The following is a 68003-nucleotide window of genomic DNA, read 5'->3' on the forward strand; positions in this document are numbered from 1 at the left end:
GCCATACCTGTGCCCTCACCTCTTCTGCCACGGCCATTGTGTCTGTCACATGCCCTCCCTGGGGTCTGGCTCCCTTAGCCTCAGGGCCTTGGCATGTGCCATCCCAACTGCTCACCTGGCTGACCCTGGCTGCCCTCTGTCTCACCCCTGCAACTGGTCACGCTACAGGATTCAACCACGTTCTGTCTGCCCTTGGCCAGGAGCCCCTGGGGGTGGACAGAAACTGTCTGCCTTGTTCACAGTTTGGCTGACAGGGACAGAGGTGCCCAGGGTCTCCATGCATAGTGGGGCAGTGGGCATGAGCAGGGGGGACAGGCAGGGATGGATCCCGGGACCCCTGGAACTGGGGGGCTCCTCTTTCCTCTGGGCTTGGAGTGCCTGGGTACTCGCTCCAGGTCAGAGAAGAGTAGGACCTCCACAGTGAGTGCCCAGCCCTGCAGGAAGAAAGGGGTGCTCTGAACACAGCTCGCAGCTCCTCACTGGGTGGGATCTCTGTGTGGAGGTGCCTGGCTGTGTCCTGCCCCCGACCCCCCCCCCCCCCCGCAGTCTACGGAAGTAGGGATGAGCACTTGGAATGAGGCCGGTCTCTCCAGGGGCCCCCAGCTGCTCCTGAGGCCTCGATCCCAGAGAGGGCTGCTCACGGAGGGTGGGGCAGTGGAACTGGGGCTGGTGGCACTTATTCCCAGGGCCTTGGGACCTTGGGGGTGCTCCTCAAGAACATCCTTGTGACAGAGAACAGTGCCTGAGTTCTTTCTTCCCATCCCCTGGGCCCCGGACCAGTCTCCTTCAAAGCTCTCTTCCTCCAGGAAGTCTTCCATGCCCCTTTTTGTGGCAGTGACTAGCTCCAGGCAGTGGCCTGCATTCCCAGCACCCAGCCCAGGACCGCAGGGCAAATTTGCTGGAGGATCCAGGGGAGAGAACACGGTCCAGTCACTGTGGTGGTGGGGCCAGAAGACCCCTGCAGAACATATCGTGATCACTAACAGCCAAGGGAATCCCAGCCCTGGAAGGGACCCCGTTTGGCAGAGGGTGGGTGATGTCTGGGGACAAGGAACTCTTAGCACTGACTCCGTGGATGTGGAGCAACAAGGTGGGCCGAGGGGGCTGGCGAGCAGGACAGCGAGAGGAGCCTCTTCGGGTGGCTTTCGCCTTATCCTTTCGGACGTGCAGTGCTGTCCTTTAGGGCCCCGCCCAAGCCCGAAGCGCGGCCTGGGCGCCCTCCAGAATGTTCGGGCGACCCCCGCGCCAGCGCCCAGCGGGACACAACCTGCGCCCGGGAGCATTTGTTGCCTGGCTGCCGGGTCCACGAGCCGGGCGGCGGGGCGGCCGCGGGCGTCGACGGGGAGCAGCGCCCCCTGCGGCTGGCGTGCAGGCGGTGGGAGCGGCGCGGAGGGGCACTCTCCCCTGGGAAGGGGGGCGCGCAGTAGGTTGGGCTCGGCTTCGGTCCCAGGCCGCGCCCGCCCCGCGAGGGGGCTGAGTCTTGATTTGTGCTGGAGGCGGCATCTCTCCTCGGGGACTTCGAGGAGCGCAGCAGCGGCGCACTGATGGGAGGGGACCACGGCGGTGACCTTAGGGGGCGCCCCACCCCCTGGCTCCTGACACCCGGCGGCCGTGCTCGGGCGAGCAGAGGCCGCTTTGCGGCACTGGTCTCTCCGCGCCGGGCCCAGCAGAAGCGTCACCGGAGCCCCCGCGGCCCCGGCGCCCCGAGAAGCTCGCGCAGGGCCGGACGCTAGCGGGAGGGGCCCTCGGCTGCCTTTAAAGCCCCGGCGCCCCCAGCCCCACCCCACGGCTTTGCCCCGCCCCCTCATGCATATGCAGGTACGCGGGTGACGAATGGGCGAGCGAGCTGTCAGTCTCGTCCCGAACTTGTTGGCTGCGAGCGCCGGGAGCGCGGGCGCTCAGAGCAGAGGCCCGGACCCGCCGCCGCTCGCCGCCGCCGCCGCTGACGCCGGGAGGGAGCCGAGCCGGGTCGGAGCGCAGCCGCCTGCGAGCCCGAGCCCGCCGCTCCTGCGCGCTCGCCGCCGCCCAGACCCGCGCGGCGCCGCCTCGACCCCGCCCGCCGCCGCCGCCGCCGCCACCGCCACTGCCGCTGCCGGCGCTCGGAGGGCGCGCGGGCGCTGGGAGGCCGGGCCGGGCCGGACGCGCAGAGACGGCGGCGGCGGCGGCGGCGGCGGCGGCGGCGAGCGGGGTCGAGGCGGAGATGCGGGAGCGGGGCCGCGGGCGCCTGCCCCGGCGGCTGCTGCTGTTGCTGGCGCTCTGCGTGCAGGTGAGCGAGGAGGCGCGGACGGGGCGCACCGAGCCGTCCCTCGGGGCCGGGCGGCACCGCCTGGGAGCGCCGCGTTCGGAAACCCTCGGGGCCGCGCAGCGCGGCCGGGGCTCGGCGGGGGCTGGCGGGCGGGTGGGGGCGGGGCGCCCGCTCGCGACCCCGGCCCGCGCCTCCCTCGCGCTCTCTCTGCCTTATTTTTAGGCGGCGCAGCCCATGGGCTATTTCGAGCTGCGGCTGAGCGCGCTGCGGAACGCGAACGGGGAGCTGCTGAACGGCGCCTGCTGTGACGGCGACGGCCGGACGACGCGCGCGGGGGTCTGCGGCCACGACGAGTGCGACACGTACGTTCGCGTGTGCCTTAAGGAGTACCAGGCCAAGGTGACGCCCACGGGGCCCTGCAGCTACGGCCACGGTGCCACGCCCGTGCTGGGAGGCAACTCCTTCTACCTGCCGCCGGCGGGCGCCGCGGGGGACCGTGCGCGGGCCCGGGCTGGCGGCGACCAGGACCCGGGCCTCGTCGTCATCCCCTTCCAGTTCGCCTGGCCGGTACGTGCGCCTCTCTATCCTGGGCCCCCGCTCTTCCCTCCCTCAGCGTCCCGGCCCCCGCCCTGCGCGCCGACCCTCTGGCACCTGCGGCCCGGGTTCTGCGTGCGGCTGCGCGCACCCAGACGGGGCGGGCCCGGTAGGGGGCGCCGCACGGCGTGCGGACCCTGGGCGCGTGCTCCGTGGGGCTCGGTCCGCGCCGCGCCACGTGGTCGCGCGGGGGTCGCGGCGGGGGCGCGGGGCTGGGGCCCGCGGCCCGCGGCGTGTGCCTGCGTCGCTGTGCGCGTGTCTGTCTGGGTGGGGAGGCGCTGCGAGGCGCCCTGGGCCCCTGAAGGCCGCAGAGGCATGTGCGCCGCGCGTGCTGGGGCTGGTATGGGGCAGGCCCCGGCGGAGCCGCCCTGGGCCGGCGGCCAGCCTGCGCTCGCCCTGCTGTTTCCTGGATGCCCGGGGATGGGGTGGGGATGGGGGGCTGGGCTGGGGAGGGCTTAATGCATGTGTGTTGACTGCAGCGCCCCCGCCCCACCACCGGGAAGAGGCAGGGGCCCTGCTGGAGGGGCTTGGGGGTAGGGCAGTCAGGCAGGAGCGCTGGGCCTGGGGATGCTGGGACGCATGTGGGCTGCCCCAGGCCATGGTGGGCGAGGGCTGGGGCAGGTGAGCAGGGGCCTGAGCAAGGGACGGTGGGCAGTCAGTTGCCAGATACAGGCTGTTTCTGAACCAGGGCCTGGCCCGGGCACCAGGAGGTCTCCGTGTTGCAGTCCTGGGCCTGGGTGGGGCCTGAACCCAGAGGACCCTGTGAGGCAGGACCTCAATATGCTAAGTCAGAAGCAGCTGGCAGGGACCTAGGGGAGGGCTTGTGAGTGGGGAGTCCCAGGAACGGGGTGCCAGCCTGTGACTGAGGCGCCCAACCTTTCGACTGAGGATGTTGAGCTGGAGCAGCTAGGGAGGATTGTGTCCACCTGGTGCCCCATCTGGAAAGAGACTGGGGGTTGAGGCCAGGCTGGCCAAGGTTGGACCAGTAGGACTCACCCTGTGAGAGCGCTGGGCCCACACTTTCTGCTAAGCATGGGCCAAGTGGCCTCACCCGCTGCCCCCTCCTCACCCCTTCCTGACCGCCCGCTGGATGGGGAGGCTAACCCTGCATCCTGGCCATGGCCCTTCCCCCTTTGAGCCTGGCTGGCTTCTGGGGTCTCCCTTGACCCCAGGTCCTCTGAGGGGAATGTGTCCCTGAGATGGAAAGCAGGGGCAGGCTGGGAGGGCCCCCGGGCAGTTCCGATCAGCCCGCCCCTCGCCCCCACAGCCGTGTGGCAGGCAGGTCTGAGCAGGGCTGCAGCCTGTCATCTGTGCTTGGGCTCCCGCCAGGGCGGCTTCAAATCGCTACCTGAGGATGTGTTTTCTGCTCGAGTTGGCAGCCCTGGTGTGGGGGCAGGGAGGCCTTGGAGGAATGTGGCGGGCCGGTGCGGGTCCCTCGTGGTTCTCAGGCCCAGCTGGCCGGCTGGGCATGGGATGGGGTGGGGCAGGCCCTCGACTCCCTGGGAGCCCTGGATTCTGGGCTTTGGGTCTCAGGCAGCTCCCCTCTTTTTCCTGCTCGCAGCCACTTCCCTCCGATATCCCAGGAAGGGCCACGTGGCTGTGGGTCGTACACGTTTGGGGGCAGCTCCTGTCTCCCACCCCCTGTGGCAGCGCGGCTGGGCTGCCAGGCGTGGGGCATGTGGTGATGCCAGTGCCCTGGCATTTCCGCTCGCTCGGCCGCTCCAGGACCGTGCCGCCTCAGCTTGCTGCAGGCCCCACTCCGTCCTTCGGGCCGGGGCATGTTTGGATCCACTGGGGTGCTTTGCTCCTACCGGAGAAAGTGGAGACTGTGCCTGGCCTCTCTGGGGACTGAGGAGTGACTGGGCCCAGCCTTGGGCTTGGGTTGGGGGGGCTCCTGCCCAGGGTCAGCTCGGACTCTTGCGCTTTCTGAGGTGGGGACAGAAGGAGGCCTTGGAGGAAGCTGGAGGTGGAATGTGGGCTCCCGAGGAGGAGTCCGGGAGCCTCCCCGCCTACCCCTGGGGCTCCGGAGGCAGCAGGCAGGGAGCTAGTCTGGGCTCCTCACTCCTCCATCCCCTCAAGTGACCCTGAGCTAGCAGCCCTAACCCTCCTGCTCCTGGCCGGGGTGGGGGTGGGGGCCGCTGTGTCTGTTTTGACTGTGGTTCCAGGCTGATGTCGGGCTCAGCCTTCCAGGGGGTGCTGAGGTATGGGGAGGTGGAGGCGGCTTGGGTGTGGGAGCTGCCCCTGCTTCCACCCCACAGGTGCCCCAGCCTCTTCACTGGCCTCCCAGGGGTTCATGACACCCTTTGGCCCCAGAGTTGGCCTGTAGCTGGCAGGGGGAAGGGAGTGGGTGCGTGAGCGGGCCTGGCAGGTGGCCGATGAAGGGTTCAGAGGGGCCTGGGGGATGGAGGTGCAGTGTGGCAGTTGGCCTGCACCCCCCTGCCCCAGTGAGGAATGAGGGTGCCGCCAACTGCCCAGCTGGAAGCCATGCCTTCCTCCCAATGTGCCGGGCCGCTGTGGTCACTGCGGGAGGCAAAACGAGTTGTGGGGATGACCAAGGTGGCCCTGGGCCCCCTCATGTGTCGCAGGTGGGCCTGGGGTTGACCCCGTCTGACAGTGCAGCCGACCCGAGGTCCTGGGGCCGCTTTCCCACTGGGAAGTGGTGTCCAGTGTGGCAGACGGCCCCCAGCCCCGCTCCTGGTCTGCCTGGCCTCCTCACAGCTGCCCAGCCCAAGGCTGGGGTCCCAAGAGGGTTGTGCTGTGCTCAGGAGGGGGTGTGGGCCGCGTGTCTCAAAAAGCGGGGTCTGGGGGGACGTGGGCAGGGCCCAGCCCCACTGCACCCGGCTATCACAGCGCCTCGGTAGCTGCTGCGGGAGCCCCTAGCCCAAGGTGGGCCAGGCACAGGCTGGAGTCACCCTGTCTGCTCTCCAGTCCCCCAAGAGCTGGGGCTGGGGGCTCTGACTCCCTCCCCACTCCACCTCACCCCTCCTTGGGCCTCAGGGCACCCCAGGTCCCCTGCGTCCTTCCCGCACCTTTCCAGCGGGGACAGGAGTCATGCTTGGATAGGGCTCAGCAAAGTGGGGCTGCTGGAGAGGGGCTTGGAAGTGTGCTGGGGGCTTGTCCCTAGACTGTGCAGGGCTGGGCCAGGGAGCCAGGCAGCCACTGACAGGGAAGAGGTCTCTGCAGGGTTTCAAGCAGGGGTTTCCTAGAAGGGACTGTGGTCTCAGGAACCGTCCCAGGCTCCGTGGCATCTGGATGGGGGGCAGATTGGTCTACTGAGAGGCTTCTCCGGGGAGCCAGGCTGGGTCCTGAGCTGCAGGTGGTGGTGAGGAGACAAGCATCTCTAACCCCCAGGCCTGAGCCAGGGTCCTTGTTCCCGTCCCTCAGACCCAGGTGAGCAGGGTTCCCATCTCTCAGGTCCTAGGTGAGCTGGGTCCCTGTCTCTCAGACCCAGATAAACAGAGTCCCCATCCCCAAGTTCCTAGGTAAGCAGGGTCCCTTATCCCCTGATCCCAGGCAATCCAGGTCTCTGTCTCTCAGACCCCCAGGTGAGCCGAGGTCCTTTTCCCCCAGGCCCCAGGTGAGCTGGGGACCTCATCCTCATCCCCAGGTGTGACAAGGATCAGCCCAGTCTGGGCTTTGCGGCAGCAGGTCCCACCAGGTCCCCCTGATGAGGTGCTGGGAGACCTGGGCTGCTGGCCCTCTTCACAGCAAGGGACCAAGGGTGGGGTGGGTGGGGCGCACCCTGCGAGGCACTGGCTGGTCTCTGGTGTGGAGTGTGGTGTCTGGGCTCCTGTGTGGGCTGGGCCCGTGGCCCATTCCTCCTGCTATCACCCTGGGGCCCAGCGCCTGTGTGGGGAGGTGGCCCCTCCCCCTCCCCCTCTGGTGACAATGGCCACAGAGGCCCGAGCCTCTCCAAAGCTCAGGTTTCAGGAAATGTATCTGTGCTTAGAGCTCCTGGCACCGCAGACACCAAGCCCCGCTCCGTGGGGGGCCGGATGGCTGGTGGGAATGGTGCGGGCAGAGGCCAGGCTGTGGCCCGTGGGGGTCGCACCTTAGCCGTGGAGAGTGGTACGTCTGGTCCTCTGCCACTCCTGTGTCTGGGGTGCTGCCTGGTCTCCCCTGTGTCAGGGTCAGATGGAGGGTTTGGGGATCAGGGTCAGGCGGGCGGTCTGCCCACACGGTGTGGGTGAGTCAGGGCGGGATCACAGGGCACGCTGGAGCCAGACCTTCAGGGACTAAGGTCAGCTGGCCTATGGGCCTTCCCGGCCTGGGAGGGAGGACCAGGGTCCCTCTGCCTGCTTGCTAGGGAGCCTGCCCCACCTTGGCCTGGAATGGCGGGACCCCGCCGAGGCCTTGCGAAGACCCGCTGACTCTCCCGCTCTGCCGGGCTGCGGGGCTGCAGCTGTGCCCGCCTGCGGCCCAGGAGGCCGGGCATGAGGGTGACAGGGTGCCATGTGCAGCAGGAAACTGAGTCCCGGAGGCCAGCCCAGGGGAGGAGAGGTGGCTGGGGCCCGCACCGAGGGAGGCTCAGGTTCTCTCTGGATGACTTCCTGCCATGCAGGTGTAGGGAGCCCAGCTGGCGGGCGGTGGGGCCCTCGCGGGTGGGCGGGCGGGCGCACGTCCCTGCGGGAACAGGTAACCGGAGCCCTGGGCTCCGTGAAGGTGGCGGTAATCCTACCTGGGCGGGTGGCGTGGGGTTTCCTGGGAGCCAGAAGGAGCTCCGGGCCTGTCGGAGCCCAGGTGTGGGGGGACAGCCAGTGGCCCTGTGGGGTGGGTGGCCTGGGCCCTCCTGCTCTGCTGGTGGGTTGCCCTGCAGTGGGGGGAGCAGACCCCTGCCCCGGCTCCCCGCGCCCGCCTCTGCTCACCCCGACTGCCTGTTCCACCCGGGGGTCGCAGGCCTCACTCAGACTCCCTGGCAGACATTCACTTTGCTCAGCGTTGGCGCCAAAGTTGGTTTGGACATTGCTGCCTTCTTGGTGTGACTGGTACCTCTGTCCCGTGTCCCTGCTGGCAGCCTCCCCTCTGCAAGCCCTGCCCTGCTCCCAGCCCCACAGCCCTGATGGCTCATCGCCCCCAGGGCAGAGCTGTGGCCCCAGGGCAGAGCCACATCTGCAGGGCCTCCAGCAAACAAAACAGTTGAAGCCTGGGAAGGAGCTGGGGCTCCCGCGGTCGCCAGGCGTGGGGTGGCCAGGGGAAGGCTGGCGTGAGGGTGGCATTCTGGGCCGAGGAAGTTGCTGTGTGGGTGAAGACCGTGGACAGGGTGGGCGTGCTGGGGTGGCTGGGAGGAGGGCAGGTGCTGAGGGAGCCCCTAGAGGAGCGTGTGAGGAATGCAGACCGCCTCGGGGGTCTGTGGGGCTCCCATGGATGGGGGTGTGGGGCCCTGGTGACCGTGGGGAAATGGGTTTAAGGGAGACTTGAGAAGTGAGACTGACAGCCTGGTGGCTGCCCGGCGGTGGCAGAAGGGTTCCAGAGGGTAGAGAACGGACCCCGAGGTTCATCCTGGGCTCCTGGGTCCGGGCATCGGCTGTGTGGGTTGGAGGCAGGCGTGGGCTCAGGGCAGGGGCAGCAGTGTGGATGGGGGGAGGCCACGGGAAGGCAAGTGTCTTGTGGTGGGGAGGAGAGGGTCCCCAAGGGCCAGGTCCTGGTGCCTGCAGGCAGTGGGTGCAGTTGGCTGTGGCAGGCAGCCCATGGGAGGGGTGGGCCTGGGGCTGCGTGTCAGCAGGAGGCTGGTGGAGGTGGGGGAACGTCCTGGGGGGACCTTGGTGGTCAAGTGTTGTGGTTCCCCAGCACAGCCAGACTGCAGGGGTGGAAGGTGGGGGCACTGAGGATGTGGGGAGCCTGGCCTCTTCCCTGCAGAGTCCCTGTGGATGGCCGGTGGCCCCAGAGGTGGCCCTGTCCTGTGGGCCCCCAGCCTGGGTGGAGCCAGGATCCAGGGGAGGGGTGCTCTGTCCCGCCATGGCTGGGCAGAAGAGGTGGCCACGTGGCATGGGCAGGGGAGCCTCGGAGAGTCCTGGGCAGGGAGGCTGAGGCTCGCCCCTCATGGGGCGCTCATGCCTGTGAATGACAGACAGGCTGCACTGGCTGCCCTTGCAGAGGGGGTGGGTCCTGGGGCTGCTCAGTGACGTTGCCCCCTCGCATAGCCTGGGGCTGAGGGCCAGGTGGTCCTGGGAGTGGTGGGGGACAGTGTCCATGGCTGAGGCTGCACCAGGGATCCCTGGGCCACAGCTTCCCCACCTGCGCAGCAGGGGGCCCTTCCACCCCTTTTCCTCATCTTGGGCGTGGCAGGCTGGTGGGCCATGTGCTAGTCAGGGTGCCCCTGCCGTGTCGGGGGTGGGGCGTCCCTGGGCCAGGGCCTGGTGGGTGCGTCCCCCCACCGCTGCCCCCAGTGCCCAGCAGAGGGGCAGCTAGGGGACCATGGTGTTACCCCTCTCGGGTGGGCCTGCTGCAGCTCCTCACACTTCTCTTGAGCCCCCTCTGGTCCCAGGCCACGGGGACCCTGCCTGCGGCCGCTCCAGCACACCACTGCCCCCACTGCTCTGCCTGCGTCACTCAGTACCCCCAGGTGTGGGCCATTGGCCGGGGGAGTCAGGGGCCTGAGCCCCCGGAGCCTGGCTGACCTGGGGGGCAGCCTTCCCAGGGGGCAAGCGGGTGGTCCGGGGGTCTGCTGAGATGTGGCCAGTGGCACTTTCTTTAGTCAGAGGCGTAGAGGGGAGGGAGGGAACAGCGAGGGTGCTAGGAGGGGGGTCTTCGGTGGGCAGGGAGCCCTGACAGACCCCGGGGGCGGAGGAGGGGCTCAGTGCCCAGACACCGCAGGATGGGTCCCCATTTGTACAGCGGCAGGCAGGCAGGGCCCCCGGGTCCCTGACCGGCCCCCCCTGTATCTGCAGCGCTCCTTCACCCTCATCGTGGAGGCCTGGGACTGGGACAACCACACCACCCCCGATGGTGAGTCAGCTGCCTGGGTGGGGTGTGGCGGGCCACTGCCTGCGGGCCCCCTCTGGGCGCTAGGGGGCTGGCCTCCGTCAGCCACAGAGATGTGTGTGGCCAGGCTCCTCGCCCTCTGCTGGCTGGGACAGAGGCCCAAATGCCAAGAAAGCTGCCTCTACCCTGAGGAGTTTGTGCCCCTTTTCCCTCCGGCTGCCAGGAAGCTCTGCTGCGCTGCAGCTCACGGGGCTGAGTGCACTGTCCCCGCCCCTGCCTGAGCTGTGTCTGCTCCCTTGCTGGGGGTGCTCTTTGGGGCTACATCTGGCACAGTGGAGCTGATCACCTCTGGAGGCTCTCTGTGGCTCCACGGCCCCCTCTCTGCCTGTCTGTCTTGGACATGGGTCTCGGTGGCCCTCTCCCGAGACTCCCCTGCTGCTGACGGCCTGTGTTGGGGTCCGCGGGCCCTTTGGTGGTAGGGCAGAGAGGTCTGCCAGGGACCAGCGGGAAGAGCACCGCAGGCAGAGGCAGCAGCAGCATGTGCAGAGGCCCGAGGCCAGAGTGGGCCCAGGTGTTGGGGGCCAGCATGGGCCAGAGGGCAGGTGATAAATAAGCGAGGCCAGGGCAAATCACGGAGCTTTGAGCCCTGGGGTGCACAGGAGATGCTGTGGGTGTGGGGATGAGTTGCCCGGCTCTGGAGTGGCCCCGGGAGGCAGGGGCAGGAGCACAGGTAGGTGGGCACCGCAGCAAGGATGGGCTCAGTGGGGGGCAGGCCCTGCCGGGAGAGGCCCGTGAGGGCAGTGGAGGGAGCTTGGGGGGGCCGGGATTCCTTAGCCTATTGCTGTGGAAAGTCCTAAAGCATAGGGCATGCCTTTCTGGGGGTCCCCATATGCCCGTGGTGGTTGGTTGGCGTCCCCCACCCCCACGCAGTGGCTCGATTTGAGGTGAGGCCCAGCTGTCACGGGGCTGGGTCCGAGAGAAGGCAGTATCGGCGTGTCTGCTGCAGGCTGAGCTGAGAGACAGGAGCCCAGTCGAGCCACGTCGCTGTGCTGGCCAGGGGCGGATGCCTGCGGGGAGGGTGCTGGCAGAGCAGGGGACCAGCAGCGTGGGGCCCAGGCGGGGCGCCCCCACCTTCCTTGCCCTGCCTGCATTTGGGGTGTGGAGCAAGAGCCCGTGTGGGCCCCGAGCTTCCCACGGTGGCCTGGCCAGTGCCCCTGCGGTTGGGCTCTGCTGCCGGGGCCTGCGCTGCGTTCCCGGTGGGGCAGGGTGGCCGTGGCCGGGCTGACTCTGCTGCCTCCCCAAGAGGAGCTGCTGATCGAGCGGGTGTCGCACACGGGCATGATCAACCCCGAGGACCGCTGGAAGAGCCTGCACTTCAGCGGACATGTGGCGCACCTGGAGCTGCAGATCCGCGTGCGCTGCGCGGAGAACTACTACAGCGCCACCTGCAACAAGTTCTGCCGGCCCCGCGATGACTACTTCGGCCACCACACCTGTGACCAGTACGGCAACAAGGCCTGCATGGACGGCTGGATGGGCCAGGAGTGCAAGCAAGGTGCGGCCGGGCGGGGCCGGGGGGCGCCCACGGGGGCCGGAGCGGGGGGCGGCGGGTGGCCCCGCGGCGCTGGCTGCAGCAGCTCTGCCCTCTGTTGCAGCCGTGTGTAAGCAAGGCTGCAACCTGCTCCACGGAGGCTGCGCTGTGCCTGGCGAGTGCAGGTGAGTCTGGCACCCGCCCCTTTTCTGCCCTCTCGTCCTGACGTGAAACAGCCGCTCACCCACACTCCTGCCTCAGCAGAGGGTGTGCCTCCTGTGTGCAGGGTCTTGGGGACACAGGCACTGCTCCGGGTGGCTCATACCCTGTGCAGGGGAGGCGGGAGTCCTCAGAGCCTGGGGTGTCAACAGCCCCACAGGGACAGGAGGCCAGAAGGGTAGCCAGGACAGTCCTGACCAAGGGCCGTCCGGGAGGACCCCAAGCCTCACAGCCCCTGCCACTGAGTGTGGCTCTGCTGTGAACGAAGGGTAGTGCCTGCGCTGTCCCAGGCAGGGGTTTATGGGGGTGGTCCCGGCCCCAGGCCGTGGGCACCTGTGGTGCACAGGCAGCATTTAACGCCCTCGGCTGGGGCAGGTGGGGAGAGGAGGCCGGGGACCAGCCTAGGCCTCCTGCTGGTGAAGGTATATGATGGGCAGGGGTCGGCAGGCCCCCAGGGTCGGGAGGAGGCCAGGAGATCAGGGGTCCTTACAGCCAGTCCAGTGGGTGCTCAAGGGTGACTGGGGCCCAGGGAGAGGCTCTGCCCTTGGCAGAGAGGAGCAGTGCGTGGGTGAAGCTCTGCCCAGCACCTCCCTGTGGGGGCAGGTTTGCTTCCACGTGCATTTCTCAGACAAGGACACTGAGCACAGAGACGTTAAGTGACTTTCTGAGGGTCACGCAGGAGTGAGTTTGGATAGGAAGGCAAGGTTTGGGAGCCAGGAAGGGAGGGGCGGTGACCCTTCTGCTTGTTGTGTGGTGCCTTTGGCCCCAGGGAAGGGCAGGGGACTGGGGCTTCACCCACCCAGCCCCTCACACTGCTGGATTTCAGATCTGTCCCATGGGCCTTAAGGTGGAGGGTCGCGGCAAGGGTTAGAGGGTACGTGGTGGGCCTGGCCTGGGCAGGCACATGTTTTGGGTAGGAGAAGGGGTATGAGGCGGCTGTTGTCTGTCTGGGGAGGGGCCTGCCCACCGACTTGGGGGGTGGGTGTGAGCCTGTGGAGCAAGTGCCGTGGGCTGGGTCTCAGCCCTGCACACTGTGGCAGTGCTGTGGCCCTGGGTGGCCAGCCAGTGACCAGGGCGAGGTGGGAGGAAGGTGGGAGGGAAGTTGTCTCTGCCCCACCCTCCCCCTGGGGGCGTGAGCTCTGCAGGAAGCAGAGGGGAGGGACTCCCTGGGAGGGAGGCCGAGGGCCCTGTCGGGGAGCGGGGGAGCCCCCACCGCCCAGCTGCCGCGGTGGCTCAGGTTTCAGGGTAGGACACCCCCACCGGATGCTGCTGCGGAGATGGCCCTGCCTTCCTGCCGCCTCCTCCCTGGCTCCTGGAGCCCCAGGCCAGGGAAGCTGGGGGGGCTGCCCTACCCAGACCTGACAGCAAGCCCCCAAGCTGGGCACTGAACCCCACACGGCCCCGCCCAGGCCTGGCCTCAGGTCACTTGCAGGGTTTGGGTGGGGGTGCATGGCCCACCCTCACGTGGACCCCTCTGTGCACGTGGTCTGGATGGCGGGGCGCCTGCTCTGCACCCTCGGTTTTCCTGTCCCTGTGCCGCTGCGCGGGCCCCTGTCCCCTCGGGTGGCTGTGGGCTCAGCGGCAGCCCAGGAAGGGCCGTGGCTCTTTCCTTGTACGAAAATAAGTCCGCGTGGCGGTGCCGTGGATGACACTCTTTTCCTGCAGGACCTCTCAGGGCGTGGAAGGGGCCCCTGCGGGTCCCGGCAGGGCCTGAAGGCCTCGGGGTGTCTGCTCTGGGACGATGGGCCCTGTCCCCTGACAGCGTCACACTGCACTCTTGCAGGGGCAGCCTCGTCCAGGTTGGGGCTGCACAGATAGCCTTTGCGCCCTGGCTGCCAGGCCCCCTCCTGCCAGACTTTGCAGAGGGGATGCTGTCCCACAGCATGGGTGGGCCAGGCCTCGGGGTTGTGGCCTGTTCGCCAGGGAGCAGGTGACTCTCCCTGGGCCGGCACTGCCCTGAGCCTGACTTCTGGCAGGGCCATCACAGTGCGGCCATGGGCCTTGGGACCCACACCTGTGAGGTGGGCCCTTTATGGGCTTTGTTGGGAGAGAGAAGTTACTGCCCTTGAGTTTCAGGTGAGGCTGTGAGCTGTGCCCAAGGCCACAGAGCTGGGGCCAGGCCAGGAGCCCCTGCTGCGTCTCACAATTCTACTCGGACCCCGTACCGCGAGTCCCTGGCAGTGCCCTGTGTGTCTGAGCTGGGGCTCTCATTCCTGGGGTCCCCACAGGGCTTCCCTTCCCCGGCGCCTGCTCACGGGGCCCCGCTCAGGGGTAAGTCCCAAAATAGCTCAGGGAGGAGTGACTGGACAGCTGCGGCCACTGTCCTGGGCCAGTGGCTGGGAAGCGCCTGGGACAGTGGGGGCGGCTGGCTGCCGTGACCCCCGCCTGGCCCCAGGTCTCCTCCAGTTCAAAGGCCCAGGACGCCAGCCCTGGGGGCGGCTCATGTGACCACCTGCCTCCCAGGGTGCACCCCACCCACCAGGCCCCACACCCCTTGGATGTCCACAGGTGCAGCTACGGCTGGCAGGGGCGGCTGTGTGACGAGTGTGTGCCGTACCCGGGCTGCGTGCACGGCAGCTGCGTGGAGCCCTGGCAGTGCAACTGCGAGACCAACTGGGGCGGCCTGCTCTGCAACAAAGGTAGCGGGGTGGGCGGTGGACCCAGGGCTCGGCCACCGGGGCAGCGGGGGGGCCGGGGCGGCCCGTCCCTGAGCGCTGCATCCTGCCCCCAGACCTGAACTACTGCGGCAGCCACCACCCCTGCACCAACGGCGGGACGTGCACCAACGCCGAGCCTGACCAGTACCGCTGCGTCTGTCCCGTCGGCTACTCGGGCAAGAACTGCGAGCGGGGTATGTTGGCGGCTTGGCCTGCCGCCGGGCGGCTTCTCCAGGGCCCACTGGGCCCCGTCCTCTGGCTCCTTTGTGTCCTGGACACTCCCTCACCCACACCTGGGGGCCTTCGGGGTTTGGGGGCACGCTCTGCAATGGCACAGGGCCTGGGCCCAAGCACCCACACGCTGCCACCATTTCCCCACACAGCCGAGCACGCCTGCTCCTCCAACCCGTGTGCCAACGGGGGCTCTTGCCACGAGGTGACCTCCGGCTTCGAGTGCCACTGCCCGTCTGGCTGGAGTGGGCCCACCTGTGCACTGGGTGAGTGCTGTGTTGGAGGGGACTCCAGCCGGGCGCCTGAGGGTTGTGGAGAGGGGAGGTGGGGCTGCCATTGTCAAGTTCACATGTATGTCTGTGGACTCAGTGGCCAGAGGAGGAGGGGCCCCTCCTCCCCACACAGACTCCCCTCCCCAGGAGATCCCGTCCCCTGAGCCCGCCTCCCTGTACCGCCCACAGACCATGCCCCTCTCTCTGTCCCTCTTCAGACATAGATGAGTGTGCCTCCAACCCGTGCGCAGCAGGGGGCACCTGCGTGGACCGGGTGGACGGCTTCGAGTGCATCTGCCCGGAGCAGTGGGTGGGGGCCACCTGCCGGCTGGGTGAGGCCCGTGGGGTCGTGTGAGCATGGGCTGTGGGCTGTGCATTGGCTGCTGCGGGCTGCGGGCTGCGGGCTACGGGCGCTGCGGGCGCAGGAGCACGTGGGGCCAGGCCCATGGCGCCCTCTTGTCTTGTCCACAGACGCCAATGAGTGTGAGGGGAAGCCGTGCCTTAATGCTTTTTCTTGCAAAAACCTGATTGGTGGCTATTACTGTGATTGCATCCCTGGCTGGAAGGGCCACAACTGCCATATCAGTCAGTATGGGTGGCAGGCCGCAGGCGGGTGGGCCGGGGCAGCTCCAGGATCCTGCCCCTCACCCCACCCCTCTGTCCCCAGACGTCAACGACTGTCACGGGCAATGTCAGCACGGTGGCACCTGCAAGGTAAGGTGTGGCCGGTCCCTCTGCACACTCGTGAGAAGGGTGTGGGGCTGTAGGTGCCGGGGGGCCGCTGCAGGAGGCTCACTGCCCCCCGCCCGCCCCCCCAGGACCTGGTGAACGGCTACCAGTGCGCGTGCCCCAGGGGCTTCGGGGGCCGGCACTGTGAGCTCCAGCTGGACGAGTGTGCCAGCAGCCCCTGCCGTGGCGGCTTCTGCGAGGACCTGGTAGGCGGCTTTCGCTGCCACTGTCCCCAGGGCTTCTCCGGGCCGCTGTGTGAGGTGAGTCTGCCCGTCGCAGCCCCAGCTGTTGTCCTGGGAGCCAGCATAGTGACAGGATGGGCCGCAGTGGGGGCGGACCCCACAGGGTGTCCCTGACTCAGTTCCAGACTGAGAGGCCCAGGCCCCCAAGTCCAGGTGCCTGGCTTGGCAGGGGGTGGGGAGGATCGAGGGTCCCTGCTTGTGCCCTGAACAGTGTGGCTCACTAGGCTGGGTGTCATCCTGCAGATTGAAGGGTCGCTGGTTCAATTTCCAGTTGGGGCATAGCCCTGGGTTGCGGGCCAGGTCCCTGGTCTCTGTTTCTCTCTCACATTAATGTTTCTTTTCCTCCCCTTCTCCCTCCCTTTTTCCCTCTCTTCCCCTCGTGCTAAGAATAAATAAATAAAAAACTTTTAAAGAAAGGGGGGGGGTCCCTGCTTATTATGCCAAGCCCTGGCAAGTCCCTGTGTGTTCCCCACGCTGGGACTGGAGGGCAAGGGTCTGTAATGTGAGCCTGTGGGCAGCCTGAAGGAGGGGCCCTCGGGTGCAGGAGGGTGGGTGTGGCTGTGCAGTGCCATGCGTGGGTCCTGCACAGGGGTGGGTCATGCTCTCCAGGCAGGTGGCTCATGCCCTCGCCCTCTGACCTGCCTCGACCTTTGCAGGGGAGAGCAGGGCAGCTTCTGCGGAGCGCAGAACAGGGCTCCTGGCCAGCAGGCTTCCAGGGCTCCAGGGAAGGTCCTGCCTGGGGCCACGGAGCCTGGCGATGCTGTGTCTGGGGAGGACCCCCAGCCTGGGCTCCCGGCAGCAGTGGCGTTGGGGAAGAGGCTCAGAGCCGGCCTCCCTGCCGGCAGGAGGGGTGAAGGCCGGATGCCGCCCGGGAGGCAGAGGAAGCCGGCTGCGTGGAGAGAGGACTGGCTGCCGCAGGTGCTTCCGTCCAGCTGAGCGGCCTGCACAGTCTCGGGGGCACTAATTCAGGCCCTGGCTGTGGAGGCCCGGTGTCCAGGGTCTTCGGGATTCCTCGAGTGGATAGGACACCTGACTAGTCTCCCAAGAGGGGCTGAGCCCTCACCGTGCCCCCATCCCACAGGTGGACATCGACTTCTGCGAGCCAAGCCCCTGCCAGAACGGTGCCCGCTGCTACAACCTGGAGGGCGACTACTACTGCGCATGCCCTGAGAACATGGGGGGCAAGAACTGCTCGGTGCCCAGGGAGCCATGCCTTGGCGGGGCCTGCAGAGGTGGGGGCGGGGCCTGTTGTGTGGGGGTGGGGCCTGAGGTGTGGGGGGCGGGGTGTGGACTGCAGAAAAGCCAGACTTACTGACCCCTCCCCTTTTGCTGCAGTGATTGACGGCTGCGGGTTGGAGGCTGGACCCAGGGTGGCCGGTGTGGCACCCTTCGGCGTGTGCGGCCCCCACGGACACTGTGTCAGCCAGCCCGGGGGGAACTTTTCCTGTGTCTGTGACAGCGGCTTCACGGGCACCTACTGCCACGAGAGTGAGTGGCTGTGGACCGTGGGCTGGGTGGGGACCCGCCAGCCGGGACTCCGCTCACGCCTGCCTCCTGCAGACATCGACGACTGCCTGGGCCAGCCGTGCCGCAATGGGGGCACGTGCATTGACGAGGTGGACGCCTTCCGCTGCTTCTGCCCCAGCGGCTGGGAAGGCGAGCTCTGTGACACCAGTGAGTGGACCTGCCAGGCCGCCCCGCCCTGGCCACTGCTGCTGGGTGCTGGGCTCCCGCCGGAACCTCGGGCCTGGTCCAGGCCGGGCCGCCCATGTCCTTCCCCGCCCCTCTGTCTCTCCCCGCCCAGCAGCGGTGGCTCTGCCCCTGGGAAGCCCTCCCTGAACACCAGGGGCCCCTGCTGACTGGCATCCTCGCCCCCAGATCCCAATGACTGCCTTCCCGACCCCTGCCACAGCCGAGGCCGCTGCTACGACCTGGTCAATGACTTCTACTGTGTGTGTGACGGCGGCTGGAAGGGCAAGACCTGCCACTCGCGTGAGTGCCTGCCTGTCCCTGCCCGGCTGGGCCTGCCCTGCTGGGCCCGCCTGCCGCTGAGCAGCCCGTGTGTCCGCAGGCGAGTTCCAGTGTGACGCCTACACCTGCAGCAATGGCGGCACCTGCTATGACAGCGGTGACACCTTCCGCTGCGCCTGCCCCCCAGGCTGGAAGGGCAGCACCTGCACCATCGGTGAGGAGGCCCTGGGCGCCTCTCAGGCCGGTGGGTGGGCTTGCCCCTGTTCCTGGCCCGCTCATGGTGTGGACACCCGGCTGTCCAGGGCCAGATGAGCAGGCCCCCTTCCTCCTCTCGACCCCTCACAGCCAAGAACAACAGCTGCCTGCCGAACCCCTGCATGAACGGGGGCACCTGCGTGGGCAGCGGAGACTCCTTCTCCTGCATCTGCCGAGACGGCTGGGAGGGCCGAACCTGCACGCACAGTGAGCTCGAGGGTGGGGGCATCGGAGGGAGGGATGGGAGCAGGGCCTCCTGTGAGGTGGGGGTTCCCCAGGCCTGCCCACCCCCTGACCAAGCCCATGGATGTGCCCATTGCACCTGTCCACCCAAGACCTGCTCTGCCGCCTCACCGGGCCCTGCCCCCACCCTTGTCCTGCCCCCACCCTCGCTCTGCCCCCACCCCTGCCCTGCCCCCACCCCCCTCTGCTGCCTCACCCTGCCCTGTGCATCCTGGCCTCCATTGGCCTCCATCGGCCTCCTGCCGCCACTCACCCTGCAGCCCGGCTCCTGCCTGTGCCGTCCTGCCTCCAGGACCTGTCCTTCTGTGACTGCCCAGGGCCACCTCCTCCTGAAGACACTCTGCGCCCAGCCCTCCATCTCCCAGTGTGGCCACTGTGGGGTGACGAGCACAGAGGGGCACTGGGTGGCGGAGGCCGTGCTGACCTGCCTTTCTCTTTTCTGCAACACAGATACCAATGACTGTAACCCTCTGCCTTGGTGAGTGGCAGCCCCAGGGGCTGGCTGACCTGGGGGGTTTCTGCCATGGGGCCCCCCTGATACCCGCCCTCTCTCCGCAGCTACAATGGTGGCGTCTGTGTTGATGGTGTCAACTGGTTCCGCTGCGAGTGTGCGCCCGGCTTCGCGGGTCCCGACTGCCGCATCAGTGAGGCGCCAGGCGGCTGGGCGGGCGGGGCTGTGGGGCCCCAGCCCTGGGAGTTCTTCCCAGCCCAGGCCTGGGGTCAGAGGTCACCAGAGTTCCTGTGCCCTGCCTTGCTCCAAGTCTCAGTTTCCCCACTTGTCCATGCCCTGGCAGCAGCACCCCTTTGCTCACCTCACCCCGGCATCTGAGGCTGCCTGGTTAGGGGACAGATGGTACTTATGCTGAGGGGTCCACTCTCCAGATGCCCTACCCACCCTGATCCAGAAGGAGGTGGAGAGGATGGGGCTGGTGCCCATGAAGCTCTAGGCTGGTGACAGTGACAGCACTAGGCCTGGCTCAGAGACCCCACAGAACACGTGCTCCCCTGGGGCTGCTGCTCTGACCTCTGACCCTCAGGAGCCTGTCTTGCCCTGGGCCCTCTCTGGGGCCCTGCGTGGGGGTGTGGCCTCCCACCCCTGCTGAGTCCCGCCACTCCCCTGCAGACATCGATGAGTGCCAGTCCTCCCCCTGCGCTTATGGGGCCACATGTGTGGATGAGATCAATGGCTACCGCTGCAGCTGCCCACCCGGCCGGGCCGGCCCACGGTGCCAGGAGGGTAGGTGGGGCCTGTGCCAGGCGGGGGCGAGGATGCGGGCAAGACCTGGCCTCCAGGGCTCAGTGCCCACTGCCGCCCCCCTCCTGTGCCCACAGTGATCGTGTTCGGGAGGTCCTGCTGGTCACAGGGTGTGCCCTTCCCGCATGGGAGCTCCTGGGTGGAGGACTGTAACAGCTGCCACTGCCTGGATGGCCGCCGGGACTGCAGCAAGGTGCCAGGGGGCCCCTGCCCAAGAGCCTCCCTGCTCTGCCTGGGTCTGACGTCCTGGTGTCCCTGGCCCAAGGGGGCCTGTCCTTTGTCCATGACCCTGATAATCACCCCATGAGACCCAGGAGCTGCTGCCAGGGGTTAGGGAGGGCGGAATGCACCAAGTCTACCTGCGGGACCTCCAGGAAGGAGGCCCCTTGGGCACAACCAGGCCCCTCTCCTCATTGTATAGTTGGGGAACAGGCTCCAGAGCCAAGGCCCGGGCGCTGCCCAGCCTGCCTCCCTCTGGGCTGTCTCAGTTCTGGTTGGGGTCCTTTCTGGTGTTGGGTCCAGCATAGGAATCCTGGGCGATGGGGTGGGCGTGGCCCTGGGACTCGCTGACCCCAGCCCTGTCTGCCTCCCCGGGCGGTGCCTGCCTCTGTCCCCCGTGCGTGTGCCTGGCGCAGGTGTGGTGCGGGCGGAAGCCTTGCCTGCTGGTTAGCCAGCCCGACGCCCTGAGCGCACAGTGCCCCGCCGGGCAGCAGTGTCGGGAGAAGGCCCCGGGACAGTGTCTGCAGCCGCCCTGCGCAGCCTGGGGGGAGTGCGGCCCCGAGGCGCCGCTGCTGCCCGGCACCCTCTGCCTGCCGCGCTCTGGCCACCTGGACAACAACTGTGCGCGCCTCACGCTGCGCTTCAGCCGCGACCAGGTGCCCCAGGTGAGCTGAGTGTCTGCGAGCCGGGAGGCTCTGTCCTCTCAGCGTGGCCTCTCGGACGTCCGGGACGGCTTCCCGCTGCCCTCCGTGCTGGCTGTGGCTCAGCCCTGCGGGGTCAGAGAGGCTGTGGTTGGCACCGCAGCTGCTCAGGGACCCTGGCCCTGTGAGCACAGATGAGAGGGAACATGGAGCCCAATGTGGCCTGTGGGGGTGGCAGTTAAGGCCCGGAGAGGCAGGCCCAGCCGGGGGGCCTGTGGGCCGACTGACGGTGGCCATGCACTGCCAGGTCTAGGCTCCTGAGCCACCCAGGGAGGGCCGGGACCAGCCTGCCACTGGGTGGGCAGCTCCAGGCTGAGCTTTTGGAGCCCACCGGGGAGGGGCTCAGAGAGGGCGAGGCCCCCCTGGTCCTGCAGGCGTGGCTGCTTCTACCAGAAGGTGGTGATGGGCGCCCTGCATCCCAACTCCGTGTCCCCAGATGGACGGTGGGGTGTGTCCTGCCGCGTGCCTTTGCGGGCAGCTGGGGATGAGCGGGCTTGCTCACATGCTGCCGTCTTTGCTCAGGGCACCACCGTGGGCTCCGTCTGCTCCGGGATCCGTGCCCTGCCGGCCACGAGGGCCGTGGCCCGGGACCGCCTGCTCGTGCTGCTCTGTGACCGGCCATCCTTGGAGGCCAGTGCCGTGGAGGTGGCCATGGTGAGTGCTGGGAGGAGGGCGGCCGTCCTCTCCGGGGGCCTGCTCTGTAAGTGCTCTCGGGAGGTGCTGGGGTGTGGGGCCCAGTGGGCTGGTTCCCAGGTGCTTGAAGAGGCACAAAAATGGAGACTCGGGAGTGCAGGGCGGGGCTGCGGGCATCCTCGCTGTGGCTGCTGGGGCTGGCTGGGCCTGCCCGGGATGAGGGGCAGAGCAGTGGAGCTGAGGCCAGGAGCCAGGGGCAGTTCAGGGGACCATGCATGCGGCCAAGCCAGAGGCTGCGTCCAGCACTGGGCCAGCAGCTGGGACCGAGCAGAGGTCGGAGGGTTGGAGGGGTGGGGCGGCGGAGCTGTGCACAGGTCCAGGAGGACGGGAAGGGGTGGGCAGGGTCCTGGGGCCCAGGGTGATGGGAATTTGTGATCAGTGGAGTCAGCTTCTGATATGGGGGGCCCTGGTCCTGCTGAGATGAAGGCTCTGGAGCAGACTGAGGTGGAGGAGATGGTGAGTGGAGGTGCCAGGGCGCAGAGGTCCGGTCAGCACGTCAGGCGGCCAGGCAGGCGCAGCTGGGGGTTTTCAGGGGCAGCCTGAGCAGGGTGGAGAATGGGCCCCCGGACTTGCACTGTGCCCTTCTCATGTCTGTGTCTGAAGCCATAGAAGTTGGGGCGTTGGGCAGGTGTCCCTGCAGTGATGGGAGGCCCCAGTGGCTGCAGCAGTTGGGGTACAAAGGCACACCCAGGTGGGGAAGGAGAGCCGCTGGGTCCCAGGGGTGGTCAGCTGTGGGGTGTAGTTGGAAGATTTCTCAGGGGTGGACAGGGCCAGAGAGTGGGGGCGAGGGTGGGGCCACGGGGGGGGCAGGGCTCCTCCTCCGGGACCTGGACTGGGGGTCATGGGGCTGAGTTGGGGTACAGGTGGTAGCTGGGGGCCTGCTCAGCCAGACAGGGTGGTGGGTTGTGGGCCGTGAAGCCTTGTTTGCAACCTCGTCATCGGCCCCCTGCTCTGCTCAGGCCACGTCCCCTGACATCTGTGGCAGGAGTGGCACCCGTGGGTTCGGGGCATCTTGCCTGTGCCCTTGGCTGAGTGGGTGTTCGTAGCGCCCTGCTCTGGGCCTGCGTAGGTGTCAGATGTAAACCAGTGGGGAGGGGCTGTGGCTGGGAGTGTGCAGGGAGAGGGGAGAAGAGGCAGAGGAGGGTCTGGAGTGCTGGCTGAGTGCCAGCGTTGGGGTGGCCAGGGTCACGTGGCAGGGGCAGCTCCAGTTTGGGGGTAGTACTGGGCCTGTGGAGCCGGTGGGGCTGCAAGCATGGCTGGCTGGGGTCAGTGGAGAAGGCGGGTCAGGTCGTCCCAGCGTTCTGTGAACTGCCGCGTGGGAACCCTGCCCTCGAGAAGCCCTGGGCCAGGTTCCCAAGCCCCCCGCCCTTGTCCAGTGCAGCTCTGCTCGTGAGCCCCAGCAGCCAGTGTCCGTCCGTGCGGCTGGGCAAAGACGGGCGGTCCCCCGGCGCGGGCTCTGTTGGGGGCGGGGGTGAGCCCTGGAGGAGGCCGGCGGTGCTCTCAGCCCTGCCCTCCGCTGCAGTCCTTCAGCCCGGCCTGGGACCTGCCAGACAGCAGCCTCATCCAGGGCGCCGCCCGCGCCATCGTGGCTGCCATCACCCAGCGGGGAAACAGCTCGCTGCTGCTGGCCGTCACTGAGGTCAAGGTGGAGACGGTCCTCCTGGGCAGCAACTCCACAGGTGAGCGGGGCGGGCGGGCGGCCGAGGGCTCCGTGCCGGGGTGGGAGCCGGGCCCAGCCTGGGCTGCAAACCCTGCCGCTCTGCCAGGTGTGCTGGTGCCTGTGCTGTGTAGCGTGTTCAGTGTGCTGTGTCTGGCCTGCGTGGTCGTCTGCGTGTGGTGGACCCGCAAGCGGAGGAAAGAGCGGGAGAGGAGCCGGCTGCCGCGGGAGGAGAGCGCCAACAACCAGTGGGCCCCGCTCAACCCCATCCGCAACCCCATTGAGCGGCCCGGCGGCCACAAGGACGTGCTGTACCAGTGCAAGAACTTCACGCCACCGCCCCGTCGGGCGGGCGAGGCGCTGCCAGGGCCCGCGGGCCACGGGGGCGGTGGGGAGGAGGAGGAGGACGAGGAGCCCGGCCGCAGCGAGGAGGACGCCCTGGAGGCGGGGAAGTTCCTCTCGCACAAACTCACCAAAGAGCCCAGGTGCTCGCCCGGGAGGCCGGCCCACTGGGCCTCGGGCCCCAAAGTGGACAACCGAGCGGTGAGGAGCGTCAACGAGGCGCGCCACGCCGGCCAGGACTAGGGCCGGCTGCCAGCCGGGCCAGGAGCGGGGCCCCTTGCTGGGCGCCGTACCACCCGCCGACCATAGGAGGCTGCGGCTGTGTGCATAGTTTCTTTATTTTGTGTAAAAAAACCCAAAAACCAAAAACAAATGTTTATTTTCTATGTTTCTTTAACCTTGTATAAATTATTTGATAATTGTCAGGCGGAAAGCAAGGGAGTGTTCTCGGATAGTTGCTATTTTTGTAACGTTTCTGTGCGTCGCACCTGCCGTGTGGCCGGAAAGGGTGTTGTGTCCTCACCAAACTGTCTGTTCCCAGAGGTGGCGCCCTGTTTACAGAATCTTCCCTTTTATTCCTCACTTGGGGTTCTCAGTGGCTCCAGGCCAAAGAGCCAGTGGGACCCGTGGCTGTCAGCATGGCCCGTGGCTGTTGGTGGGACCACCCGTGGCTGTTGGTGTGGCCTGTGGCTGCTGGTGGCACCTGTGGTTATCGGTGGGGTCCGTGGTGCTTGGCGGGGCCCGAGGACGTGGGCAGCCTGTGTCGGCTCGTGGGTCAGTCCCCTCCCGTCCGCTGACCCCGCTTGCTCCTGCCTGGGACGTGCTCTAGAGATCTGTCAACTGTGCTTTCTGAAGTGCCCTTCCTGACTGCTCTGTTCCCCGGGGATGGTGGCAGTATTGAAGCTTGTGACAAGTGCCTTCACACAGACTCTCCCCTCGCAACTGTCAACGTTTGCCGTGGGCACCAGGCCGCTGCCCACCTGCTGGCCCCGGCCCCCTCATGAAAGTGCATTTTTGTAAATATGTACATATTAAATGAATCACTCTGTATATTTGATTTAATAACTTAAACGTTTTGGCCTCCCTTGCTCTCTGGGTGCTGCTCCTTTGTTGTCTGGAGTTGGGGCAGGGTGCGGTCTCCCTGGGGAGAGCCAGGCGCCGGGAGGCTGGGGTGCAGTGGCATGTCGGGCCGCGTGGCCGAGGTGGCTGTGAGCTGTGAGCGGTGGGACAGTCCTGCTGCCCCAGGACCCCACAGGCGACTGGGGCTTTGAGGGCGCCCTGTCCCACATGGTGGATGCAGGCTTCTCATTTACTCCTGGGGACAGGGGAGGTGCTGTGCACCCCCACCCCACTAACCACAACTAGAAAAAGCTTCGTAAAGGAGTTTCAAGTCGCCCTGGCTGGTGTGGCTCAGTTGGTTGGAGCACCCGTAGCTGGAAGGTTGTGGGTTCGATTCCAGGTCCAGGTGCGTCCAGGAGGCAACCAGTAGGTGCTTCTCTCTTGCGTGGGTGTTCCTCTCTCTCCCTCCCTCTCCCTCTCTAAAAAGCAATGAGGACATGTCCTCGGGTGAGGATAAAAACAGAAAACAGTTTCAGGTCCCTTAGCCATGAAGCGCTATGGAGTGGCCAGGTCAAACTTGAGAGAATGAGGTCATAGGCCGAAGCCCCATCTCACTGGTTGGCAGACTGGGCTCGGCTTGGTGGTCTTGGGCCGGCCATCGGAGGCTGCCTGGCAGCTTGTCGTTTGTGCTCAAGTTGTGGGCTCCCCTGGGGGGAGGGGCAGGTGGTCGTGGAGTCAGGGACCGAGGAAGCCGAGGACAGTCTGTAAGGAAAAGCAGCTCTGTGCGCAACCTGGGCTGGAGCTGCGGGCTGGTTGGCACTGGGCCGGTCGCTGCAGGTCACTCGGGTGCCTGTGCTCAGCCCGCCTCCATCACTGGGGATCCTCTAGACGCCATGCGGGCTGCGGGCTGCGGGGCGCACGTCAGGCACGGTCTCCAGCAGGCATGCCGGCTGCACCTCAGCAAGGCCAGCTCTGCCTGAGGCCCTGCCATGGTCGCCGGGGGCTCTGCGGCACGGTTGGAGTCAGGGCCCTGCACAGCCCTGGGGACAGCTGCCCTCTCCCTCGTCCTCTTCCTCCTCCGTGGTTAGAGCGTGCCCTCTCCTCGCCGGGCCGTGGACAGGGGTGCGTTGGCCACCAGGTTGACCCGGCATCTGGGCGGCAGCCTGCTCTGGGCACCGGGGAGTGTGGCTAAAACCAGGGCCTCCCTCTTGTGCCGCTGCCGCCCACACTTTCCTCCGTGTTCAGCCCTGGGGACTGTCCCTGCTGCCTCTGCTTGGAGACAGCACTGACTTCGAGCCTCCTGAGTCTCCAAAGGGGAATGCGGGGCCTGGGGAGGAGATTGGGAACGTGTCACCTGGGCGGCCAGGCCCATTAACCCCAGCTCAGTGGGAGGGACACTCAATGGGCAGGGTGGGGGGTGTCCTGCTGAGAGCCCTGCGTGGGACCCCGCACCCCGTCTGTGCCTCACTTGGGAGATAATGTGTGGCCCAGCGGTGTGGCACCCTGCCCCCTCAGCCCTTCCTGCGTCACCCTAGACTCTGCGGTGGTCTCGCCCTCACCCCTGTCCAGGGGGGGCTGCTGGGTCTTCTGCTTCTACAGGCTTTGGGCACCAGGTCCCCAGGAGCCAGACACAGCTGACAGCGGCCCTCAGGATGCTTGGGACCCAGAAGCTGGTCAGGATCCCCAGGGCCTCCCTGTGCGACAGAGGTGCAGGAGAAACAGCCACAGAGCTGGTTCCCCGAGATTCCATGAATGGACTTTGGAGCCAGATCAGTGAGGAACCTGGTGGCTGGTGCTGAGACCCCCAGTGAGTGCCTGGAGGGAAAGAGAGTGTGTGGGGTAGAGATCTGGGGACGTGACATGTGACTCAGAGTGGCAGTGGGCCGTGGGGGGCGGGCAGGCAGAGCAGTGATTAAACGAAGCACCCTAAACCAAGGCCCCGGCTGACCCCGGGGGCTGCATGTCCCGGCTGTGCCCAGGGTGGCGTGCCCTGTGGCGAGTCCGAGACGCGCACGAGCGCCCAGAAAAGAGGAAGCCGTACAAAGACCGGCCCAGGGCGATGAGCTGGACCTGGGAAGGGAGCAGGTGGACCGTGGCGGGGCATCGTTGGGGCTCACGGCCACTTCCAGGCACCTTCTCCCTGCCTGCCCTGCAGTGAAGTCTGCACTGAGGCCCTGACACACGCGCGCAGCCTGGACCCCCAACGCACTCGGTGTGTGAACACTGCCGTTCGTGAATGTTTGTTACGTGGCGACCTTCCCCTTCCCCGCTGACTAACACACGCGTCCTTGGACTTCTCGTTGGCATGAGCGGTGCTGTCTGATGCTGCGTCACGTTATCCCAAACGCAGCAGCAACGGTTGGCCAGCCTCCGGCATCCCTGTTTCTGTGGGTCAGGGATCTGGGAGAGGCTCGTCCCCATGGCTCCGACTGGGGTCCCTGCCGCTGCTGCGGGCCCAGCTGTGCCCAGGTGTTGCTAGGGGGCAGGCAGCTCACCGTCGGGGGTACGTGTCGAGAGTGAACATGTCTGAAAGGTCCAAGGGCAGCCAGGCCGACTGGCAGAGGCTGTGTGCTCTGTGGGAAGCCCACGGGGGGGGGGGGGCGTCCCCACAGCGTGAGTCGGGGGGGCTCCGATATCAACACGGACTTGTGAACAGTTGGCATGAGCCATGTTTGCCCCCCGTGGCCTTTCTTTTCTTGTGTCCTTTTGCTACGAGATGGTTTTAATTTTTATGTGATCAAAGCTGCCCGTCCTTCCGTTATGTCGCAAAGAGCTTTCCGAGTCTGGAGCCAATGGTGGTTTCTTTTGCCGAGTGGAAGCTTTAACCGTCTGTGGTTGGATCTGTCCGTGACCTGGGAGGGGTGCTGTGTGGAGAGTTCGCGCACGGTGAGGACGCTGCTTCTGCAGAGCAGAACTTTTAACTCACATACAGTTGTCAGTGCTTCCCTTGGTGGCTCTGGGTTGGGGGCTTTGGTGAGTGGTGCAGATAACACCCTGTCTCCCCCCCGTGTGTGACCTGGATGACAGCCGTCCTTTGAGCTGGTAGGGACGACAGGACAGGTTTAGCTCCCATCACGGGCCAGATGAGCAGGCCCAGCGGGTGACCTTTCGACCCCAGCTTCAGCTGGGGGCTGTGGGGTGGGGGGCTTGCTGCTCTTTGTGGGTGCAGGGGAGCGTGGGCTGGAGGCACCAGCAGAGACCTGAGCCACATCCTACAGCTTCGGTCAGGGGACATCCGTCTGGATCCCGCTGCTCATGGCTACGTGAGGCCCGGGAGCCACAGGCAGGGCCTCATCTCCTAGGCTGCCCCGCGTCTCTCTTGGGGTAGGACGGCAGCTTCCTTGAGAAGTGCGTAGTGTCCCTTTGCTGTGTGGTGATCACCCTGCAGCTCAGCGGCTTGAAGCAGGCATGGTGGGCGGGCCGTTGGGGCGCAGTCCTCCTGCTGGACTCGGAGCCCGCGGCCACCTTCCGGGACAGCTTCTGTGGCCAGGTCCTGGGTCCCCGGGGGCCGTCTGATTCTTGCTGGCCTCGCACGCGGGCCGGCGGTGGACCGGTTTCGGTCTGAGCCTCAGTCCCTCTGCGTCCCTGAGGCCTCCCCCTGGACGTGCTCTTGTGGCCAGAGCTGGTCACCAGGCTGGTCTCCAGGCAAGGACAGGGGACTGTGGCTGTGAAGACGCCCCACCCCCACCCCTGGCAGGCACCCTGCCGGCAGCTGGGAGGGCCACGCCCTTCCGGCACCTGTGTCTAAGGCACACCCAGTCTGCCCCCTCAAGGAGCCAGGCGAGTCTTGTTGCCCAGAACCCTCCGGCCCTGCCAAGAGCAGACCTTGAGGGGGTGCGATCGAGCACCAGGGAGGAAGTTACGTGAATGGTTGCTGAGCTCACCTGGAACGAGGGCTGCGTGGCCACAGCTGGCCGGCTGCTCCAGGCTGTGTGCAGGGACGGCACTCGCCATTGCAAAGGCTGGGCTTGCGTCGGGCCGAGAACAAGGCTGTTTCTGCAGCCACGGAAAGAATCTCTGACCTCTGAGCTGTCAAGTGGACATGTTCCCAAAGGAGACAGCACCGTGGGAGGTGGCTGCAGGCGTTAGGGCCCTGACTGAGACAGAGCTGATCCCCAGACTTGGAAGGGAGACAGACGTGGGGGAAGATAGAAGCAGTTAGAATGCTTGCTGTGAGAATCCTGCCATGCAGAACAGCCTTTCCCCATGGGCCTGGTCATACAGGGTTTGGAGACCTTGCTGTGACCTCACCTGATGTGGCTGCCTTGCAAGCAGGTGCCTCTGTCACCTCACGCCACTGCCGCCACCTGTGCCGCTGCCACCACCTTCGCGGCTACCAGACCTGCAGCTACCATCAGATCCCACCGTGTCCAGAGGGATGAGTACAAACCTAATCTGGGAAGAGAAGGCTTATGCATAAACAACTTTGCAACATTTGTCATTTGTATTGTCAGACACTGGCAGGGGTGGGTCTGCGAGGCCTGGGCTGGGGCGAGAGGACAGGGGACTGGGGGGTCTGCAGGTCTGGACGGGGGCAGCAAGAGAATCCCCGTGGATGGGGTGGATATTGAGATCGTGCGGTTACGGGAGATTCAGAATGTGATATTTTTAGCTCAAGAAGCTAGAAGTTGCCCTGGCTGGTGCGGCTCAGTGGATTGAGTGCCAGCCTGTGAACCAGAGGGTCGCCGGTTTGATTCCCAGTCAGGGCACAGACCTGGGTTGTGGGCCAGGTCCCCAGCTGGGGACGTGTGAGGCAACCACACATTGATGTTTCTCTCCCTCCCTTCCCCTCTCTCTAAAAATAAGTAAGTAAAATCTTAAAAAAAAAAAAAAACGAATAAGAAGAAGAAGACGAGCAGAAGAAAAAGAAGAAGAATCTGGAAGTGTTCCTCGGTTTTTTCCTAGTTGGTTGACTGAAACCCAAGCTCAATAATTGCCTGCACTGGCCGAGGCTGAGCTGCTCAAGGGAGGCAGGCTTGTTCCCAGCTGTGCCCCGAGGAGGACCCGGGGACACAGCCCTCATGCCGGCCGCCTCCTCAGGGGCTACGTGCGGGATGCTGGGCAGAGATAAGACAAAGACAAAAATGAATGGATTTCAAAACCACAGGATGGTTAGCAATAATAAATAATTCTAAGACCTAATTCTTCAGGGACAAAATCACAGTAAAATAGAGAAACTATTACAAAATCTAATCAAGGAAAAAAGTTAAAATATACAGAAGAAATAAGAGGAAAACAATCACAGAGAAAGAGAGAAATCTTAATTAGGAGAGAGCACTTTGCCCTGGCAGGTGTGGCTCAGTGGGCGTCCTGCAAACTAAAAGGTCACAGGTTTGATTCCTGGTCAGGGCACAGGCCTGGGCTGCAGGTTTGGTCCCCAAAAGAGGCTGCTGATCCATGTTTCTCTCTTACATCAATACTTCTCTCTCCCTCTCTCTTTCTCTCTCTCTAAAAATAAGTAAAGAAATTCTTTAAAAGAAAATAAGTGACAGAACGCATTTAAAAATAAAGATTATAAAAAATATTTAAAATAAAGAAGAGAACAGCCTGACACTAAGAAATAAATAAAGCCTGGTTGAAGCAGACGACTTTCTAAGAAAATATTGTAGTTAACAACTCTCACGGTTGTTTTCCAGAGCCCTTCCCAGCAAGGCCGACCCCTGCCCAGTGTCCTGAGAAGACGGCATTGTGAGCAAGTCATTAACTATACGATGCTGCCCACACGCAGTGTTCCAGAGCACCGGAAACCAGGGGAATTTCCCACTTTAAAATACTGCTTGAAAAAAATAAAATAAAAATAAAATATTTTCTCCTGGCTGGTGTGGCTCAGTGGATTGAGCGCTGGCCTGCAAACTGAAAGTTCACAGGTTTGAGTCCCAGTCAGGGCACAGGTCTTGGTTGCAGGCCAGGTCCCCAGCTGGGGGCGTGCAAGAGGCAACAACCATATTGATGTTTCCCTCCCTCTCTTTCTCTCCCCTTCCCCTATCTCTGAAAATAAATAATTAAAATTTAAAATATTTCCTGAATTATATTGATATCAAAGCTCCAAAAGTGTAGCACGATAATGTAAAAGTACAATCTCATTAACAGCTCTGAAATGTGAGTAGAAAAGACCTATACTTTACAGCCAGGTTGGCTTTGCTCAGGCAACTCAAGGGTGCTCATTAAGAGAAAGTATTTTGGGGGACTTCTGCCCAAGAAGGAGATGTAGGTAGACACACTGCGTCTCCCTTCACGACTAAGAAGAAACACAACTACCTCAAAACTGAAGACAACCAGAAGTTCCAGAAAATCAAGCTGCATGGAAGTCCAACAAACAAAGATATAAAGAAGAAATACTCATCCAGACAGGCAGGAGGGGCGGAGCCGGGGCAGAGAGGAGGCAGCAAGGCAGTGACAGCAGCTGTGGCTGGTTGAAAGCGCAGTCACACATTAGAAAAAGTCAGGAGGGACACCTGGGGAGCGCTCCCAGCACCAGACCAGACAGCACAGCTCACGGTCCCAGCACCGGGGAAAATCAAGCCTCATTGCTTCTGACTGTGCAGACCAGTGGGGGTTGGGGGAGGAAGAAACTGCCACTCTCTCAGCAGAGTCCGCTTGTTTAAAGGTCCCCCATGGTCCTAGAACGTTTGCAGACCAACCCACTCTGGGAACAACGGCCAGGGCAAAAGCTAGAGAGGTACCAGTCCCATACAGAAGTGGGAGAAGTGCCTGGAAAAGGGGCAAGAGGCCCCTCCCCCCCAACAGCGCCACAATGTGGTGAAACGAGTCACCTGTTACTGATGAATACCTAAGGCCCCGCCCCTTACAACCCAACAGGTGCAACAGCTCTACCTAAGACACAGAGGCAAACACACACAGGAGCTTGTCAAGATGAGGAGACAGAAAAGTATGGCGCAAAAGAGGGAACGGATCAAGGTCCCAGTGGGAGAACTAAGTGACGAGGAGACAGCCAACCTAACAGATGCAGAGTTTAAAACACTGGTGATAAAGATGCTCACAGGCTTGACAGATAAGGGGAGAAGTGAAGGCTATGCTAAGTGAAACGAAGGAAAATCCACACAAAACCAATGGCGAAGGGAAGGAAACAAGGGCTCAAATCAATGATGTGGAACATAAGGAAGAAAAAAACAGTCAACCAGTGCAGAATGAGGAAACAAGAATTGAAATAAATGAGGAGAGGGTTAGGAACCTTTGGGACAACTTTAAACGTGCCAACATCCGAATCATAGGGCTGCCAGAAGAAGAGGAAGAACAAGAAATTGAAAGCCAATGTGAAAAAATAATGAAGGAAAACTTCCCAAATTTGGCAAAGGAAATAGACATACAAGTCCAGGAAGCACAGAGAGTCCCAAACAAGCTAGACCCAAAGAGGACCACACCAAGACACATAATCATTAAAATGCCAAAGGTTCAAGATAAAGAGAGAGTCTTAAAAGCAGCAAGAGAAAAGCAGAGAGTTACCTACAGGGGGGTGCCTATAAGACTGTCAGCTGATTTCTCAAAAGAAACTTTGCAGGCAGGAAGGGACTGGAAAGAAGTATTCAAGGTGATGAAAAGCAAGGACCTACAACCAGGACTACTCTATCCAGCAAAGCTATCACTTAGAACGGAAGGGCAGATGAAGTGCTTCCCAGACAAGGTGAAGCTAAAGGAGTTCATCATCACCAAGCCTTTATTGTATGAAATGTTAAAGGGACTAATAGAAGAAAAAGAAGATCAAAACTGTGAACATTAAGATGACAACAAACTCACAACTGTCACAACAGAACCTAAAAAAATTTAAAAACAAACTAAGCAAACAACCAGAACAGGAACAGAATCATAGGTATGGGGATCACTTGGAGGGTTATCAGCTGGGAGGGGGAGGGGGAGAAATGGGGAAATGGTGCAGGGACTAAGAAGCGTAATCGGTTGGTACAAAATAGACAGGGGGGAGTTAAGAATAATACAGGAAAGGGTGAAGCCAAAGAACTTATATGCACGCCCCATGGACATGAATTAAGCGGGGTGGGATTGCTGGAGGGAAGGGGGATACTGGGCAGAGGGGAGCAAAGGGCAAAGAAACGGGACTACTGTAACAACATAATAAAATATACTTTAAAAAAAAGGGAAAGTATTTTAACACATTTTCTTGTATCAACAAGTCACAAGGTGGAGGTCATGCTAATAACATCTCCTTCGATGTTTAAAGAAGCATGTAATGGAACTGAACACATTTTCTTCTGTTTAGGGAAAATTTACATATAGTAAAATGGACAGGTTGTTAAAATATTGTTAAAATATTTTTTAAATCTTAAACTATAGCAAAGCTCAGGTTTTTCCCTCGGTCTCTTGTGAGTGAGCCGGTTGCCTGACATTTGCCCACGCAATCAGGATGCGGCTCTCAGAACCAGGACCGCGCACTGGCGTCGGCTACCGCGGAGTCCCCAGCCCCATTCAGATTGTGTCAGCAGGCCCGCCGCTGTCCTCATGGCGAAAGCACCAGCCTGCAGTCGCTTGTGGCGCTTCTGGACGCTCGTCCCGTTACTGCGTAGGGTGAGCTCAGTGGCCTTGGCCTGGTGCTTTCTCGTGGTTGGTTCAGGATGTGCACCTTTGTCAGGGACACCTCCGTGCAGCCCGTCAGGAGACCCCCGACGTCACCTTGTCCCTCTCCTGAGGAGTCTCTTTGGTCGCTTATTAGGACGCAATGTCGCTCTTACATTTCCCCTCCATGATTGCTGAGGATTTTGCAGGGTGGCGTTTTGAGGCGATGCAAACACCCCATTTCTCACAAAGCATGTGACGCCATCTCTAGAGAGCATGGGTCTGCGCGCCCCGACTTTTTCATGCCTCCCCAGCATCATTGCTTCCGTCACTCACCATGTCACTCCAGTCACCCCAGGGCTGGCTGCGTGGCCTTTGGCGCGTCCTCTTCACTCAGAGCCCCTCCTCACTCCCTGGCACAAGGTGTGCCAGGCCCGTCCCACACGTGCCCTGGACGAAGCCACTGCTCAGAATTTCCCAGGGGTCCCCAGGTTCCCTTAGCAGAAAGTGTTGTTTCAGAGGACAGAGCTGATGTGCCCAGTCCGGCGAGACATGCCACGTGCATGCGCCCCGTAATCAGTACCTCCAGTCAAGACGGAAGACACTCCCATCACCCCAGAAAGTGAATCTGCCCCGAAGAGGATTCCTACCCCCACAGGCCACCACCATTCCAATTTGTCACCATGGATTCGTTCTGGCTGTTTGTCACTGAAATAGAACCTTAAAGAACACAGGCTTGTGGGCTTGGCGCTGCCTTTTATCCTCACCTGGGAACATTTTTTCATTGCTTGAGAGAGAGAGAGAGAGAGACATCGATCAGCTGCCTCCCGTATGCGCCCCAACCGGGGACTGAACCCAAAACCTAGGTATGTGCCCTGACCAGGAATTGAACCTGCAATTTTTTGGTTATGGGACAACGCCCCAACCAACTGAGCCTCCCCAGTCAAGGCTGTCTGGCACCTTCTTACTCAATTTTATTTATTTATTATTTATTTTATTTTTAGCAAGAGGGGAAGGGAGGGAGAAAGAGAGGGAGAGAAACATCAGTTGGTTGCCTCTTGCACACCCCAACTGGGGACCTGGCCCGGAACCCAGGCCTGTGCCCTGACCGGGAATCGAACTGGCACCTGTCGGTTCACAGGCTGGTGGGCGATCCACGGAGCTGCCCCAGCCAGGGCCTTGCTCAGTTTGAGGTTCCCACGGTGCAGCGCATACCCATAATCCACTGCATCTCCTTGTCGCCTCAGCCCCAAGTGCTCTGTCACGTCTCCGGAGACGGACAGGCTCTCTCCAGGTGTCGGCCCTGTGAGGACAGCCGCCCCACTGCTCTTGCACAAGGTGATGCGGCGGGAGGTGGGGTCCCGGGTCAGCACCCCGTGGCCCTGGGGCTTCGGCAGCAGCACCACCTGCTCCCGACGTCCCCGCGCTTGGCGGTGGCCCGTCTCCACTTTAATTATTAAAGTGGCGTCTCATCGTGGCTGCTTTGAGCTCCCCTTATCTTTGGCGTTCGGCAGGGTGACTGCAGTGTCGGGTGTGATTCTCTTGGCGTTTGGGTGCTCTGGCCTGAGGGCCTTGCTCGTTTCTGTTTTTCCCAAACTGGAGAGTTTTCGGCCGTTCTTTCTTTCTGTTCCCCCCCAGAGGTCACTCAGGCTCGGATGCTCCTTTTTGATACATTTTCTGTCCCTCAGGCCTGCGCCCCTGCATGCGCATCAGCGCCTCCTCTGCACACCCTGACAGGGTTCTCCCCTCACACTGTCCTCGCTCCGGTGCTCTCCGTGCGGTCCCGCGTGGGCTCCCACGGCTCACCCGGGCGCTCCCCGCTCCGGAACCCCTGGGCCTCTGTGTACTGGCCGCTGGGGGTTCCGGCTGCCATTGTAAGATCTGGTCACCTGCAGGTCTGTCCCGATTAACTTTCCTTCATGAAGACGGGTCATCTTTTCCTGCCCCTTCCCACGGCCAGCAGCATCTGCTGTGTGCTGGACGCTGGCTGTCATGCTGAGGGGACTCTGACGATGTTCTGTCTCCTTTAAAAAGGTGTCGTTGCTCTGAGTGGCGGGTACGATGCTGGCAGGCGGCCGGACGCTCCGGGGGGTCTGTGCCTCGGATTTGGCCCTGACTCTGGAGTGTGACTCAGTCCCAAACCCTGAGAGTCCGGGGTGTTGGGCAAATGGCGGGCGTCCCCTCGCTGCCCTCGGCCCTGGGCCCACGGAGGGCTCGCCTGTGCGGGCACCGCCCAGGAGCAGAGGGGCCCCTCCACGCCAGCTCCCCGAGACTCTGACTCATAATCAGAAATACATATTGGGTCTTCGCCCCAGGTCTGGAGCAGAACCCCTGACGCCCTCGGAATGTCCTGTGAAGAGAGCCATGGCGGGTCTTCTCTTATGCTAATGGGCAGCTTTGTGGAAACTGGGAGGTGAGGGGTTGGTCACCAGGGGAGTCCACCTGTGATTGGAGGGTGGGAACTTCCGTCCCCTCCCCGTACAGGTAAGGAGGGTGGAGGGGCTGGATCAGTGGCCCATGGCCAGTGGCTGAATCGATCACGCCTGTGAATAAAACCTCCATAAAGCTCAAAGGACAGTCAGTCAAGAGACCGTCCACACTGGGGACCCAGCCTCCTCCAGGAGCCACTACTCTGGGACCCCTCCATCCACTTTCGGTTCGAACCCTGGAATGGCCTGGATTCCCTGAGTTCTGTGAGTCACTCAGGCCAACGGGTCCTGGCGACCTCTGATCGGTAGCCAGGCGGTCAGAAGCCCAGGCAGCAACCGGGGCGGGAGACTGGCGGCTGCGGGGGGTCCCGTGGGACGCAGCCCTGACTTCTGACGCTGTCTCTGGGCAAACTGTGTCAGAGCTGAGCTGAGTTCTCAGGTCCCCCGCTGGGGTTGGCAGAGACTTGCCTGGCGTGGGGGAGACCCCGAACGAGAGCTGGAGGCAGGCTCCTGCCGCTGTGCCCCCGCTCGCAGCTCCCACCCGTCCGGGCCCGTCCCCTGCCCTCGGCGCCCTCCCTCCAGGGCCCCGAACTCGGGCCTCTGCTGCCCCGGCCCATGAGGCTGCCCACCTGGTCTGCCTCCTTCTCCCTGTCCTGTACCTTGGGAGGAAACCGAGGTGAGAGGCCAGGGCGGACCTGGGACTCACCTTACACATTTCCTTCCTCTCGAAGGTCACGCCCTTACTCCTCCTCTCATTCAGTTCCTGGAAGTAATCGCTTCAGGTCCGGGCCCCACTCCACAGCCCTGGCCGGAAGGGAAGTCAGGCCCGGCCAGAACCCACACACGTTCCTGATCAAATGTCCTCAAACCCTCCGACGCCGCATCAGACACCTACACGGGCCGCAGGCCCCCAGTCCCCCAGGTCAGACCGCGCGGCTCCCAGCAGCCCGCCTCTGACGTGCCCGGGAAGCTGGTCTTCTGCCACGCTGGTGACTGCTGTAGCGACGGAGAGGAGACAATGAGCCATGAAGCTGTAACGGAGGAGACGCGGTGCCCTTTTCTGCAGGTCACGTGGTGACGTCCCCGGATACTCCGGGGGGGCTCAGTGTAAATGCCGCTTCACACAACCGTTCAGGGCTGTGACCGGGACGCAGGTGACAGGGGTCTGTGCAAAACGCAGCTCGTTAGCAGGGGGGACAACGAGAGAAGAGACCCTGGCCAGTGCAAACACTCAGGATAAACCTGACGAGGGACACCGGGGGGGGGGGGGGAGACTCAAGTGTGCGAGGCGCCGCTGTCATGGGCGGGCGGGTCGGCGTTGCAGCGGGGTCTCTGCTCCCAGGAATTTATCTCATGTGTTTGGTCTTCACCCCGTGTCTGGCTCAGGGCCCCTAACACCCTCAGGATGTGCTGTGCGGAGTCATGGAGGTGTCTGTAAAAACAGGAGGTCACGTGTGTAAAATGAAGCATCGTCTGCGATCACAAAAGACTGAGCTGTTCTCGGGAGGCCCGCGGGGCTGGTCAAAGGAACCGCGTGGTGTGTGCAGGGCCCGTGAGCAAGGACGGGCCCCGCGATCGGCGGTTACACGGAAAAAGCCAAGCTGCTGACCGGATCATTGGTGAAGCACGCGCACGCGCGTGCGTGGTTTGCCTGTTTAGAACGGTCTGCGCCCCAGCCTGTGTGGCTCAGCGGGGCGAAGGGTTGTAGGTTCGATCCCCAGTCCAGGCGCAGGGGAGGCCACCGCCGACCTCGCTCACATCCGTGTTTCTCTCCCTCGAAAAGTAATGAGGAAATGTCCTTGGGGGAGGGTAGGAGAAAAGAAAAAGGGAGAATGATTTGGCTCTAAGTAAAAGAAAAACACCTCACTCAGCATGACGTGCACAAACAGGGCCTCCCAGGAGGCCTGGCAGCGGGGCCGGCCGGGCTCATCGGCCCAGCCACCGGCCCAGCCCGGCCTTTCTCTCTCGCGACCACCTCTGCGGGGGGTCGGTTCTTTCCCTCAGCCTCCTGCCTCCTCCCCAGCAGCTGAGCCAGCCTCCAGGCCCAGAGGAAAGGGCAGGAAGAGGAGGCCACGCCGGTCCCGTGGGCCCCACGTGTTACTGCACGAGCACACGCTGGGCGCCCTCTCGGCGGCAGGGGTAGCAAGGCCTCCTGGCCAGGCTGGGCCCTGCTCCCAGCAGGGAGGCAGGCGGGGAGACTGAGGGTCTGAGCAGCCGAGGGCCGGGGGAAGGCGCAGAGAGTGACAGTTCCCAAGTCACTGACCACGGTGGCACCCCTGGAATGTCTTCAAAGGACACACGAGAGGCTGGCCACTCTCGTGACCCTGGAAGGGAAACCAGGCATGCGGAGGGGACACCTGTTCTGTGCTGTGGCTTTGATACTGCCTGCATTTACATCTACACAAGAAATAAATAAACCATACTTTTCGAAGAAGAATTGAGTCACAAAAGGATGACTTTTAAAATGCCATATTCAGAAAACTGTTTTTAAAAGTACTAAATAACCTTTGGATTCAAAAAAGAATTCACAAAGCAAATTATAAAATATTTAGAATTTAACATCGTCGGCTACAGAGCTACAGAGCCTGGGCAGGGTGATATGGAGGGTCTGCTGTTGCCCATGCAGCAGACCCCCCCTCTCTTCGCAGCTGAAGGGTCCAAGGGAAAGACAAAGTCAATACAGCTTGGCTTCAGGTGCGCCGCAGGAGTTGCCGGTGTTGACTACAATGTCAAACCGCCTTAGGGACTCCGGCTCCGGATTTTCTGTCGGGGTTTACTCCCTTAGCCTTTCCCCTGAAGAGGTATGCCGCAAGGCAGCGGAGGTTTTTTTGGAGTCAGAGTTTTCCTTCTCTGATTTTTAGAATTTAACAATAATGACTTTAAGGCGGCATTTGAGACAGGTGTATGGCGTTCAGTATGTTTGTCTGAAGCTAAGACTGTAAAGAAATCAGCTCAGCCAAGGGTCTGTAAAAATAGCCCAAAATAAAATTTAAAGAGATAAAGAAAAGGAAGGAATAATAAAGACAGAAGTTAAGACACAACAGAATCAGAACATAGAAATGGTGAACAAAATCAGTGCTCGCTCTCTAAAAAGCTTATTTCAAGACTGATTAGGAAAAAAAAAAAATAGGACGAAGTTGGAAGTAACCATGGCCATATGGGCATCATTTTAACAACAGGAAACATCTTTTTAAAAGTATCACCAATAAATTTGAAAACCTAGGCAACATGCAGAAATTCATAGAAAATTAATAAGGCTGAAATCAAAATGAGAAATAGAAAACAACAAGAATTTAATGATTCTTTTAAAAAAGCAGAAACCAAACCTCCCTCCCACCACGCACGCTCCCCAAAGTCCCAAGCCCAGCAGGCGCCTCACACCAGACCCACCAAGCCCTCCGGGACAGACAACCCATGGGACGTGGAAATTGTCCCCGAGAGAGAAACGGGGACGCGGCCCCACCCGTTGTTATGCAGCCAGACCAGAGACAGAGACAGCCCAAGGAAGTGAGTTCTAAACCAGTGTCATTGATGGGCATGAGTTTTAAATATGTTCAAATGTTAGCTAACTGAACTCCAACAGGATGTTAGCGCCACATAAAATTTATCTTTACACGGATGCAGATTCATCATTTCATAAAGTTTAATGTAGACCTGTGATCTGTTTTATAAACTTAGAAAAAAAGGACTGGAGAGCATTTTCCTGACTGGGAAGGGCCATGTCCCTCAAACCTGTGGTGGGAGTGACGCGCTGACCCTCCCGTGAGCTTGGGGTGACGTGAGCACCCTTGTTCCCACACGGCCTGCTCGGCACTTTTCTGGACATCCTGGCCAACACAGTAAGACGAGAGGAATACACGGGCTGAGAGCTGGATGAAGAAGGAATCAGCAACTGTATTGGTATTGTGTGTTTCCAGATAACGCGACTGCTCACGTGGAAATGCCCCGTAACCCACAGAATGACTGTTACCGCTCATGAGAGGTCAGCATGGCTGCTGGATACCGAAGTCAACAGCAATCCTTGAAGTCACTAAAAAAAGAAAAACGTTATTTTCAAAAAGAACAAAATTTATAAAATGTTGAATTAATCTTGGAAACCACAAGTCCTTTACGGAGGGGGCAGCCCTGAGACATCCTTCAGATCTTCAGGGAAAACTGGAATGGAGACCTTCCCGCAGCCTTGGGGGGGGGAGCCAGGCTCCTTGGGGAGGTGCCCTTGGCCACGCCCCGATTCCTGGGGGTTGGAGGCCTGTTGGAGGCTCTGAGCAGTGGGGGGGGGGGGGGCTGCTCTTCTTGAGCAGCGGCCCCTCTGGGTCTGCCTTTGACCCCAGCTGGCCCCCGCACCAGCACCGGCACCAGCACCCATGGGCCAGGCCCTGCCCTCACATCTGTGGAGCTGGGACCTGGCCTTCCTCAAGGCTGCCCCTCCTCCCACGTCGGGCTTGTGGGCCTGGGGACAGGACGCCCCAGCCCCTCTACTGCAGTCCACCCGGGTCAGTGGGCTGTGTTGCTATTCCCCGCTCAGCCCTCCGTGGCTGGCATTCCTGAGAGAGACGCCGGGGTGGTGACCGGGCCTGCCTGGGTTCTTCCCAGCCCACCTGGCCAGGAATGCCGGGCACGCTGGAGCACGCCTGTCTGCGCCTGTCTCAGCGGGGCGCTTGGTGGTGGTGGGGTGCCGGACACTGCAGGAGACCTGGAGAGCAGGGTGGGGGCCTGAACTTCCGGGGGGACTTGCATGGGGCGTGCCGGGGAATGCTTCCTTGTACTCAGCCTTTTGGACCCTGGACTCCCTGCATGACACCAAGCGGCCACTATACCAGCATGCGCCCCGACCGTGGTGGCCAAGGGGCCCGTCCTGCAAACCCTCGGTGAGGGCTCTCTGCCACCGCTGGGACAGTCTAATAGGGTGCTGGGATGGGATGCGATGTGCTGTGGGCCCCGGACAGGCCAGAGCCGTGAGGGTTCGTTGGTCGTTCAGACACAGCTGGGGCCGGGGCAGCCGTGGCCAGTCCTGGGTCAGGGAGGAGGTGTAGGGCCATTGGGGCTCCTGGGGCTGAGAGCGGGGGTGGGGGGTGGGGTGGGGGGGGTGGGGGTGGGGTGGGGGGGGTGGCGGCGGCTGCCTCAGGCAGGGTTGCAGACCTGGCCACACCTGGGTTCCAGGGAAGGGAAGGGGCTGGACTTGGGGGAAGGGGGGGGTCTGTGAATAGCTGAGCAGGGGGTGAGGTGGGTGGGGCAGGGGCTGGATAGGGAGCTTGGGATTGGTCTGAGGGGTCCTGGAGAGCTATGGGGGTCTTTAGAGCAGAGGAGGGGCTGGTCAGATGTGTGCTTGAAAGAGCACACAGGAGGGAGGGCTGTAGGGGGAGCAGGAACAGGGCGAGGAGGGGGCAGACCTCATCCAGCCTGAGCAGCCAGGGGAGGGGCGCTTGTGCAGAAAGTGGGGGTGTTGAATGACTGGGTCTGGAGGCCAGCTGGCACCCCCACCAGCAACCAGAGGAATCCGACCAGGGAGAGATTCAGAGGCCCAGGTGTGAAATGGAGACCGGAGCTCGGGACTCCTGACGGGGGCCTCAAGTCCCGTGACGGAGACCAGGATGGGGGCCTGTCATAGTCCCGCTGGGGAGACGTCAAGCTGTGCAACTTCACTGGCCATCAGCTGACGACCAGGAGTCTACTCGGTTCTGGAAATCTGCCTGAAGGACTCAAAATGCAAACCATGTGCAGTGATTCTCACTGCAAAACTCTCTCTAACCAGAAATCGGGAAACCCCCTTAACGCCCAGCACCAGGGTGTTTCCTAGGCAGACACCGGTCCAGCCTCCGCGGCCCCCACTCCTCTCGCCACGCTGCTGCCCTCCAGGCGGGTGTCTGTCCCTCTGCTCTGCACAGGCACCAGCCATTTCTCAGGGTCCTTGGGGCTCCTTCCTGCATCTTCCCAGGCACCTCCTGCCTCTCTCCCCTCTGTCCCTCACCTGCGCCTGCTCCCACCACAGCGCCTCCCGTTTTCAGGCCCTTGGGTGGGGTGGGGGTGTATAGCCAGAGCCCACCCTGGGCCTGGGCCGGATTGTGGAGACCCCGCTGGGAGAGAGCCCGCCATCTCCGCAACACCCTCCCCCCAGGCCTGCAGCCGATCGGGAGGCCCCGGGCTCTCTGCGGCCCTGCCCTTCCCACCAGGGCCCCGGACGCTCTGCTGCTGGCCCCGCGGGCCTGGCCGGGCTGCCCGGGCCCCTGCAGGCAGAGAGCGCGAGCATCCGACGGCCCCGCACGCGGCCGACTGGGCACCGGCGAGTCCGGCGCAATGAATGATTGAGGCGCAGAGGCAGAGTCCGGGGGCAGAGCTCGCAGGCGGTGGCACCGCTTCTCCCGCCTCCCAGGGCCTCTGCGCCCCGCCCCGCCACCTCCGCCCCAGGCCCGGCACCGCCCCCGCGCGAACTCGGCTCCTCAGACCACACAGGCCGCCGCTGCACCGCCTCTCCGCGCCCATCCCTGTCCCCCGCCCCGGGGCCAGCGGGTGCACCCCCAGCGTGCCCGGGGCCCATGCCGGGCGGCCACGGCCTCGGGTCACCGCCGTGGTTGGGCGGCAGTTGGAACTGGCCCCTTCCGGGGGGGAGTGTCCTTTGCCCGCCCGCGGGCCCCGCCCGTAGCGCCGGCCTCGGCTGGAATGCGCGCGGGGCCCGGGCGCGGGCCGGGGGCGGGCGCTGGAGCGGGGCCGGCCGCCGGGCCGGCCGCGACACGCTCTCGGGATGTCGCGCACAAAGGCGCGTCCTGCCGCCCTACCCCGCCCCGCGCCGCCAGTCCGGCCAGGGGGCCCTCACCCTGAAGTCCCGCAAACGGGCAGGCGGAGGGGGTCGGACTCTGGACCTCGTCCCCCCAGCCCCGTCCCCACGCGGGCCGGGTGCCTGGCCAGCGGTGGGCAGGAGTCCGCTGCCCGTGGCCCGCTCCGACCGCCCTGGCAGGAGGTGCGTGCGGCCGCGGGGGAGGCTGCGGACCTCCGTGGGCCCCGCCCCTCTCCATCGTTCCATCTAGCACTGGGTTTTGCTCAGGAATGCGTCCCTGCACCCAAGGGACCCCTCTGTGCCACCTCCTCCAGGAAGCATCCTCTGCTTCATCCCTGAAGACCTGGCCCGGCCCCACCTTCTCCGTGTCCCAGAGAGAGGCGCCCCACTGGGAAAGGACCCGTGGGGTGTCTCCCAGCCCCGTGGTCAGGCAGGGGCTGGGAGTAAATACTGCCCAGGGTGGGGACGGTGTCCACCTACCAGGTGGTCAGAAGAGCAGAAACCAGAGCCTCACCTGAGAAAACAGCTGCAGAGCCCCCGTGAGGCCAGAGGTCTCCTTGCTCAGGTGGGGCCTCCGGTGCTCCTTCTGCTTGACTGATGGGGTGACAGAACAGGGCCCAGTCACCCCCCAGTCCTCCTGCTGCTCAGCAGCTCCAAGCAGACCTGTGCCCCCTACTCCTGCTTGGGATTTTGAGACTGCCCCAAACCCAGGCTCAGAATGTGGCCGTTTGTCCCGGGGTTGGGGTGCTCAGTGTGCGCGAACACAGGGCAGGTGACCCACGCATCCTGTCAGTGGGGGACTCATCGGCGGGGGGAGGCGCAGGACATCGGGGTCCCTCCTGACTTGCAGCGGCCCAATGCCCTGACCAGCACGGGCTCCACAGCTGTCTCAGGGTGGGTCAGCTGTGGAAGGAGCTGTCGGGCGGCGGGAGAGCCGGACAGGCCCGCTAGCAGAGAGGAGTGGGCCTCTGGACCCCGGGGGTGGGGTGTGTGCGAGTGTCTGTCTGGTGCTGCAGTCACAGGCCGATGCAGGTGGGGGCAGATCTCGGTCCCCAGGTGAGGGGCTGACCACCACCCAGCCCAGGTGTCCGGGGAGCAGGGCTGGGCCCTGGGTTCTGGGGTCCAGAGCCTGGCAGCAGGCAGACCTGCCCCTGCCCGGCCTCCCTCCCAGCCTCCCCTGTGGCCTAGCTACCAGGGCCTGGACCCTCCTGGCTCCCTGGAGTTGGCAGAGATCAAAGGGCGGGAAGCCACCCTCCGCCCACGCCCACTGAGACAGGAATCTGTGGCCCCAGGGTATGGAATCCACCGCCTTCCAGGTGCCCCAGTCGCCACAAGGCAAGGGTGGGGCAGGCTGGCACCATGGAGCGTGGGAACACGCCGCTGCCAGCACCGAGGCAGGCTGCACCCTCGGCCTGGCCTCTTCTGCCCTCCATGGAGGGGCTGGGTGGGGCCAAGGGAGGGAGTCCACCTGGCTAGGAGGCGGAGCCTCTGAGAGGGGTGGGGCCTGGGTCCCTGCCACTCACAGCAGGGGCCAGTCTGCTCACTAGGCAGGGGAGTTGCAACCCTGATCCCCTCCGCTGGGCACTCTGGGCCCACAGGGACCTAGGGTGGGAGAGAGTTCTGGTGGGCTGTCCCTGGTAGGGGTGCCACAGAGCAGCAGGGTCCTGGCACACGGAGGTGTGTGCACACACATGTGCGCATGTATGCACACAGCCAGCCTAGGGCAACCTGTGTCCTAGCAGGAAGGCAGCTCTGTCCTGGCTGCAGCCTCGGGAGCGCCCCTGGAGGGTCTGTCTGCTGCTGGCTGGAGCAGGGCTGTACAGGCCCTGCAGACCCCAGCCCCACGGGCAGACACAGGCCATGGGCCTGCTGAGATGGTGGCCTTCCCAGGCTCCTTGTGCTGGGTGGGGTGAAGCCCCTCTCCCGCGGCACAGAGGCCAGCTAGACCCGGACTGCAGCCAGGAACCAGCACCCTGTCCTGCAGTTGGCCCTGACCAGCCGCAGCAGTGTCTTCTCACCCTCACTTCACAAGTGGGGAACCGGAGGCCCAGAGAGGTCAGGTGACTCTCCAAAAGTCACACAGCAGGGTGGAGGCAGATTCAAGGAGGACTTGGAGAAACCTGGGAGACCCAGAGCTTATTCCCTGAGAGCCAGGGTGGGCAGCATCCCCTTCTCTGGTCTCATCTTCCTCACCTGGCAGTTAGGCTCACAGCGACCACCTGGCCCAGTTCTCAAGAAGCCCAGGGGCGCCAGCCAATGGTCAGTCTGTTCTGCCCCCGGCCCCAACTCCCAGCTCCCAGCTCCCAGCTCAGGGTTGCTGATACACCCTAATTCCCCATCCAGAGCACGGCATGCCCTGGTTGCCCACTGTGGAACGAAGCAGCTTGTCTTCCACAGGTGGTGATGGAAGAGGTAGGTGAGAAAGAACCTGGAAGAGGGCAGGGGGAGGGCACAGGCCTGGGGTGGGGTGTGCTGTGGGGCCACAGGGGTTGCTGGGCTGGAGCAGAGTGGCTGGGGCTAATCCACACACAGAGGGCCAGGGAAGGCCTTGGACCCCTGGGCTTCTGCAGGGGAGGCTGCAGACAACAGGTCAGGAGCTGGGCAGGGATCCCGCGGGCAACTGAAGGCCACGAGGGCGTAGGGACACTGCTCCCTGGAGAGTGGCATCAGGGAAGCAGGTCTGCATGTGACAAGAGGGCAGCCTGGACAGATGGCCACAGGGATGCTCAGATGTGGAGCATGGTCACTTAGGCCTCTGGGCTGCCAGGCTGGGGACGTGGAGACCCCCTGAGGTCTCAGGACATTGCTAGGCCACCCCCCAGGCCACCTTGGAGGCCTCCCCCAGCTCCTCTATCTTTGGAGGCCCATCCCTGACCCCTGCGTGTCCCAATGGCAGCCAGCGCAGCCCTGGCCCTGGAGGCCCCAGGCCTGCTGGCTGGGGACGTGAATGAATGAAGGAAGGAAGGAAGACGGGGCTCCTAGGCTGTCCTGGCACGTGCACTGTGCGGCCTGCAGGTGGCGTTAGTGCGCTGTGGCGTCTGGGGCAGGAGGGGACCCAGGGTCGTCCACGCATTGTGCCCTGAGCAGTGTAGCTCAGTGGGTTGGGCGTCGTCCCCTACACCAAGAAGGTTGTGGGTTCAATTCCCAGCCAGGGCACATACCTGGGTGGTGGGCCTGGGCCTGGTTAGGGCATGCAAGAGGCAGCCCATTGATGTTTCTCTCCCTCTCTCCCTCCCTCCCTTCCCCTCTCTCTAAAGATATATACCTAAAATCTTTTTCTTTTTCTCTTTTTTTAACAGCCAGGTCATCCTGATGTTCCCAAACAATAGGGCCAGGTTCGCTGTGTTTTAGTAAAACATGCAGAGGCCAGGTGGTGGGAGAAGCTGGAACCCCGTCGCTGGTCACCAGCTGGCCCAAGAGCGCACAGCTGGAGCTTAGCTTTAGGTTTGGGGCAGTTCGGGATGCCACCAAACCCATCGGCATTAAGTTCTGAGATCAGGTGCCCTAAAGAGCAGGCCTGAGTTTGAAAAAACTGCAGTTTTTCCTTGGAAAGCCGATGCCCTGTGAGACGGAAAGCTTTCACGGGCAATGCCATCTGGAGAGGAGGATCGGGGAAGGCAGCAGAGAAGTAAGTCATCCATGTGCAGTGGTGAAAGGCAGAACCTCCAGGAAACTGCCATCCGCATCACCTTCTAGGGTTGGCGAGCCCCTGGGCACCACCGTCCTGGCATGCTGCCATCCGTCCTTCCCAGGGACGGCAAGGGGACACTGGCTGATGTGGCCCACAGGGATGCTCAGGAAGGCAGGACACGTGAGTTACCGCGAACTTGTGGCTGTCCGTGGGGGTGAGAAAGCGTGGGCCTGGGATGGACAGGGTGACCAAGGTGGCGACTTTGTTTATGGCTCCGAGGCCTTGGCCAGTTCCCATCAGCCCCCATCCAGTTTGCTCAGACCAGCTGAGGTCGCTCTGGGACCTGTGGGGTCTCTTCAGTTATGGGTAGTTATTAATTCTGGGGGCGGCTTTGAGGGACCCACCTGGACCCCAATAGGAGCTGCACTGTGGATTCTGCTGCCATGAGTGGGGGATCTTGCCCACAGGGAGGGTGATCGCTGATCCCATAGGGACCAATGACTGATGTCCTTAGGATCAGCTCCAGTGCCAGCTGAGGTGGCACACAGAAAAGGCACTGAAAGGTCATTCTATCTGCCCAGCTGGCCACACTGGCAGCCGCTGTCAGTTTCTAGAGTTATTTCCCCCTTTGAGGCAAAACACATTTCAGCACCGGGGGACCTGGGGCTGAGAGCCGTGGGCAGCTCTGCTATCAGGGGGACTCAGGGAGGTCCCTTCCCTCTGCGGAGTGATTTGTCCATGTCCTTTAAGGGGAAGATTTGGGACTTAGAGTCCCTTTTCACTTGTAAGTTTTTCTTCTGATGCCCAAGCTTTTTGCACGAATGGCAGAGGCCTCTCAGGCTTTGGTTTTGTTTCGGGGCCTCTGATCGCTGGAGCTGAAGACCCAGGACTTCAGCGTCTTCTTGTCTTTCAGTTGAATCACCTGGGCTGCTTTGCTCAGTGGCTGGGTCTGGCCCTTTTGCCCTGGAGCAGAACGGTCGGGTTGAGCCCACCTTGAACACAGGGCTAAGGCTGCCGCTGATGCTGGCCAGCGTGGTTGGTGGGCGGGATCCCGCTGAAGGTGGGCTGGGGCTGGCTGCGGTGGGGTGCGGGCAGGCACCCTGGGCTTCCAGTACCAGTGTGGATCGAATCCACAGAGACCTCAGGAAAGGCCCCGGAATTGCCAGGTGAGTCTCCTGATGCTTCTGAGCCCCATCCTATCTCAAGGCTGCAGGGGCTTCCTTGTTCCCAGGCTGGGGCTCTAGTGGCCTCTCCCCTCTCCCCTGTGAGGGGCCTGCACTGGCCAGCCCTGAGGGAAGTCAGAGGAGCCGGGTGGGCGGGTGTGAGGGACCACCTTCTCAGCAAAGCCGTGGGGGCCCTGTTACTTCGGAGAAATCCCCGACTCTGGCTCATGACTCAGCTTTAGTCCAGGGACTGCTTGGCACTTGGGTCCTCAGAGGGTCTGACTCGGGAGGGGCAGCTCCGATAGGCTCAGGGAAGGAAGGAGCAGGAGAGGCCCAGACGAAGAAGCGGGAGAGGGGGCAGGGGGGCACAGAGGGGTGGGGCCGCACAGGAGGGAGAAGGACGGCATGGGGACCCCAGGACACCGGGGGAGGGTCAAGCCCTCCAGGGCTGGCATCAGACAGCAGTGCGGGTTCTCACCCGCTGCCTTGCCCACCCTAGCGCTCTGTGGAGTCGCCGTGCCACGCCCCAGCCCCGCTTTGCTGGGCCGTCCACAGGGCCAGCAGGCGCCACGGCCCCCCACCCCCAGGGCCTGGTGTGCACCCAGCGGGGGGCGGGGCGGGGCGGGAGGGAGAGAGAGCAGGTGTTACACATTTTTTAAGTTCCGCGGCTGAAAGACTTTTCCATGGAGGGGCTTACTGGGCCCGTGCGAGCCAGAGGGGCCGGGCCCTGGGCTGGGAGCCTGAAGCGCCACCGCGGCACCGGGGGAAAGGACAGCAGGTCCCGGTACAGGGTTCCATCAGGTGTGGGGGGCGATGCCAGCCGCCCGGGACGCACGGGCAGCAGCTGCGGCCGAGGGGCGGCGCGGGGCCGGCGCAGAGGCCGCGGCCGCAGCGGCTGCTCCCTCGCGTGGTCGCGGAGAGTCCGGGAAGTCCACGCGCCGAAAGGAAGCCGAGGCTCCGGGCAGGCGGCGGCGCCCGGCTAGTCTCTCCTTTGCAGAAGCGCGAACACGGCCACTTGGGAGTCACGCGAAGCTCTGGCAGACAGGCCGCCGCGGGAGCAGCCGTGGGGTTTGTCCACAGCGGTGCACGCGGGGTCTGCCGTGGGGGAGGGGCTGGGGCCGCGGAGACCCCGGCCTGGCGGCGCCCCCGAGTCGGCCCCGCGGGCGCAGTGCGCGCGGTGGCCGCCAGACGGCGGCCCAGCTCGCAAAGACCTAGCGGGGGGCTGCCCACCTGCCCTCGGGGAAACCGAGGAGGGGGACGCCTGACTCCGCGTCCCGGCCTGCTGGGGGGTTGGGGAACTTCAGTCATCGCCGGAAAGGGAGTTGGGAGGCTTTCGTGTGAGGGTGGCGTGGGGCAGGAGGTGAATTCTCTGAACCACGAAAATTTCCAGCAGGGGCGCGTGCGTCATTCACTGTCTGGGGCAGAGCGGAGGGTGGCGGAGCCCAGCCTCAGGCAGAGCCCGACCCTCACCGAAGCTCAGCACAGACAGACACTCCAGGGGCGCTGCCAGCCTTCGGGCAGCTCGAGCCAGCAGCACCCTCCTCTCTACACGGAGCAAAACAAGGTGGGTGTGTGGTGCGGGGGAAGGCCAGGGGCCCAGGTCATGGGTGCTGGTCCGTGCCGGCCCCTCCTGTCCTCTCCTGCTGGTGCTCCTGGGCCTAGTCCAGGGCCAGGTGGAGATCGGGGGCGGGACACGAGGCCCAGAGCAGGGCAGGTCTGGGCGCTGTGGGAGGGTGAGAGGGAGGGAGGAGGTGACGGGTGCTGGACAGGTGCTGGATGGGCGGGTGGGCGGGTGACGGATGGGTGCTGGATGGGCGGGTGGGCAGGTGACGGACCGGTGCTGGATGGGCGGGTGGGCAGGTGACGGACGGGTGCTGGACGGGCGGGTGGGCGGGTGAGGAGGTGTGTGGAAGAGGAAGGATCATAAGTTGTTAGCTGTGGGGTGTACGTGGTGGGCCCCTGGGTTTCACTGTACAATTCCTTTAACTGTGCTGAGTGTTTGCATATGTAATATGATGTTGGGAAACTTACGGACAGGCGCCGTAACACACACACACATGCGTGTGCACGTGGTAACTAATGAGCTGGAGAAGGAAACAATAGACGTCTTACGGCGCCTGAACCGAACGAGAAAACCCTGCGTCCAGACTCGTGGGGGGAGCAAAAGTGGCGCCTCCCGGGAAACAGCAGCAGCCAGGCTGGGCAGGAAGGAGCTGCGTTCTGGCCTGCGGTGGTGGGGGCGGGGTCTGGGGCGGGGGGACTGCCAAGAAGCACAAGGGAATTTTGTGGTGATGACAGCATTTCACACTCAGTTATGTGGATGGCCACACCGTGGGAGCATGTATGGAAAGCCGGGACTGCACACTAAAGGCGGCCAGTTGTGCTGCCTGTAAGTTGTCCCTGAATTTTATAAATCAAATCAGATAAAAAGAAGTTGGGGGGAAAACCAGAAAAGCCCAAAGAAATGGAAAATCAGGTTAAAAATAAGATGGGGAATCGGTGAAATGGAGAACACAGGTGCCATAGAGAAGCCAATGAAGACAGAAGTTAGTTCTCTAAAAAATTAACTAGCCCATGAAGCAGACCAATTCCTGGGAATAGGCAAAAATGAGGCAAGAAAAGACACAACACGAATCAGAAAGAGGTTATAATTGAAGACTTAAATGATAATCAGATGCCACAAAGTGGCAGAAAAAGTTTGCAGGCCGCGTATCAGATAAAGGGCTTGTACGCAGCACGTGTAACGGACGCTCAGCACTCAGCAGTAAAGAAACAACCTAATTTAAAAGTGGGTCAAAGACCTGAGGGGGTGTGTGTGCCTGGGGGCAAGTAGGAAGGGAAGAGGTGCAGCCCTTTATGTCGTTAGGCAAAGTTAGGCAAATGCAGATCAAAGCCGCAGGGGGACACCCGGCACCCCAGGGGACCTGCAGCCGGCATGGAGGCCTGTGGAGAAGTGCCCCTTGGCCCGCGGCTGAAGGTGCGGTCAGCCCCTGCAGGACGCACTGTGGGGAGGGCGCTGCAGCCGGTCGGTTCGGTGGCCGGTCTCACCTCGTGGTGACCCGGGAGCTCCACTCCCAGCTCTTCACTCAGGAGAACTGAAAGCTTCAGTTCATGCGACATTCTGGGCATGAGCTTAGAGCCGCTGCGTTCATGACCCCTCCGGCTGGCCCGGCTGGGACCTGTGACACAGCTCGGCCGCAGAAAGGGAGGCGCGCTCTGTGTACACAGCCCGGGGAAGCCTCAAGCACGTTTTCTGTGGCCAAGACACCAGGTTCAAAGGCTGTATAATTCCATTCACATGAGGTTCTGGGAAAGGCAAAATAGTGGGAGGGAAATAGACCTGCGGTTGCAGGGCGAGGCGGGGGTGGGGGTGGGGAGTGAGGGGAGGGGACGGTGAAGGGGACACCAGCGGTGAGCTTCCTGTGTCGTGACTGTGCTGGTGGATTCGCACTTGTCAAAACCCACAGAACCGAGCGTCACACAGCAAATCTTACTGTATGCAAATTAAACATTTTTAAGTGCAAAAAAAATCAGCTCCAAACAAGAAAGAAAAAAATAATGTCAACATTTCAGAAAACAATTGAAATGGACACATTATTAGGGAAATAGACCTGTCCAGGAGGAATTAAAACTTCCCTGGTTCCATGACAAGCAGATTGATTGAAGTGATATGTAAGTAGTTTATTCATTTATTTTTAGAGAGAGGGGAAAAGAGGGAGAAAGGGAGAGAAATGTCATTATGTAGTTGACCACAGCTGCTCAGCTCCAGTAGACTGACAGGTGCTAAGGAGAGCCCAGTGCCCACCTGGAGCCAGAACCCAGGGCTGTGGTGGGAACAGATGCCTGGGGACAGAAGTTGGTCACACCCCAAGCCCCCATGTTGAGCTGGGACCACAGCTGGTTTGATCCCAGCCTGCTGTGACATCAAGGACCCTACAGAGGCTGAAGGTGGCTGATGCACTGGCCTTCTAGAATGGCCCTGTTGCCACGTGCAGAGGAGACCCTCAGGGCTGCAGTAGGCACCAGGAACCAGGGGGTGCCCCGCGGCCCCGGGGTGGCATCCAGCTGCCAGCAGTAGGTTGCAGTGGAACCTTTTCTACAGAAGAAGTTTTGGGTTAACTTCCTGTGAGGAGTAGCGCTGTATAAAAGGACAAAGAGTGTCCCCTGGGCAGGTCCAGCTCGGAAAACAATAAGTAAAACTACCTGTTTACAGATGACCTGATCTTACATATAGAAAACCCTGTAGAGAAACCCCTGTTAGAACCAGTGAGGGAAGTCGGCAGAGCAGCAGGCTAGAAAGTCAACCCGCACGTGTCGGCCGCGCTCCTGCACACCACCAGCGGGCCGACTGGAAAGCGGATGGAGAAAGCGAGTCCAGGCCTGCCGGCATCCAGAAGCATAAAACACTCGGGAGCTGACTTAGCCCGAAGGTGGAGGACTGGTACAGTGGAGACTGCGGAACTGCCGAACGGGACTCAAGAGGACACAGTGAATGGGGAGCACACCCCACAGGCGGCGGTGGGTGCCTGGGCTCTGTACAATGCCCCTCAAAACCCCAACCGTGCGTTTGGCAGGAGGAGAGAAATCTCTCCTACAATTCCTATGGAGTCTCCAGAGACCCTGAATAACGGAACAAATGACCGGTCCTGGTGCAGAGATGGACGCCTCTCCATCGCCCCTCAGCCTGGCCAGCAGACCCAGTGAGAGGGGACAAAGGGGCAGGAGCAGGCCCCAGAGAGACAGGTCACGTGTGGGAAGGAAGTCAGGCTGGGCGCGGCTGGACACCGGTGCCCCCGCTCACACCGCCGGCCCTGCTCCCCCTGCCCCAGTCCCACCGGCACTGCCGAGCGCTTTGCAGGGGACATCTCACATCTGGGGTCCGGCCTGCACCCCACCTGACCCCCACGTAGCTGTCCTGAGCACCTCCCACATGCCTCCTCGCGAGCCTTGTCTCTGTGTGTGTAAACATGTGTCTGTGCACACATGTGTAAACATGTTTGTGAGTGTACTTGTGTAAAGATGAGCAATGGGTGGCTGAGGAAGCTGATGGGGGCTGGTGCGGGGGCAGGTAGGAGGAAGACTGGCCCAGGTGGGTGTGGGGCTCACCGTCACCCCAGGAAGGAGCCTCAGCGGGACAGGTGGTAGGCAAAGGGGGTGGAGCCTGCAGGTGAGGGACAGGAAGCGGAGGCAGCTCTTCTGCTGTGACCTGGATTTTCTGTGAGTTAGGAGCCCCTCAGAGGGGGTAGCAGAAATGGCTTTACACGCACATATATGTGTACACATGCACATAATACACCCACCACAGCGCACCACACACCACCGTGCATATACACACCTCTTTGCTCATGCACACCATCATGCATACGCATACCAAGTGGACACACACACCACCATGCGCACACACACACCACTGTAAACACACATTACTATACACCCACATACCACCATGCACACACACAGACCCCACTGCACACACACACCACTATGCACACACAATCATGCACACACACATCACCATGCACACACATACCCCACCGTGCACACACACACCGTGCACACACACACCACTGTGCGCACACACACACACGCCACTGTGCACACACACACCATGCGCACACACATGCACCACCGTGCACACACACCACCATGTGCACACACACCGTGCGCACAACACACACCACCGTGCGCACACACATACACCGTGCACACACACGCCATGCACACACACACACCGTGTGCACACACATGCACACCGTGCACACACACACCGTGTGCACACACATGCACCACTGTGCACACACACACCGTGCACACACACACCATGCACACACACACACACCATGTGCACACACATGCACCACCGTGCACACACACACACCGTGCACACACACACACCATCATGCACATACACACATGATGTGCACACACCGTGCACACACACACCACCATGCACACACATATCCTACCGTGCACACACACACACCATGCACACACCGTGTGCGCACACACACACACACACCATGCACACACCCACTGTGCATACACACACACATACTCTTTCCCTCTCTCCTCTACCTCCAGCCTGAGCTGTCCCCCCACCTCCCCTGTCTGCACCCTGAGCAGAACTCTTGGTTAGTCAGCTGCACCCCCACCTGCTCTCTGGTCTGCCCCATCTCACTGTGGGCAGGTGGCTGGGCATTGCCAGCCTTGCTCAGCTGCTGAGGCCCTGACACCCCCAGTCTTCTCTGGGGGCCCCCCATGCCCCTCATGCCCCCCGGGCCCGGCCTTCCACTTGGCAATGCCGGGTCCCCCACCGCCCCCTTTCCCACATGTCTCCTTGGGGTCCAAGTCCCTGGCCCTGGCCACCTTGCCTGTATCTCCTGGCCCCGGACACTGCCCCAGCCTTCCTCTGCCCACCACCGCTGGCCTCTCACCCCATACCCTGACTCCTGGCAGAGCAGCATGGGATGCTGTCATGGGTGGGAACAGGGACCCAGTTCCTGGTGATCGCAGACAAAGAATTGACTTGAACACAGAGAGAGAGAGAGAGGAAGAGCCGGTTTATTTAGCAAGTCGCTCCACAGAACATGGGAGTGGCCAGCTGCAAGCGGAGACTGACCCCAGGGGCTGGAGGGTTCTCTTCTTATAGCAGAGCTATTTCCTGGCTGGTTTGGGTGGGCTTTTAATGCACATATACACGTAGTTACACTAACTTTAAGCTACTGCGCGTGTGGTCTCCCATGATTTTCCTCGACTGGCCGCCGGGGAAGGGCGTCCCACAATGCTCACTTATTATGACGGGATTATAATGAAGCAGGGGTCCTGGAGCATCTTCTGCGCAGGTGCGGCATGATTCACCGTGATTCGGCGCTTCTCCAAGATGCAGGGACAACCGGCCTTAGAACAGGGTCTCTGTTCTAGATCGAGGTCCTTTGCCTTAGTCCTGGGGCGCCTCTGGGGTTTCCTCCCTCCTGACTATCTCCTGCCTCAACGCCGCCAGTCTGGGAGACAGGCTGCAAAGTCCTTGCCCCTCTCCTGCTGTGGGGCTCCGGGGTCCCCCACAGGCTCACACTCACTGCCCCCTCTGCTGACCCCTCTGCCCAGAAAGCCCCTCTGGGCCCCAGGTGCCACTGCAATGCTCTGACCCCCTTCAAGGTCGTGGCCCCAGTCCCAGGGTGGCCACGGTGGCCTTGCTCTGTGCCTGCTGACGTGAGGGTCCCCTCTTCAGGCTGCGGGCATCTTGGGGAGGTCCCCCACCCTCCAGAACCTGCCCAGGTGGTGCACCACGCGGCGCTCAAGAATACCTGCTTGGCTGAGGGGGACCCAGGACCCAGGGAGCTGGGAGCCCAGCCTGCTGTGGGCTGGCTCCCTGCAGAAGGGATACAGGCGGAGGGTGTGAGCATGGGCTAGACCCACTCTTTCTCCTCATGGGGAGCTGGCTGTCTCGTGCCTGGGAAGGTGTCATGGAGGGTGGGGGGAGCCTCAGAGCAGCACTCACGAAAGCCCCACCCCTGGCAGTTCCCCTTCCCAGGCTGCTTCTGCTTCTGCTTCTGCAGCAGCATCGGGGCTCCAGGAGGGGGAGGGCACAGGGCCACAGTCAGGCTGCCTGCCTGGGCTTCGGGCTGGCAGTTGGGGCTTCTCCAGGGAAGGGGGAGGGTCAGGGGCACTGTGGGGATGAAGTCACCCTGGTTGGGGAGAACTGGTGAGGTCCTAGCCTGGCTGGGCTGCGGGGTGAGGGTGAGGCTGCGGAGTGGGAGGGTGAGCTCTCACTTCCCGTCTGCTGCTGACCGCTGACAAAGTGAGGACTGAGCGATGGGCTGGAACCTCCTGGCTCAGGCACCCACTGGGCCAGTCCGCCCTCTGGCCATGGGGGCTCCCAGTGAGGCCCCCTTTCTCTCTTACCTCTCATGGGGCCTGACAGAGCTTTCCAGAGTGGCCAGGGAACAAGATGCACCTCTGCTGTCCCTCTGGGGGAGGTCTGGGGTGGCCTTGGTCTTTGGGACACTTCTGTGTCAAAACACACACTTCCCAAAGCCACCAAGAGTGCCACACTCCTGGGAGGAGCTGGGGATCTGGGGACAGTGGTCTGGGCGAGCAGTGGGGCTGAGGGAGGCAGGGGCGCCTTCCCTGGGGTGAGGAGAATATTCACCCCACTCTGGGCTGTGGCACACAGCAGGTACTTAATAAAGCAGTTGTTGACAAAGCAAATGGCCTCCACCTGTGGCCTTGTAGCCCCATCCTGTCCCAGAAAGAGGCTGGCTCTGCCTGGCTCCTACCTGAGTCCTGATCAGGGTGAATTCTGGGACGTCCCCTCAAGGGGAGGGCCCACCTTCCTCGTCCCCAGCGTTCTTCCTTCCTAACACCTGGAATGCAGGTGTGAAGGCTGGAGCTCACGCAGCCATCCCGGACCATGAGAAGGCAACAGGTTCCCACGGCTGTGGACGCTGCCCCGCCTGCCCCAGGGAGGGCAGAGCCTGCACGTTCAGTAAGGTTATCTGGGGTTTCAGGGGTGAGGGTGCCCTGCCTGTGTCTGACCTAGGACGCACTACAGCTTTGTTGAAATCCCAACTCCTGGTTCACATGCGGAGTGTGTCCCACTCACAGAAGCCTGGGCCGACCGCGAGGGTTTCAGAGTCCCATAGCTCTCAGGGTGACACTTCTCAAAAGCCCCGTTCCTGCCCACTGCCCACCCCTGCTTAGGAACGGCCTGAAAGCTCCTTCCCTGCCAGCACCTGGGAAACTCCTGCTCTCATGAGGACGCTGAGTCCTGGGGAAATCCCTGGGAGTCCCCTGCCTCCCTGGACCCTGGTTCAGCGTCATCACAAAGGCCCAAGGCTGAAGAGGCAGAGCCCAGAGTCGGGGAAGCGGGGGAGACACGGGGAAGGAGAAACAGTGGTCCCCTGGCAGGCGGGTGTGGGCGTCACGAGAACAGACTGACCCAGGACGCCCACCCGCTCCAGACACGCATCACAGCGACAAATCTAAAGAGGCAGGGTGCATGATGCGCGACGTGTGGGCCAGCTGGAGCGTCCTCCAGAATTACATCTGTGGTCGACAGAAACACACTGAAGACACGGAAATCCGTGAGCCTGCCCACGCCGGTGTCTGCCTCGGAGAGGTGGTCCCTCCATGCAAGGGAGTGTGATTCAGCGTGAGAAGGAAGGGTGTCCTCACACCTACTGCGACACAGATGGACTTGAGGACGTCAGCTGAGTGACATAAGCAGATACAGAAGGACAAACACTGGTCCCGCTGATGCGAGGCCCATGGAGGAGCCAGACGCGTCGGGAAGAGAGGGGACGGTGGTGCCGGGGTGGGGGCTCGTGTGGAATGGGGACAGAGCTCCGGCTGGGGAAGACGACGGTTCTGGAGACGGCGGCGCAACAGTGTGGATGCACCTAATGCCGCTGAGCTGTACATTTCAAAGGGGCTGAAACGGAAAAGTGTATGTTATGTGAAATTTGCCACAATAAAAAGATCTCTGAGTCCTGAATGATACTCAGAGAGAGTGCAACTCCTCAGCTGCAGCCGGAGCACACCAGTGTCCCCGGTGATGCAGACACTGGGACACTGGGACACTCTTTCCTGCCAGCCTGCCAGCCGGTTCACGAGGAATGTACATACCAGGAGCCACGGCGGATCAGGAATGACGGTGCAGCTCCCAGGCAGGTGACCCGGTGCAGGGGCGATGTCCACGTGGGCCTCGCCTGCTGGTCATTTGCTGCTGTCACACAGGCCACAGGGGAACTGTCACCAGAATCACTTCCCTGAACCTCAGGGTGTTAGGACCAGCTTCCCAATCCAGGAGCCATGGGTGAGAGACACGGGAAGTGACACCCACGGGACCCGGAGTGTCCAACAGCTTACAAGTCAACCGGCCAAGTCACTTCAGAAAGTCAATGCCATGGGCTACAAGGATGGGCCACTGCCTCCCAGGGGAGGGGCCTGCAGCCAGACAGCCGCTGCGGAGCCCCGTTGTCGCAGAGCAGTGGACCATGTGGGGCGGGGATGCCGGGGGAAGCCGGCAGGGGCGCTGCCTCCGTGGGCGGTGAGGGTGGCCAGGCGCGCACGCGGTTCTGGAGGTGAAGCCGTGGGTTCTGGGGCTGAGTCCGGTGTCTGCGCGGGACTCAGACCCACTCCGCTCCGCAGGCTGCCCTCCTAAGAAGATGCGTGTTTGCTGAATCCAGGCACTGGTTCGGCAAGGTCAGGCTCTGCTGCTCTTCTTCGTAAAACCCAGGAAAGGAGGGTCGCGTGGTACTGGACGTGGGCGGGCAGGCCGCCGCGCCCACCCTTCTGCGCCTTCTAGAATCTGCCCCTGTGCGCAGGCGAATGATTTTCCCTGTCGCGAGGTGACAAAAAGGGTATTGCAGACAGGATCCAGGTTCCTGGGCACCTGCCCAGCAGAAGTTGGGGGCCACGGAAGCAAGTGGCCCTCTGTTTGAGGGAGGTCTGGGGGGGCAGTCACAGGAGGCTGCAGACCCCTCTGCCCTGACTGGAAGACACTCTGTCCTTCGGGAAAGCGCCCAGATCCCTGGCCGGTGACTGCATCTCTGCTGCTCAGCAGCCCCGACCCCCAGGTGCCCCCCGAGCTCTCCTGCCCCAAAACCCTCCCCCTACACCCCTCCTGCGCAGGCAGGTGCAGCGCGGCGCAGCGCACGTGCCCTGGGAGGGGGTGGGCGCACCCTGATCTACTCCACCCGAGGCCCCTCCGCTGACATCACGCAAGCCCAGAACCAGCATGGCAGGAAGGGCGCATGTGCGCTTCTGCCCGGACCCGCCGTGGGGGTGCAGGGAACTTCTGAGGGGGCTCTCCTGGCCCGGGACACCCAGGGCCGCGGCTGCCCCAGATTCATCATCCGCACTGGGCGCAGAGGCCGAGAAGGGGTGGTGGCCAGGCCCCGCCCTGGGGGCGGAGGTGGCCAGGCCTGAGTCAGGCGCTGACACAGGAAGGGGCCCACACTGCCCCCTCTCTCGCCAGAACCCGCGCATGAGGCAGAGGGTGGGAGGAGGCGGTGGCCATCACCGCTGTGGGTGCTCGAGGGGACCGGGCCATGTGTCGGGGGCAGGCTGCTTTAACCAGTTTCCTGTGGCCAGGGCTGGCGGTGCCTAGAGAAGGCCGCTGTGTCCAGGGGCCCCACCCACGGAGGCCTCTGTGTCCAGCTGGGGTCGTGTCTGGGGGAGCCAGGCAGAGCCAAGGACGGTGTGCAGAGGCCCCTTCCTCCAGCAGGACCCCCCAGGATGGGAATTGGGAGGGAGGGCACCGTGTGACCGGCTGGGCCTATACGGGGGTGGGCGTGGGGGATGGCAACAGTGGGTGTCAGGGGCTGCTCTGGGGCCACCATGACCAGCGACGGGTGTTCCTGGGAGGGTGGGGCTCCCTGGAGGCACCAGGTGAGGAGCGGGATTACCTCCCGAGGGTCCGGCCCCACGTGTCCTGCCTGGTCAGTCTGTGTGGGGACGCCAGGCACCAGCCACTCATGTGAGCTGGGCCTGTGTCCACCCTGGCCGGCGGGAAGGTGTTGAGTGAACTCAGAGATGCTCCCGACTCCATCACGTCACAAGGGGAAGTGGGTCTGGGCCCGCTTCCTGTCACCTGTCCCTGGGACAGCAATGGGCTCCAGCATCACAACCAGAGAGCTGACATCCCGCTGCAGCCGGCTGGCCCCCAGGACTCTCTGTGGTAGGGAGTTTGGAGACTGGTTAGCACCCCCTCCCCAGCCTGCTGCTCCCTGGAAGCGCCCAGCCGGGCCTGCAGAGTGGCGGAGCCACCACGGGCCTGAGTCTCTTGTGGGGAGGACGGGGGAGGGGAGATCGGTTCTGACAGCAAAGGTGATTGGTTGGCATAAAGGTGGACTTGTTGGGGGGTCTTAACCTGGGGTCCTTCACCGGGGAGCCCGGAGCACCAGTGCCCACAGTGCTGTGTCGGCAGGAAGGTGTGGGGTGCAGGGGGTGACCTCCTGCTGCCCCTTCTGAACCTCTCTATCCTTAGACTGTTCTCACCTGGCTGCTCGTCCAGGGCCAGAGAGCCAGCGGCTCAGGGCGGGTCCATCCCCCAAGCAGGTCCTTATCCTCCCAGGCCTCTGGGAGCATCCTGGGTGCCCTGAGTCTGTCGCGGGTTCTCGGGGTGCTGGGTGGGTAGAGAGCAGCCGTCTCCCTTGTCTCCAGGGGCTGCCTGAGCCACCAGGGGACCCCTCAGGGGAGGTGGGGTAAGATTAGAAAGAGCATAGATCTTGGCGAGCAGTTGGCTCGACCCCATGAGTAACCAAGGACGTGCAAACGTGTCTTAAAAGTTGCCTTGAAAATCTACGGAAATGGGGAAACAGAGCATGTTGCGGGGAGGCAGCGGCCTGCTCCCCTGAGCCCGTGGGTGACGTGTTGCTGGGGCTGGAAAGCTGGACGCGGACGGACACACGGTCGGGTCCGAGGGGGCGTGTGAGGACAGATGGGAAGGGCCCGGAACGCCCGCAGAAGTGCAGTGTGTCCAGCCAGGACAGCACCCCCGGGGCCCGGCCTCGCCGGGGTGGGACAGACGAGGACCGAGGACGGGCAGGTGATGCAGGTGTGGATGCGCAGGTGAGCGCACTGGGGGTGGTGGCAGAGGCAGTGGGCCGCCAGGGCAGGCCGCCTTGGGCAGAGGGTGGGCGGGGAGGGGTGGGGCGCATGGGCCCATGGGGGTGCCGAGGCCCAGTGGTGTGCGGGGCCAGCAGGGGCAGGGACGTGGGGGTGTCTGGAGTCCAGGGACAGGTGTGGTGGCCCTTTGACCTGGCCCAGCCACCCACCCAAAGGCTGCGGCTGTCATGGTCCCCAGGCACCGGCATGTCTCTTCCCTGAGGCCCAGGGCTGTGAGCAGCCTCCCGCGGAGCCAGGGCCACCTCACAGGGTCTGTCTCTACAAGCAGGACCCTCCTCAGGTGGTCCCCAGTGGTGGGCGGGGACAGGGGGGCCGTGGGGAAAGAGCGGGCTCCACATGTAGCCAGGAAGGGCGGCATGTGCTTTGTCATGGGAAGACCCAGGGGCCACCGCTGCCGGACATTTTCCTCTCACTTGACACCCAATGGGAGGGGCCAGGAGGGGACGGTCGCTGCCTCGATGGCTGTTGCCTGGCGAGCTCAGGAGAACACAAGGACCCGCCTAGGCTGGGCAGGTGCAGCCCTGGCCCCTCTTGGGCTCACTCACTTCTGGGAGGTAGGGGAGACCCTGGGGAGGTCATGGACTTGAGAGGGAGGAGAAAGCAGAGGTGGGAGCAGGAAGTGCCGTGAACGGGGTCACCAGGTCCAGGAAGTCCCTGAGAAGACACCTGAAGCCATGCGTCCCAAGGTCAGGACGAGCTCTGAAGAGGTTCGCCAAGGAGTGGGTGGGGGGCAGCCCCTGGGCACTGGTGTCAGGCGTCGTGGGGGCCGGGGGCTGCTCTCTGGCCACCCTGGCGCTGGCAGCTCCGGCCGTGGCCTGCTGGGAGGGCTGGTTCTCAGCGTGGCCCCTCTGATCCCCTCTGTGTCCGGCCAGACCGTCGGGGCCTGACGGCCAGGATGGGCCCGGGGCTGGACGCTGGTGCCTGCCGACCCTTCATGGGCTGGGCCAGCGAGCAGCCCACCTAGGACGCGCCCCACCGGCCGGCTCAGAGGGCGGCACGTGAACAGGCCGGGTGGGGAGGCGGCCTTCTCTGCTGTCACCACTTCCTCTAGCTTTTGCAGAAGTGGTTTCTAGAAATTTCACCTGCTCTGCTCCCCTCTGCGCTAGCCCAAGGCAGGCAGGGCCGCCCTGTGGGAAGGGTGCACCCTCCAGCCTTCAGAGCACCCGGGAGCTCTAGTGAGGGCAGCGGCTCCCCAAGCCCCTTCCCCTGCGGGGACAGGGCAGGCTGGTGGTGCCCCCATGCTCCAGGGCCAGGGCGTCTGCACAGCTCCCAGGTGGGTAGCTCTTCCCCTGGGGACCCCAGCCCACTTGGCCCCTCTCCCTCCCTCACCCCAGAGCCAGCTGGGTCTCTGTTTTGGGGGGCTGCCTCTCACTGGGCTGTGGGCCTGCTGGGCCTCGGACCATCATCTCCTTAGTGGTCAGAGTCCAGTAGGTGGCCCTCAGTCACTACACCCAGGGTGGCCCACACCTCTGCTCTGCAGCAGGCAGGGGTCGGACCTGAGGCCCGGGGGCAGGTAGACAGGGGGCATGGATATCCATCTCCGAAGGGGAACGCCCCTTGAAACGGCTGACATTTCTGGAGTCTTTTTGGCCCCAGCATCTCACTTCTGTGTGTATTTCCAGGTCTGGCTTAGAACATGGACGTCAGGAAGCTTTCTGTAGTTTCAGGTAGACATTTTGGCTTCCTCTTGTTTCCAGCTGGCAGAAACACCCCTGGAAAAAGAAGGGCCAGGGGGCTGGGCTGGAGTATGGCCCGTGATAATGCTGGCACTAGGCAGCGGGACTGGGATGAGAGCCAGCCGTCACCCCTCCCCGCCCACCCTCCTGGGCTCCGGCTTCGCAACCAACCCAGAGACACGTGGGCCTGCCCCACAGGGCAGGCTGCAGGGCGGGGCGGCGGCTCCTGGGGGCTGGGTCCTCCTGTCCACTCCTTCTGTGACTGAGTGTCCAGTACCCTCTCCCTGGCCCTTCTCTGGCTGGTCAGGATGGAGCCCATCTTCAGGGCCCCCAGGTTAGGAAAGGAAGCCCGGGGAAGGCTGAGAGGCCGTAGGTGCTCTCCTGGGGGTCTGGGTTCTTTCCCGGGGGGCAGGCTTGGACGCGCTGCCATGTCACGTGTGCCATGCCTCTTGGGTAACGGAAGACTTTGGGAAACACACTGCCACATGGGGCCAGTTCACACTGCGCAGTGAAAGGTGTCACTTCCTCGCACTCTCCCAACCCCACACGTTAAAGTTCTCTCTTTTTGCCAACCTGAGAGGCAAAACACAGAGACTACGTTTGAAAATTTTGCTTGTGTTTCTTTCATTGTAAGTGGAGCTACGTTTGTTTCTTCTGTGAATTATCTGCTCATTGGCTTTGCTACTTCTTGTTGATGATTTGTAAGAGCTATTTATGTATTAAGGACATGCTGTCAAGTCCACAGGATACATACAGGACTCGGCTCGTAATACCTGGTCAGTGCCTTTGCTTGTGAGTCAGTCTGATTTCCCTGAAGCTATTTCAACCTGCTTTTCCTCCAGGTCCTTTTAAACTACAAGGGACCTTCTCAGCAGGACTGACAAGACGTGACGTCGCTGGAGAGCTGCTGTAGAGCCACCCTGACACTGGATCCGGCAAATATGCTAGGTGAGAGCCCCCGTGCCTCCTGTGACTTGAAACATTTAGGAGGGAGCCTGTAAGAATTTCTCCATAATGCGCTTTGCCTCAGAAAGGGGGTAATTATGTCAAAAAATAAGTTTTAAAAGAGTCACACTAATTCAGAGATAACAAACCTAGAGGCTCTCCATCAGGATGTTTGTAAAGTGCCCATTCCTTGTCCTTTTTTTAAAAAAAAGATTTTATTTATTTATTTTTACAGAGAAGGGAAGGGAGGGAGAAAGAGAGGGAGAGAAACATCAATGTGTAGTTGCCTCTCACATGCCCCCAACTGGGGACCTGGCCTGCAACCCAGGCGTGTTCCCTGACTGGGAATGGAACCGGCGACCCTTTGGTTTGCAGGCTGGTGCTCAATCCACTGAGCCACCCCAGCCAGGGCTTGTCCTTTTGAAGAACTAGAAAAATCAGGCCCAGGGCTGAGGGGACGGTCAGTGGCTCCACTGTCCCTTTGGACCTCACATGCACCCATTTCTTGTGACAGACCCCGTGCTGACCACATAGTGTCACGAGGCCCCAAGGCCGCCTTCTGCTCCTTCTTCTGAGGACTTGTCTGCCCCCACCCAGGAGGTTACCAGTGGGGGGAGTGGGCAGACTCTCACCCACACACCCAGAGCTGGTCACCAGATGGGGTGTGGAGAAGGGACATCGTGTGGGAAAGTGAAGACCAGAGGTTGGGTGCCGGGCCATACGTGGCCCCGAGCAGGGGTTGCGGGACGGAACGGCACCAAGAGCCCAGTGGCCACCGCCGAGGTGGGCAGTGCAGTGGGGTGGTGCGGGGTCAGGAGGGGACCAGATTGTTTCCAGAGGCAGACGTCTGGGCCTGCGTTTGGGGTCTGGATTGCCTCCCCCAGGGTGTGTGACGGTCCCAAGGCTGGCAGGACAGCGCTGTGACGGAGACAGTGCTGGGCCAGGGAGGGGGTGGGCACAGGCTCCAAGGTGGCGGTGGAGAGGTGGGGAGAGCCGTGCCGGCGGGGCCAGCTGAGGCAGAGACAGGAGTCCCCTCTCTTACCCAACCCTGGGCTCTGCAGGGACTGTGCACAGCAGAAGGCTCCGCCAGCAGTCAGAGAATAGGCTTCTCCATGCAAACAATGCTTTGGAAAAGGGACCTGGGTGAGCCGCAGGCCTGGGCACAGCGCGCGGCTGCAGGCGACGGTCTCGGCTTCCCGGGAGGAAAGGGGATAAGCGCCTGGTGCGTCTAGTCTGGAGCGCCCACGAGTCTCATCGCTCCTCAGCACCTCTGACAGTCCCTGTCACTCGTCCTCACACTGTCTCTGTCCCCCAGGAAACCCCACTGCAGCGGCGACGCTACCCTCCAGCGCGGCCGCCCCCAGGCTCCCCTCCAACTGCACCATGCCGTTCGAGGAGAGCAGGCTGTTCGTGGTGGTGGTCTACAGCGCCGTGTGCGCGCTGGGGCTGCCGGCCAACTGCCTGACGGCCGCGCTGGCGCTGCTGCAGGCGCGGCGGGGCAGCGTGCTGGCCGTCTACCTGTTCAGCCTGGCGCTGTGCGAGCTGCTCTATGCCGGCACCCTGCCGCTGTGGGTGCTCTACGTCCAGAACGACCACCAGTGGACCCTGGGGCCGTGGGCCTGCAGGGTGACCGCCTACATCTTCTTCTGCAACCTCTACGTCAGCATCCTCTTCCTGTGCTGCATCTCCTGCGACCGCTTCGTGGCCGTGGTGTACGCGCTGGAGAGCCGCGGCCTCCGCCGCCGCCGGACGGCTGTGCTCGTCTGCGTGGGCATCTTCCTCGTCGTCGGGCTGGTTCACTACCCGGTGTTCGAGATGGAGGCCGTGGGCACCTGCTACGAGACGGTGCCCATGACCAGCAGGATCGCCCGCTACTACTACTCGCGGTTTGCCGTGGGGTTCGCCCTGCCGCTGGCCGTCATCGCCTTCACCAACCATCGCATCTTCAGGAGCATCAGGCGGAGCCAAAGCCTGGGCACCGCCCAGAAGGCCCGGGCGCGGCGCACGGCCATCGCGGTCGTGGCCATCTTCCTGGCCTGCTTCGCCCCCTACCACCTGGTGCTGCTCGCCAAAGCCGCCGCCTTCTCCTACTACAGGGGCGCCGCGGGCCCCGTGTGCGCCTTCGAGGCCCGCCTGAGCACAGCGTCCGTGGCGTTCCTGTGCCTGTCCACGGTGAACAGCGTGGCCGACCCCATCATCTACTTGCTGGCCACGGACGACTCGCAGCAGGAAGCGTCCAGAATCCACAGGAGGTGGGTACTGTGGTCCACCAAGACGGAGGTCACCAAGCTCACGTGGTCCAAGGACTCGGAGGAGGTGCAGTCACACACGTCGCTGGTCAACAGCCGCCGGCTCCCCGGGCCTGTGCAGCCCCCGGGGTCACAGCCGGGCGTCCTGGAGAGGCTGAGCGAGGAGCCCTGCTGAGCCCGGGGCCCGCAGGGCCGCCGGCCGGCACAGGAGCCCAGGGCCAGCAACATGGCTTCCTTGCCCACGGAGCCCCCACTGCCAGTGTCAATGGCCCTGGCCACGAAGCTCCCTCTGGAAGACGCCACTGATTTCTCTTTTACTCTTTTCAAGATATTTTATTTATTTATCTTTAGAGAAAGGGGAGGGAGGAAGGGAAAAAGAGAGGGAGAGAAGCATCCATGTGCGGTTGCCTTTCACACGCCCCCAACTGGGGACCTGGCCCACAGCCCAGGCCTGTGCCCTGACTGAGAGTCGAACTGGTGACCCCTAGGTCCACAGAGTGACGCCCAACCCACTGAGTCACACCAGCCAGGGCCACGCTGCCGATTTCCCGTTCCTGGAGCCATGCTGTCTGTGAGCCTCTACCCCTCAGGTGCCGGCCCCCAGGTGTTCCCACGGGGCCCTGCAAGGCAGGTGGCAACATGCCCAGGGCACACGTGACTGTCCCAGGCTCCGAAGCTGACCCCACGCGTGGCAGGCGGGAGGGCCTCTTCATCCACGGCTTATTCCGGCTGGCTTGCCTGGCTATTAGCAAACAGCGGGGTCGCTGGCTGAGGCCATGTGCTGGCCTGGTGCTGTGGCAGCTGGCACATGCCGTGCACGGGGCAGGTGCCTGGTCAGTGTCCACAGTGATGACTTCATTTCCGTGCTTGCCTGTGGCCGTTGCTCAGCTGCCTGTGGCAGGACGCTGTGGGCCAAGCAAGCTGAGTGCCTTCCCACCGTGCCTGGTCATGGCTGGGCCCCCGGAGCTTATAGGGGGCCGGCGCCCAGCCCTGGGCCCTCGGCTGGGTTGGCTCTGTGCCTAGCAGGTTGGATGCTGAGGGCAGCTGTGGACCTCAGGGGACTTGTGGGGGGGGGGGTGGCATGGGACCTCAAGAGGGGCCCAGGCGCTCATGTTGGCCAGAAACAGCAGTGGAGCCCAGGAACGGTGACCGCTGCCCATGAGGCTCAGAGATGGTTGGAATGCTTTCGCTCCAAGGCTTCCTGGGTTCATTGTCAGGGAGAAGCCGGTGAGGGTTGGGACAGGGCGAATTGGGGAAAGCAGTGGACAGCTCCTCACCAAGTCACAGACGGAGCGTGGGACCCACTGGGTTTACTGTGTGTCTGAGAGAAAGTGGGCTCCCTGGACACCACACAGGCTCTGCCCCTGACAAGCTTCTTCTGGGCCAGGTCACACCGCTGCCTCAGCTTCCCCATCTGCAACAGGGCCAGTGACACCTCCCTCCCGGGTGAGCATTGGGGCTGACACACGGCCTGTGCCCCAGGCACCTCTCACACGTGGCAGCGCAGAGACAGAAGCAGCCGCCAGGCACGGGGCCAGGCTCCCAGGCACGTTTCCGGGCCCGTCCCCTGGGCGGCTGTACGGCGGCGGGCTCGGCTCCTCTGTCGCTTCTGTAAGGCAGCCGCCGACAGCCGGTCCTCCCGGGGAGAGGCATTGAGAAGGTATTTAGAAAACATGTTTAGAAATAAAAAAGCAACAAATATGTGTTGGTCCCAACCTTCTCTTTAAGTGAAATCTCATTATTTTACCTTTCCAGGTTAGCATTTCCCTCCAGGGCTGTCTTGGGGGCCAGGCCCAGGAGGAGGCATGCACCCTAGGCTCTCACAGGGACAAGCGGGGGCTTCTGGAACAGTCTCCAGGGAGAGTAAAGACAGTGTTGAGGCCACGTGATGGTGTGATGGTGGGCGGTGTGTGCGCTTCCCAACCACCACACACTGGGGGCTATTTTTAGAGCATATTTTATTGATTATGCTGTTACAGTAATCCCATTTCTTTTCCCTTTACGCCCCTCCACCCAGTACCCACCTTCCCTCCGGCAATCCCCCCTCCCTTAGTTCATGTCCATGGGTCGTGCATGTAAGTTCTTTGGCTTCACCCTTTCCTATGTTATTCTTCACTTCCCCCTGTCTGTTTGTACCAATCAATTATGCTTCTTAGTCCCTGCACCTTTTCCTCATTTCTCCCCCTCCCCCTCCCAGCTGATAACCCTCCAAGTGATCCCATACCTACGATTCTGTTCCTGTTCTGGTTGTTTGCTTAGTTTATTTTTAGGTTCAGTTGTTGATAGTTGTGAGTTTGTTGTCATTTCAGTGTTCATAGTTTTGATCTTCTTCTTCTTAAGTAAGTCCCTTTAACATTTCATATAATAATGGCTTGGTGATGATGAACTCCTTTAGCTTTACCTTGTCTGGGAAGCACTTTATCTGCGCTTCCATTCCAAATGGTAGCTTTGCTGGGTAATCTAGGTTGTAAGTCCTTGCTTTTCATCACATTGAATACTTCTTGCCAGTCCCTTCTTGCCTGCAAAGTTTCTTTTGAGAAATCAGCTGCTAGTCTTACAGGCACCCCTTTGTAGGTAACTCTCTGCTTTTCTCCTGCTGCTTTTAAGATTCTCTTTATCTTTAACCTTTAGCATTTTAATGATGATGTGTCTTGGTGTGGTCCTCTTTGGGTCTAGCTTGTATGGGACTCTCTGTGCTTCCTGGTCTTGTATGTCTATTTCCTTGGCCAAATTAGGGAAGTTTTCTTTCATTATTTTTTCACATAAGTTTTCAATTTCTTGCTCTTCCTCTTCTTCCGGCACCGCTGTGATTCAGATGTTGGCACGTTTGGAGATGTCCCAGAGTCTTCTTATACTCTCTTCATCTTTTTGAATTCTAGTTTTTTTTATTCAGTTCTGGTTGAATATTTATTTCTTCCTTATGTTTCAAATTGTTGATTTGAATCCCAGCTTCCTTCCCTTTATTGTTGTTTCCTTGTGGATTTTTCTTTCACTTAGTGAAAGAAAGCCTGAAACTATGGTCTTTAGATAGCTACATTAAAATAATCTACCCCTGGCTGGTTTGGCTCAGTGGATTGAGCGTCGGCCTGCGAGCTAAGTGTCGCTGGTTCGATCTTCCAGTCAGGGCACATCAGAGAAGGAAAACTCTGACTCCAAAAAACCTCCGCTGCCTTGCGGCATACCTCTTCAGGGGAAAGGCTAAGGGAGTAAACCCTGACAGAAAATCCGGAGCCGGAGTCCCTAAGGCGGTTTGACGTTGTAGTCAGCACCGGCAACTCCTGCGGCGCACCTGAAGCCAAGCTGTATTGACTCCGTCTTTCCCTTGGACCCTTCAGCTGCGAAGAGAGGGGGGGGTCTGCTGCATGGGCAACAGCAGACCCTCCATATCACCCTGCCCAGGCTCTGTAGCTTCAGCTTCACTGGAGAGGACACTCCAGCGTCATCACAAGATGTCGATTCAACACGGGAGGAGACAGATACCGTGTCACTCCCGATTTGGACTGCACAGCCATTCTCGGTGGTGCAGATAGACTCTTAAGAAGCTACACCATCGTCTCTCGAGACGGACGGCTGCCGACAACGACGAGTGTAGCCTTCATTTCTTCCCTTATGCATTTGCTGTATGCAGTAAGTTCTCTGAGCATCCTGATCACCAGTGTTTTGAACTCTACACCTGATAGGTTGGCTATCTCTGTTTGCTTAGTTCTTTTTCTGGAGTTTGTTCTGTTCTTTCATTTGGGCCATGTTTTTTTTGTTTCCTCAATTTGGCAGCCTCCCTGTGTTTGCCTCTGTGTATTAGGTGGATCTGTCGCACCTGTTACGTTGTAAGGGGTGGAGCCTTAGGAATTCGTCAGTGCGGGGTGACCCGTATCACCACGTAGTGGTGCTGTATGTGAGGGAGGGATCAGAGAGGGAACAATGCCGCTTGCTCGGCACTTGCCTGTTT

General features: G+C 62.3%; 2 protein-coding genes across 4 annotated transcripts; both read left to right on the top strand.

The window, feature by feature from the left end:
- Positions 1-2182: 2182 nt before the first annotated feature.
- On the top strand, positions 2183-23374 carry JAG2 (jagged canonical Notch ligand 2). 2 transcript variants are annotated; one of them, XM_090265635.1, is made up of 26 exons: positions 2184-2266; positions 2468-2812; positions 9727-9784; positions 11064-11315; positions 11416-11476; positions 14019-14149; positions 14242-14361; positions 14551-14664; positions 14889-15002; positions 15142-15255; positions 15338-15384; positions 15489-15659; positions 16723-16873; positions 16977-17129; positions 17202-17315; positions 17520-17633; positions 17713-17826; positions 17958-18074; positions 18561-18588; positions 18669-18754; positions 19234-19347; positions 19443-19558; positions 20001-20249; positions 20808-20939; positions 22501-22657; positions 22745-23374. In XM_090265635.1, exons 1-26 carry the CDS (start codon positions 2201-2203, stop codon positions 23218-23220), a joined length of 3714 nt encoding a protein of 1237 aa, XP_090121761.1. In that variant the 5' UTR covers positions 2184-2200; the 3' UTR covers positions 23221-23374. The 2 variants fall into 2 exon arrangements, with proteins under 2 accessions (XP_090121762.1, XP_090121761.1); XM_090265636.1 differs by lacking the exon at positions 15142-15255 and having other exon boundaries at positions 2183-2266.
- Positions 23375-58175: 34801 nt separating this feature from the next.
- Positions 58176-64830, top strand: GPR132 (G protein-coupled receptor 132). Of its 2 annotated transcripts, none has more exons than XM_090265521.1 (3): positions 58176-58237; positions 61706-61811; positions 63124-64830. In XM_090265521.1, exons 2-3 carry the CDS (start codon positions 61805-61807, stop codon positions 64230-64232), a joined length of 1116 nt encoding a protein of 371 aa, XP_090121647.1. In that variant the 5' UTR covers positions 58176-58237; positions 61706-61804; the 3' UTR covers positions 64233-64830. The 2 variants fall into 2 exon arrangements, with proteins under 2 accessions (XP_090121647.1, XP_090121648.1); XM_090265522.1 differs by lacking the exon at positions 58176-58237 and adding an exon at positions 60303-60460.
- The last annotated feature ends 3173 nt before the right edge of the window (positions 64831-68003 follow it).

Source organism: Furipterus horrens, unplaced genomic scaffold (genome assembly GCF_987537825.1).
Source record: "Furipterus horrens unplaced genomic scaffold, mFurHor1.1.pri manual_scaffold_21, whole genome shotgun sequence".
Lineage (NCBI taxonomy): Eukaryota > Metazoa > Chordata > Mammalia > Chiroptera > Furipteridae > Furipterus > Furipterus horrens.

What these genes read in the sequence shown, in the direction of transcription:
- JAG2 (XM_090265635.1), top strand. Translation starts at nt 2,201, where the DNA reads ATGCGGGAGCGGGGCCGCGGGCGCCTGCCCCGGCGGCTGCTGCTGTTG. An exon ending in CCTTGGCGGGGCCTGCAGAG is followed by an intron (nt 16,874 to 16,976) that starts GTGGGGGCGGGG and finishes CTTTTGCTGCAG; the next exon opens with TGATTGACGGCTGCGGGTTG. An exon ending in GCCGCGACCAGGTGCCCCAG is followed by an intron (nt 20,250 to 20,807) that starts GTGAGCTGAGTG and finishes GTCTTTGCTCAG; the next exon opens with GGCACCACCGTGGGCTCCGT.